The 61007-nt window shown below is 55.7% G+C and overlaps 2 protein-coding genes and 2 long non-coding RNA genes across 14 annotated transcripts; 2 read left to right on the forward strand and 2 right to left on the reverse strand.

Moving 5' to 3' along the window:
* Positions 1 to 14493: 14493 nt before the first annotated feature.
* On the forward strand, positions 14494 to 16035 carry LOC114203716 (lymphocyte antigen 6H-like). 2 transcript variants are annotated; one of them, XM_028097044.2, is made up of 4 exons: positions 14494 to 14597; positions 14726 to 14782; positions 14971 to 15087; positions 15388 to 16035. In XM_028097044.2, the coding sequence occupies exons 2-4, from the start codon at positions 14731 to 14733 to the stop codon at positions 15630 to 15632; spliced, it is 414 nt and encodes a 137-aa protein (XP_027952845.2). In that variant the 5' UTR covers positions 14494 to 14597; positions 14726 to 14730; the 3' UTR covers positions 15633 to 16035. The 2 variants fall into 2 exon arrangements, with proteins under 2 accessions (XP_027952845.2, XP_027952846.2); XM_028097045.2 differs by having other exon boundaries at positions 14495 to 14597; positions 14698 to 14782.
* A 3453-nt stretch (positions 16036 to 19488) lies between these two features.
* Positions 19489 to 21153, forward strand: LOC114201118 (uncharacterized). The gene is made up of 3 exons (XR_003607584.2): positions 19489 to 19714; positions 20263 to 20334; positions 20843 to 21153. It is a non-coding gene; the product is annotated as an uncharacterized LOC114201118 (long non-coding RNA).
* Positions 21154 to 21923: 770 nt separating this feature from the next.
* LY6E (lymphocyte antigen 6 family member E) lies at positions 21924 to 25633 on the reverse strand. Of its 2 annotated transcripts, none has more exons than XM_028093505.2 (4): positions 25481 to 25633; positions 23497 to 23601; positions 22985 to 23104; positions 21924 to 22904 (listed from the first exon to the last, which is right to left on the reverse strand). In XM_028093505.2, the coding sequence occupies exons 2-4, from the start codon at positions 23546 to 23548 to the stop codon at positions 22684 to 22686; spliced, it is 393 nt and encodes a 130-aa protein (XP_027949306.1). In that variant the 5' UTR covers positions 23549 to 23601; positions 25481 to 25633; the 3' UTR covers positions 21924 to 22683. The 2 variants fall into 2 exon arrangements, with proteins under 2 accessions (XP_027949306.1, XP_027949307.1); XM_028093506.2 differs by having other exon boundaries at positions 23497 to 23640.
* A 14810-nt stretch (positions 25634 to 40443) lies between these two features.
* Positions 40444 to 51825, reverse strand: LOC148164593 (uncharacterized). 9 transcript variants are annotated; one of them, XR_015768043.1, is made up of 6 exons: positions 51678 to 51825; positions 50335 to 50533; positions 41882 to 41932; positions 41697 to 41781; positions 41392 to 41508; positions 40444 to 41091 (listed from the first exon to the last, which is right to left on the reverse strand). It is a non-coding gene; the product is annotated as an uncharacterized LOC148164593 (long non-coding RNA). The 9 variants fall into 9 exon arrangements; XR_015768047.1 differs by having other exon boundaries at positions 41697 to 41753; positions 51678 to 51824; XR_015768045.1 differs by lacking the exon at positions 50335 to 50533 and having other exon boundaries at positions 41392 to 41547; positions 51678 to 51821.
* Positions 51826 to 61007: the final 9182 nt, after the last annotated feature.

Below are 61007 nucleotides of genomic sequence, written 5' to 3' on the forward strand. Positions count from 1 at the left end.
AAGTGATAGAGCCGCGGAGCACAAAATCGGACCTTTTAGAAGTCGGCTCCGCGGAGGGACGTCGCTCCAGTGGCTAAGCGGGAGGTGGAACCCTCGCGGGACAGTGTGGTCTCAGGACCCTCGGGGTCACAGAAAGACCGGGGGTGCCTGAGTGCGGCAGAGCTCCCAGGTATCGGAGCGGGGAAGCCGGCTGCAGAGACGGAGCCGAGGCGCGGGCTCTCAGCTCGGGGTGGCCATAAACTGTGATCCGCGGCCCAGTCGGGCCACTGCTCCTGCAGCAGGGACCCAACAAGCGGCAGAGCTGGGGAGACTCCCCTTCCTCCCCTGGGAGGAGCGGCGCGGGAGCGCACCGCAGGGATCTGCTGGGTTTGGAGACTCCACACGGGGTCGGGTGCCAGAGATAGAAACGCTCGGTCACAGGCCGGGTGAGCACGGAGTGCGGCCGGAGACCGGGGACACGGGAGTGACTGCTTTTCTCTGGGGGCGCACTGAGGAGCGGGGCCCTGAGTTCTCAGCTCCTCCGGGTGGAGATTGGGAGGCCACCATTTTCACCCTGGTCCTCCAAAGCTGTACCGAGAGCTTGCAGGGAACAAAAGCTCCTGAGAGCAAACCCGAGCAGCTTGCTTAGCCCGGACCGACAAGGGCGGGGCAATTCCGCCTCCGGCAAAGACATTTGGGAACCACGGCAACAGGCCCCTCCCCCAGAAGATCAGCACGAACAGCCAGCGAGCCAAGACCAAGTTGACCGATCAAGGAGAACGGGAGAACTCCAGCGCTAGGGGAATACTGCACATAGAATTCATGGCTTTTTTACCATGATTAATTAGTTTTTCAAAGTTAATTTTTTAACTGTTTTTTTTAATTTTCTTTTTCCCTTTTTCAACCAACATCTTATCAATCCCTTTAAAAAAAACATTTTTTATTTTTCATTTTTAGAATCATATTTTATCCCTTCATGGTAGTTACCCTTATTTTTAGCATATATATATAAGTTGTTCAATCTTTAAAATTTTGAGATACAGTTTCTTCTAAAAGATCAAAATATACCCTAAATCACTAGTGTATGGCTTTGTTCTGGTCTCCTGCCTGATCACATTCTCTCCCTTTTTTTTTCTTTTTTTCTTTTAAATCTTTCTTTTTTCAAACAACTTCTTATCTTATCAATTCCTTTTATAAAATCTTTATAATTTTCACCTTTACAGTCATCTTCCATCCCTTCATTGTATCAGCCCTTATTTTGTACATATATGTCTTTCTTCCTTTAAAATTTTAGGAGGCACTTTCTTCTAACAGACCAAAATACGCCCAAAATCTAGTGTGAGGCACTGATCTATGCACCAGCCTGATCATATTTGATCATATTCTGTTTTTTTTTTGTTTTGTTCTGTTTTTGTTTTTATCCTTTTCTCTTTTTTCTCTCTTTCTTTTTTCTTTCTTTCCCTTTCTTTTCCCCTGGTTTCAGGTCTTTTATGGTTTGTATAGAGTATATTTGCTGGGGCCGTTGTTAACCTGTTAGCATTTTGTTCTCTCATTCATCTGTTCTCCTCTGGACAAAATGACAAGACGAAAAAAATCACCTCAGCAGAAAGAACAAGAGGTAGTACCGTCTGCCAGGGACCTACTCAATACGGACATTAGTACGACGTCGGACCTAGAGTTCAGAATCATGACTTTAAAGATACTAGCTGGGCTTGAAAAAAGCGTGGAAGTTATTAGAGACACCCTTTCTGGAGAAATAAAAGAACTAAAATCTAACCAAGTCGAAATCAAAAAGACTATTAATGAGGTGCAATCAAAAATGGGGGCGCTAACTGCTAGGATAAATGAGGCAGAAGAGAGGATCAGCGATATAGAAGACCAAATGATAGAAAATAAAGAGGCTGAGAAGAAGAGAGAGAAACAACTACAGGATCACGAGGGCAGAATTCAAGAGATAAGCGATACGATAAGATGAAACAACATTAGAATAATTGGGATCCCAGAAGAAGAAGAAAGAGTGAGAGGGGCAGAGGGTATATTGGAGCAAATTATACCAGAGAACTTCCCTAATGTGGGGAAGGAAACAGGCATCAAAATCCAGGAGGCACAGAGAACCCCTCTCAAAATCAATAAAAATAGGTCAACACCCCGACATTTAATAGTAAAACTTACAAGTCTCAGAGACAAAGAGAAAATCCTGAAAGCAGCTCGGGAGAAGAGATATGTAACCTATAATGGTAGAAACATTAGATTGGCAACAGACCTATCCACAGAGACCTGGCAGGCCAGAAAGGACTGGCATGATATCTTCAGAGCACTAAATGAGAAAAATATGCAGCCAAGAATACTATATCCAGCTAGGCTGTCATTGAAAATAGAAGGAGAGCTAAAAAGCTTCAAGGACAAACAAAAAATAAAGGAATTTCCAAACACGAAACCAGCCCTACAAGAATACTTGAAAGGGGTCCTCTAAGCAAAGAGAGAGCCTAAAAGCAGCATAGATCAGAAAGGAACACAGACAATATACAGTAACAGTCACCTTACAGGCAATACAATGGCACTAAATTCATATCTTTCAATACTTACCCTAAATGTAAATGGGCTAAACGCCCCAATCAAAAGACACAGGCTATCAGACTGGATTAAAAAAAAGACCCATCAATATGCTGTCTGCAAGAAACTCATTTTAGACCCAAAGACACCCCCACATTGAAAGTGAGGGGGTGGAAAACCATTTACCATGCTAATGGACACCAAAAGAAAGCTGGGGTGGCAATCCTTATATCAGACAAATTAGATTTTAAAACAAAGACTGTAATAAGAGATGAAAAAGGACACTATCTCCTACTTAAAGGGTCTATCCAACAAGAAGATCTAACAATTGTAAATATCTATGCCCCTAACGTGGGAGCAGGCAATTATATAAGGCAATTAATAACAAAAGCAAAGAAACACATTGACAACAATGCAATAATAGTGGGGGACTTTAACACCCCCCGATTGAAATGGACAGATCATCTAAGCAAAAGATCAACAAGTAAATAAAGACTTTAAATGACACACTGGACCAAATGGACTTCACAGACATATTCAGAACATTCCATCCCAAAGCAACGGAATACACATTCTTCTCTAGTGCCCATGGAACATTCTCCAGAATAGATCACATCCTAGGTCACAAATCAGGTCTCAGCTGGTACCAAAAGATTGGGATTATTCCCTGCATATTTTCAGACCACAATGCTTTGAAACTAGAACTCAACCACAAGAGGAAAGTCGGAAAGAACTCAAATACATGGAGGTTAAAGAGCATCCTACTAAAGAATGAATGGGTCAACCAGGAAATTAAAGAAGAATTAAAAAATTCATGGAAACCAATGAAAATGAAAACACAACTGTTCAAAATCTTTGGGATACAGCAAAGGCAGTCCTAAGAGGAAAGTATATAGCAATACAAGCCTTTCTCAAGAAACAACAAAGGTCTCAAATACACAACCTAACCCTACACCTAAAGGAGCTAGAAAAAAAACAGCAAATAAAGCCTAAACACAGCAGGTGAAGAGAAATAATAAAGATCACAGCAGAAATCAATAAACCAGAAACCAAAAGAACAGTAGAACAGAAACTAGGAGATGGTTCTTTGAAAGAATTAACAAGATTGATAGACCCCTGGCCAGACTTATCAAAAAGAAAAGAGAAATGACCTAAATCAACAAAATCATGAATGAAAGAGGAGAGATCACAACCAACACCAAAGAAATACAAACAAATTATAAGAACATATTATGAGCAACTGTATGCCAGCAAATTAGATAACCTGGAAGAAATGGGTGCATTCCTAGAGATGTATCAACTACCAAAATTGAAGCAGGAAGAAATAGAAAACCTGAACAGACCTATAACCACTAAGGAAATTGAAGCAGTCATCAAAAATCTACCAACAAACAAAAGGCCAGGGCCAGATGGCTTCCCAGGGGAATTCTATCAGACATTTAAAGAAGAATTAATACCTATTCTCCTGAAACTGTTCCAAAAAATAGAAATGGAAGGAAAACTTCCAAACTCATTTTATGAGGCCACCATTACCTTGATCCCAAAACCAGACAAAGACCCCATCAAAAAGGAGAATTATAGACCAATATCCTTGATGAACACGGATGCAAAAATTCTCACCAAAATACTAGCCAATAGGATCCAACAGTACATTAAAAGGATTATTCACCACGACCAAGTGGGATTTATCCCTGGGCTACAAGGTTGGTTCAGCATTCGCAAATCAATCAACCTGATACAATACATTAACAAAAGAAAGAACAAGAATCACATGATCCTCTCAATAGATGCAGAAAAAGCATTTGACAAAGTACAGCATCACCAATGCACCGTCACCCGGGCACCTGACGCTGAGGCCGGGGAGTCTGGGCTCCTGACCACAGTGTGCCTGGCCCCTCACTGCAGCCTGGGCAGGATGCCAGGGCAGGGCGAGTCTGGGGCTCCTTTGGCCTGCCCCACCCCTCCCCTCCCCGCCCTACCTCCCCCCCCCCCCCCCCCCCCCCCGGCTGCAGGAAATGGAAACTTAGAGCTCTGGGCTCCTCCTCCCACCCCTCCGCCTCTTCTCACCCAGCCCCACCCCACCTCCCGCTGCTCCCACAGGCCGCCTGCACCCGCCCAGCCTCCAGCCTCTCCCCTCCCTAGGGAGGAGCAGCAGGGCCCAGGGGGGCCACCAGCCTCTGGGCCCAGACCTTAAGGACCTGGCCCTCCCACCCAGAGCAGAGGGAGTGCAGAGCCCCAGGGTCACCCACCCAGTAGGGCAAGTGCCTCCAACCCCACAGCCTCAGGGGGGCTTCTGAAAACGGGTAAGCATTACCATCTCTGAGTGCAGGTGTAGGAAGGGTAGTAAGAGATGAACAGCCCCTGGGAAACAGTAGGTGCCAGAGATGCAAGCCTAGGAGACTACTAGCAGGAAGGGAGCATGGGGTCCACACGTGTCCTGCCACTGCCTCTCCCTGGGGCTCTGACCGAAGAAGCTCTCTAAGGCCTGAGATATAAGGAAGCCACTTCAGATTACTTTCCAAGTCAGTATGACCACACAGAAACATTGTTTAAACCAAAAGCCTGATCTATGGCCCACCAAACATACATTATGCAGCTGCTTTGTAAATGAGTCGTCTAAAGGAAAACCATCTTGTCTTCAACATATGGACCAATTCTACTCTCCACATTCTTTGCCATTAAACTTATGATTCCTGCCTATATGCTAATCTACAATCCTTTGAGCTTTTACAAGATGTAAAAAAGTGTAAAACCCTGTAAAACTGCTCATTCCCTGGAATGCTAGATGTAGTTTCGGAATGTTGGTGAAGTCCAGGGCCCACAGCCCAAGAAACAATTCTTGAGATGTCCTTGCTACAGAAAAGTGGTTTTATTAAAGCTTGGGAAAGGCCCCGGGGCCAGAAAGAGAAGCCACACTGGGGTCAGGAGGAGTGACCCATTATGTACTTTCAAGTTCGGAGGGGGTTGGAGAGAGTGTAAGTCTCTAGGGAATTTTGGAAACAAGGTTTCCAGGACCTCGAGGGGGGTTAGCTATTGTTGGGCAAAGGTCATTTATTACTGTTTCATAAAAACTCAGTCAGGAGACCCTTCAGATGTACATCGCTGGGTCATACGCTTGGAGAACGATTGCCAACATGTATCTTGGGGGACAGAGATAAGGTTTCCAAAAGAGTTTTTATATGTTAAGGTGGACTTACAGGATCCTGGGGGTTCGGGCTAGAATTGCTTGTTGCCCTTAGCGAAGTGTCAACATCCAGGCAGCTGAGCCCCTAGAGGAAGGTCACTCTGCCTGTTTCAAGGACTTGCCAATGGGCTGTAGGTAGTAAGAAATTTTATTTTTCTTCTGCCTTTGTTTCCCACATCATCCCCCCCTGAACAATTTTGATCCTTAAATCTTTAAGGTCTTTGAGAGTGGAAGGTCTCACCTTCTGCAACGTCTTCCTGCTGAATAGGAGCGGAGAGATGTCCCTACCTGTGGCTCAGTATTGGTCAGCTGGGGCTTCTATAGACATGGGAGGTATGAAAGGCAGAGGCAGCTGAAACCAAGAGAGACCGCATGTGTGCATCTTCCCGGGTGGAAGGATCTTCTGTCGGCTGGAAGGTATGGCAGCGAAGGAGTCTCAGCACCAGGTGGAGAGACAAGGGAGAAGACAGCAAAACATGATCAGAAGAACAAAAAGAAAAAGAAACCCAAATAAGAGTTCTTTTTTTAAAAAAGATTTTATTTATTTATTTGAGAGAGAGAGAGAGAGAGCACAGGGAGATGCAGAGGGAGAGGGAGAAGCAGACTCTCCGCTGGGCAGGGAACCCGACCAGGGACTCCATCCCAGGACCCCGAGATCATGACCTGAGCCAAAGGCAGACGCTCAACGGACCCAGTCACCCAGGTGCCCCAAGAGTCCTTGGATAGTTGACAAAACTCATTCTCCAGTCCAGGAGTTGAACCAAATCATTAAAGGGAAGACAGGGATCTTGGAAAGGGCCAATTGAGTATTCATGTCAGTTGGAAACCCAGAAATAATTTAGTGGAAATCTGGAACGTGTACACGGCATTCTGTCTTTATAATAGCACACATCCCACCTTGCGCAGCAGTTAAAACATCTAACACCTTTCTATTTTGTAAAACGGCCTTACGCGTTTGTGTTATGTCAGTATTTAGTAGAGAAATGCTATTTTCAGTGTCATTTAGGGCTTTGACCACGTACTTATTAAGAGCTTCCGTGTGCCAGACAACATCCCCCAGGCCCAACGAGGCAACAAAGATGGATGCTAGACGGTCATACCAGTGAAACACAGAACATGCCCACCCTTGTTTTCAATTGGGAAGGTTGGCTGGGTTGGCAATGGTTTTATTTATTTTTTTTAAAGATTTATTTATTTATTTGAGAGAGCGAGAATGAGAGAGAGAGAGTACATGAGAGGGGGGAGGGTTAGAGGGAGAAGCAGGCTCCTCGCTGAGCAGGGAGCCTGATGCGGGACTCGATCCCGGGACCCCAGGATCATGACCTGAGCCGAAGGCAGTCGCTTAACCAACTGAGCCACCCAGGCGCCCCGGCAATGGTTTTAATAAAGTGTCCGTGCATCCAGGCAAAACCCAGAGTCCAGCAGTCTATCCGGCCTGGGGGAAGCCACGGCCACAAGTTAGGGCCACATAGTCCCTGAGTCCCGTGAGGAGCCAGTCATCTGCTTCTGGGCCTCCTTGAACGGCAGTCGGGATATCAAGGGCCTTTCAGTTTTGGAGGGCCGCCTTTTGCATTTGTGGGTGAGTGTACGTCACGCTTAGTTAAAGGCGGTCACTGCATGCTTGGCTAAAGCCTCTACTTGTAATTTTATATCAACAGAGGTAACTTCTAGGATAAATGTGACTAAGGAATAAAACCATCAAGAAGGCTTCTTTGTCTGAGGTCAAGCCTTAACACTACCCTAATTAGGAAGAATCACTGGCAAGTGGGAGAAGACTTGTCTCAGGATAAGGGCATCCCCAAGTGCATCATCCAATCCAATCACAAAGAAAGTGGGGCCATCCATTATCTCCACAAGTCCACGGCTAACCCATGGAGTGGGGTACGCTCTGGCTTTTAAGGAACGATTTTGTCATCCTAGCCACACAGAAGTGGTCAAGGTGATCGCTGAGGTACACAATTGTTGGGGAATCAATCTCATTTTCTAGTTGTTTGAGGAATCACGTGCCCATGGGCTCCTGTTATTATCTCCATAGAATAACAAGCAGGATGGTCTATACGGGAGCTATCGTGGTAATGCCTCTGAAGTTTCTCAAGTTGTCCAGCTGAGGCAAACAACAAATACTCAAAGACAATCAAAACTACGATTTAACCTCTGTAAAGGTGTGTTATTGACACATAATTTTTCTGACTAAAATCACTGTTATTTCCAGAAGTAGCCAACTTAAGACTAATTCGTTTGTAAAACAAGTATAATTTTAACAAACTTGGCCTGATTATTTCATAAACTCAGCAACAATAGGGATTGATCATATAGATCTTTTAAAATCTGCTTTGCTGGGGCGCCTGGGTGGCTCAGTTGGTTAAGCATCTGCCTTCACCTCAGGTCATGATCCCAGAGTCCCGGGATCAACTCCCACATCGGGCTCCCTGCTCAATGGGGAGTCTACTTCTCCCTAGGAACCTCCCCCGCTCTTGTGCTCTCTCTCAAATAAATAAATAAAATCTTTTTTAAAAATCTGCTTTGCTGGAACTTTATTTTTTTTTAAAGATTTTATTTATTTATCTGACAGAGAGAGAGAGAAAGCTTGTGCGTGTGCGCGTGCGAGCGCAGGAACACAAGCAGGTGGAGCCGGAGAGGGAGAAGCAGGCTTCCCGCTGAGCAGGGAGCCCGATGCGGGGCTCGATCCCAGGACCCTGGGATCAAGACCTGAGCCGAAGGCAGATGCTCAACGACTCAGTTCCAGCCACTTGCTGGAACTTTTTAGAAGGAGTCTAGATAGAACTTTTGGTAGAATCTCCAGGACAGAAGCTAAGCCAAGGACTTGCCATCAGACATGCCTGCAATATCTGCCCATCTGGGCAGATTCCTCCTCATGAGGTTCCCAAAGGATCCTGAGGTTCCTGCACCTGCTAGGAAGTGATATTCTTTACTCACTTGGTGAGGCTGCTGGGACTCTGTAAGCAAGGTATCAGGCCAGCAATTCCAAGGGGCTTTATGGCTCCAGGTTTCATAAAGTCAACCTTAGTTCCTTCAAGCTGTTTGGTCATATCTGAGTCTCTGCACGGCTCTCTCAAAGACCCCAAACCATGCCGGAAATCAGGAGGACTCAGAAGGGTAACCGCCCAGGCAACCCCCCCCACACCCTGCCTCAGTCCGCGGAGCCAGTGACTCTGGATCTCAGGGTTGTGAGTTCAAGCCCCACGCTGGCTGTGGAGATTACATAAACATAAGAATCTTTTTTAAAAAATGTAAGCTCCAGAGGGAAACAAGCCCGCACAGCCTCAGCAACACACACACTCGTACGTGTCTGTGTGTGCACATACTCTCCCCACTGAGTAGGGCACAGAGACTATACCCCATCAGTGGGAAGGACCCCGCACATGATTTAACAGGCACAAAATAATCCATTGTTTGTACAACTGGAGAATTTCCCCAGGGAGGGCCTGTTCCTCTTTCACGAAGTGTCTCAGTCGTTCACAAAGGAATCCTGTCGGTTCTGCCCTCAGAGCGCTTGGGACGGACCTCTGCTCCGGCTCACAGCCACCTCAGCCAGACGCTGGCCCGCACCCCTCTCCCCCCCACTCACCCCCTCGGCTGTCTCTAGAACATTCCAGACACATTGCACACTCACGGCTCTCTCTCCTTTTTCTGTCTTTGCTCAAATATCCCTTTCTCCAGCTTGAAATTACAAAATTAGGTTTAAAATGGCAACTTCACCTTCCACCATGCTCCAGACTCCAGCTGAAAGCCCCTGCCCCAGGCCGTCCTTCCTGTCCAGCCCCCCAACACCCAGCGAGTTACTTCTTACTGCGCATCATAGTCCAAGTTTCATTAAGGCAAAGAAATCCCCTTTTTCGCGGATGGACTGCCAGGAGCTGGCACAGCCTGTTAGGAACAGGCGCTAAATAAACCAGGAACGCGTAAGTGGGGCGTGCAGAGCTGACCTGCAGAAGGTCACTTCCCTGGAGTGCAATTACTGGGGCTCAGGGAGGGAGCTTTTTCTAGCCTCCTTTACTTATTGCCAAATCCCTTTACATTCTCACTACTGAGCTTGAAAGAGACCCTCCCTCTCCCTCCGTGCGCATTTCCATGCTAGAAGTCCCAGGAGGACAGCAGAGCCCCGCCCTCGGCTTGGTCCCCTCACCCCCACCCCGCACACAGGGCGTCTCCTGGAAGGCCCGCCGGCTCTCCCCCATTCTCAGGCTTCTCTTTCTGCCCCCAGCCTCTCCTCTCTGCCCCCAGCAGCTGGGCTGCCACGAGCAGGTGCCAGGTTTGGGGCTGAGGATGGAGAAGCCACCTGCTGCGTTGGGGGCACCAACCCCCCCCAGCCATCAGGGAGTGAGCAGCCATTGGGGGCTTCTGCCTAGGCTCTCCTGCGATCCTGCACACTGACACGCTCCCGGGGCGCCATCTTGTGGAGCTCACCTGCGGGGGCCCACGAGCACAGGGCTGCAGGTCAGGCAGGTACTGCGGGGGGGCCCCGGAACTCGGGGCTACCGGTTGGGCAGTGCAGGCGTCCCCTCGTACTTTCCGAGCCTCGTACTTTCCGAGCCCTAGTTAACCCTGTCCTACAGGGCTTGCCAAGCCCCATTGCTCGGGACTGTCAGGCTCAGGCCCACGTGGACGGAGGGACCCCAGTTGAATCAAGAGCCCAGACCTAACCATTCTTGCTCAGTTAGTGAAGCTGCAGTCTTCTATCCTGCGGTCATCAGGATACACACACCTGGCTTGAGGGGCCCAAGATAGGGGGTTGAGGGTGGGGTGGTGCTCATCTGGTGGAAACGCCCCACAGTGGAGAAGGCAGTCTGCAGGGAGGGGCCTGGGTGGGGGGCTGCATCAAACAACCATAAACAGGGTGGCTTCACACTCTAGAAATGTGTTCTGTCTCAGTTCTGGAGGCTGGAAATCCCAAACCAAGGTCGGCAGGGCTGTGCTCCCTCTGGAACCTGCAGGGAAGACTCGTGCCTTGCCTCCCCTGCTTCTGGAGCTGACCTGCGGTCCTTGGCTTTCCTTGGCTCGAGGCTCCCTCTCCCCCGCCTCTGCCCCTCTGGTCACTTGGCCCTCCTCTCCCCGCACACCTGTCTTCTAAGAAGGACTCTCGCTAACATAGGAGTCAGAGTCCCCCCCTGCTCCAGTATGGGCTCATCTCCACTTAGCCAATTATGTCTGCAATGACCCCACTTCCAAAAAGGTCAAATTCACTGGGGGTTAGGACTCGGACCTATCTTTTGGGGAAGCCGGTTCAACCCAGAACAGGCGAGAACGGAGACTGGTGACCGGCAGGGGGACTGAGCCACTGTGGGCAATGAGAGCCATGCGGGAAAGGCGCAGCCGGGAGGCAGCAGGGGCTGTGGCTCACATGAAGACACTGGTGTCTCCTGGCTCTGGGCACTGAGAGAGTCTGGGGCAGTGACAGCCCGCCGCGGCAAGCACGTCTACAGTTTGACCCTAGAATGGCTCTGCACCAAGAAGAACCTGGGCTCGGGGGAGAAACAGCCGCTCCGGGGCTGGATCCGGGAAACAACAGGAGGAGTCTGGAACATTCCTTCTGCCACACAAAGCCAGGATGTGCTCCCTGCACGCTGGGGACACAGCAGAACACAGAGGCCAGCTCTAAGGGCTCCGAGCACCAAGTCTGGGATGACGTGAGCATCAGAGCAGGTCTCAGCCTACTGACCCGAGTGGACACCCACCGGCTGGTAAGCCTGACTAGAGCAATGCAGACCAGGAGGAGGAAGCGTGCTTCGGGCTCCTTCAGCTCTGCAGCAGAGAGCAGCTCTGAGGGCAAGCTCCCTCCCCGGGCACTCTGGCCACATCACCACTGGGGCCACTCGTGGCCTTGGCTGGGAAATGATAGAACAGGGTCCACCAGGAAGGTCGTGGGGCTCCCTCGAGGTCGTGGAGCACGTGGTGGGTCTGGGAGCTTACCTCCCGCCTCATTCCCCCGTCCGCACTGCCTCTTGGATGCATCCAGACTTTGCCATCTGCGCATTTCGGATTCAGTGCGTTTCCGGTGCACCCTCCCTAACCCAGCCCTCTTCCCCCAAGCCTCCTGCCCTGTCCTCAAACGTGCAGGTGCGCCTGGGAGCCTGGGAGCCGCCTCAGGATGGCCACAAACCCCCTAACAGGGCTTTTACAAACATACTCTCTTTAATGAAATTCTTATTTCTTTGGGTAACACACACAGCCCACCTTCCTTGCAGAGGCTTGGAAATCCTCGAAAGGGACAGAGGGAGGCCATTCTAGCCGTCTCGCGTCTCCCCGGGCCCAGGGCGCCGAGAAGCGCCTCCTGGAGGTGTTTCCACGAAGGGCACAGGCCTGCAGGAGGAAGCCCGCCGCCGTGTTGCTGCTGAGGCCCACCCAGCAGCTCAGGGACAACTGTTAGGGCGAGTCCCAGTATGGTCTCAGCGGGAAGATGCTGAGCCCAGGCCTGGAACTGCTCAGTGGGTGGGGCCGCGGGAACATCTGGGGCAGGATCCGGCCTCTCCCCCCCACCCCCCACCCCCACCCCCACCCCCCGTGCCGGCAAAACCCCTCCCACCCCCAGACTGACAACCAGAAAGGTCTCCAGACATGGCCAACTGTCCCCTGGCAGGGATGACTGCTCCCGGCTGGGGCATCCCGGTCCCCCTCGTGTGCGGTTTCACTCTGCCCAGCCCCCGTCCCCTGCGGCGGGCGGCGGCCCTGGCCTCCCTTCCTCTGCTCACCGGGCAGGTCGTCCCCTCGAGTCCTCACAAGCAGGGCCAGGACAGACGGCGGGCTCTGAGAGCGCGCGCCGGTCGGCGGTGGGCCTTAGGACGGACTGAGCATCCTCGCCGTCCCTCCCTTCTGTTCTCTGTGATCCGGCCCAATCGTCCAACTTCCCCAGAGGTGCGGACACGCAGGAAAAACACACAGTATGTGCGGGGTTCAGCTCAGTCGCGCGCCCGGGGGTCCCCGGAGGCTCTGGAGCGCGTGCCCGTGCCGAAGCGGCTCCCACCCTGAAGGCTACGGTTGTCAACAGGGGAAGCGGGCAGGCGCGGGAGGGGTCCGGTTCGGCCCGCACCAGGCCCCTCGGCTTTAGCGCATGGAACCTTGGCGCTGCGAGGTCTAACCGGGCTGACATTGAGTCCCTTGCGGTTCAGGCTGCCCCTTCTTCAGAGAGGCCTGTTGGAACTCTCCTTCGTCGTCACCCCCAGGCTCTCCTCCCCGGCCGTCCCGCTTTCTGCCCACTTGCGGGGCCATGCGGCCCGCCACCATGGCGCTCGCTCTGTCCACTTCCTCCCTGTTCGCAAGATTTTACTAAGGATAATTTGGACCTTCAGTGACCTCTTTAGGAAACGGAAGACCTCCCCAGACTGGTTCCTCCAAGACCTCTCTGTTCCCCCCCCCCCCCCCCCCCCGCCCGCTTGCTTTTACCTCCGCCAGCCTCCCTGCCTGTCCTTGAGTGTCCTTCAAACCCCAACCTCCTCCCTCCCTCCCTCCTTCCACTCCACCCTCAGCCCCTGCCCCCACTCAAACCGGAGGAGCCTGCCTGCCACCACTGGGGGCTCTTAGGGATGCGGGGACCCTAACTGCAACCACTGAGGCTGGGAGGCTAGTTGGAAACCCTGTTATTTCTATCCACTCAGCTGAGTTTCCGCCCAGATGGCTGCTTGGCCACTCCGCAGCACCCCAACCAAAACTTAGTCCACAGCCCCATAAGACTACACATCCCGGCAAGAGAGAACCTTGAGGCCTCTTCTATAAACCTTGATGGGAAGCATTCCCCCGCATGTAGGGCAGGTGATCGCACATCGTCTCATCTGCAGAAACACAATTCAGATAAAATTAGAAAGCGGGGCAAAGGGGAGAAGCAACTCTTTTATATAAACCAGAGAATTTTGTATGACTGTGTTTCTGCCTGGTTCGAGGCTAGAATTTTGGAAGAAAGCTCTGCCATATCTGGTTGTACCTTTCTGGATGTGTGTGTATACACTATGCTATGTATATATGACATTCCCCTACCTCTGGATAATGTTATCAAATCGATTTATAAAATCCCGCGGAGAAGACTGTTCTAAGTTGCTTACACCTAAATAAGTGCTCACAGAAACAAAATATCCCTAACACTCTTATAAATAGAGAAACTAACCAAATACTGTTCCAGTTTATGTGATTTGGGCAAGTCTTCGGTAAGTAAGTAAGACTACTTTAATATTGTTAGTTTAATCCAAACAGCTGTGTCTCCTGCGTTGTCAGCCTTAAGTCTAACATGAGCACACATCTTTATTCTATTTGAGTTTGCCGGTCAGACAAGCTACCGTTATGTCCACTGGATGTCTAAGATTATGCAAATTATAAATTCACCCTAAGAACAAGTGTACAAGGGGAAGATGCCATAAAAATGAGCTGCTCAACATGTGTATCAAGTGCGGCAGAAAAATGGGGGGGGATAAAAGTATTTAACATTGAAAAATTTTTTTTCTGCTTTTGTGATTTTTGAGGGGTATTTTTTGGGGAGAATGCAGGGAAGATAGGACAGACTTATGGGACTGGGGACTGGGGACCAGGAGGGGAAGAGACACAGATGGAGAAGTCTCAGCTTTACAGCTGGGGAGGGTCCCATGACCTCAGAGAGACCTCTGAAGGTGAAGCCAGGAACGGGGGGCGGGGGGGGCACCCAGCTTCCTCCCGGAGTTTCCCCAGAGCCACTGCTGGTTGGCGAGGTGAGGCCCCCTCCTGGCCTGGGACTCAGGATCCCGCCTAGGGTCTGACAGCTCTGCGGAAAAGGGCGGAGACCGCAGAGCCCAGCCCCAATTTCCTCCTGCTGGGGCACAGGATATTGGGGGACAACTTCCTTTTTCAGGGGATAAGTTGCTGCATTACCAGCTCACGGAAGAGGACCTGAGGCCAGTGGGTGAGTGAGGCGGGAGGGAGCCGGGCTGGCGAGGGCTCAGCCCTGGAGGGCCAGGGTCTGGGGAGGGGAGGGGGGAGCCTGAGCCCGGGGCGCCCCGCAGGGGCCCACCCGCATCGTGTCCCCCCCAGGAAACATGAGAGGCGTCCATCTCCTCCTGCTGGCCCTCCTGCTGCGCTGGGAGCACGGTGAGCCATGGGGCTGGGGGCCGGGGCCTGTGCTGCGGGCCAAGGCTGGCAAGCCCCTGTGAGAGGCCCTGTGTGGGCTTGGGAGGGGTCTGTCCTCCAGGACCCCCGAGGGTGGGGAGGAGCCCTGGAGCTGTGGTTCTGGCCTGAAGGGGTCTAACTGCATCCTGCCTGCCCTCCCGCCGGGCCAGCCCTGAGCCTTCAGTGCTACACCTGCGCTGATATGAACAGCAGTCCATGCCAGTCCTTCCAATGTCTGATGCACGGCGTCTGCTACACTGTTAATATATCCTTGACCACGAACGATGGTGAGTCCCCAGCACCCAGACGGGTGGGAGGCGGTCCAGGGAGCTCTGCTCTGAGGCTCCCCCGGCCTCTCAGAGGAGCGTGGGTTTGGCAGGGGCCACTCTCCAGCCTGCTTCGGTGTCCCCATCCGCATGGAGAGGGGCCAGCCTCCAGAGGCCTCCTCCGGGACGGGGCCGGATGGGACTCCAGCAGAGGGATGGAGGGCCAAGTGCCCCCAGGGAGCGGGTGAGCTGGGACGACCCGAGGAGGCTGAGAGAGGCAGGGTGGCCTCTCATGCCAGGCTCCTCCGTTTTTGCCCACAGGAAAGCAGGTGAAGTACAAGCAGAAGGGGTGTGCCCCCTCCTGTAAGGAAGTTTCTAGTATAATGGAGCAACTTTCCAAGAATAGCGGCCCGGGGGATTCAGGCCTGCTGGGCCTAGCTAAGCTGGAAGTGCAGGGTCTGATGTGCTGTGAAGAGGACCTCTGTAATGGGGGGTCACAGCTCCTGGGCCCTGGCGGGGGGCTCCTGCTCAGCCTAGGGCCCGTCTTCATCTGGGCCCTGCTGTGACCTGCCCTGACCCTAGCACGGGGTCTCGTTCTGAACAGAGTCTCACACAGCAGTCACATGAAGCAAGCTCGCTGTCCCACCCACGCACACATACACACATACCCACATGCCCGGGCACACACATGCAGACGCATGCACCGCACACGCAGACCCCGCAGACCCTCAGGCCCTCCTGCCCAACCCACCTGGCCAGCCCCAGCCTCAGGCCCCCAGTGCCCTGCTATGCCAACAAGCCTGTCCCATTTTGCAAACACCATCAACCAACCACTGCCGCAAGACGCAGAGACTTCTACGCCCTGACCGGACGGACCTGTAGGAGAGCAAAGCCCACAGCCCAGCCTGGGGACCTGCTCCCAGTGTGCCAGCCAGCTCCCGGAGAAAATAAACCCTTTCTGCATCCTCCTGTCCTCTGCTGGTCATTCAGCCCCCCTAGGGGAGGGTGGGTGGCTCTCGTGGCCTGCCTTGGGGGGGAGACTGCACTCAGCCAGGCGAGTGCCCATGGCCGCAGGGGCTAGGAGCAGCGGTTGGTTCTGGAGCGGCTAGCTCTGCACAGCTGAGTGTGGCCCCCCCCGCCCCCATGAAGCATTTCCTCCAGTGCACACGGCCTGCTCCCCCAGTCCGTCCCAGGAGCCTCCACATGGAGCATCTGCCCGGGGCCTCCAGTGACTGATGTGCTGGGGGGGGGATGGGGGTGCCTTGCCATGAAGAACTGACTGCTTTCAATCCATGGAAAACACTAGAAATTTTTACAAGGGGAAATTACCCAATTTTGCATTTTAAGTAGTTAGAGGTCATTGATGGAAAACAGTAAAGATAGAAATCCATCAGGATCTGAGTGACATTCCAACACCTGTGGTCCTTACAGCCAACTTCCCTAGGAAACTGTCCCCAGTTGGGTTTTAAGTCAATCGGGTACTGGGTTCAGCAGGTTCCCGGTGGAGTTCCTGTGGCCAGAAGCAGCTAGACCAGGGATGTGGGTAGGATCACATTAGACCAACGAGGAGGAAACCTCAGATGGGGGTGTTAAGATCTGCAGCCAAGCTAGTTCCTTGGGTGGCTGTCCGTGCCCAAGACAGACGATTTTGTCTAAGACCAGGAATAAAGACAGGACATGAAGTTTCTGGGTCTTATTACCATTCCGGCCAGGGTACTGACTTCTAGTTATGAGGCAGGCTTTCCCCTCCCCTCCCAGTAGAGTAGCCAGGAGCTGGAGGATCATAGCCTGAGCAATCAGCATGGAAGTGTTCCAATAAGACCAGACTCCTTGGGATGCCTGGGTGGCTCAGTCAGTGAAACATCTGCTTAAGGCTCAGGTCATATCCCAGGGTCCTGTGATCCAGTCCCACATTAGGCTCCTGGCTCAGTGGGGAGCCTGCTTCTCCCTCTCCCTCTGCTCCTCCCCCTGCTTATGTTTTCTCTCCAGCTCTCTTCCACTCTCTGTCAAATACATAAATAAAATCTTTAAAAAAAAGATTTATTAAAGAAAAAAAAAAAAAAGAAAGAGAAGACCATACTCCTTTCAAAGCCCCCGAAATGAGAGTAAAGGAAGAGAAAAGAAAGCATTCATCTAGTCTGCACCAACGGTGAGAGTCCAGATGAAAAGACAAATGCCCCATGTTGCGCACCAAATGATGTAGGAAATGTTGGGGTTCAGAGCAAACACTCAAGAAAGAATTTTTGAGACATTTTTGGTGCAAAAAGGTGGTTTTATTAAAGCATGGGACAGGACTTGGGGGCAGAAAGAAAAGCTGCCCTGGGGTCCTGAGGAGTGGCCCATTATATACTATCAAGTTGGGGGGGGGGTGGTTAGGGACAGCACAAGCCTCCCAGGTGTTTTGGAAGCAAGGTTTCCAGGACCCTGAGAGGGCTAGCTACTGTTAGGAGAAGGTCATTTATTACTGTCTAATAAAACCTTCATCATGAGACCCTTCAGATGTGTATTGCTGGGCCATGTGCTTGGGGGATGATTGACAACATGTCTTGGGGGATAGAGACAAAGAAAGTTTCCAAAGGAAGTTTTACATGTTAAGGTGGACTTACAGGATCCTGGGGGTTCGCACTAGAATTGCTTGTTGCCCTTAGCAAAGTGTCAACATCCAGGCAGCTGAGCCCCTAGAGGAAGGTGACTCTGCCTGTTTCAAGGACTTGTGAATGGGCTGTAGGTAGTAAGGAAATTTAATTTTTCTTCTGCCTCTGTTCCCCTCATCAGCCGAAGCCCTGGGTCAGCTACTTTCATTCTGGCCCCCCGGAACCCAGGCCAGCAGGGGAAGGCTGCATGTCACTCTCTTGCAGGGTCCAGCTCTGCTCTACACCCCAGAGAACTCTCGGAAGAGGGGGGTCAGTTTATCCTCTGCTTGGGGAGGGGACAAAGGGGGTGCCCGACTGAGTCCCTCCCCGACTGTGAGTGTCAGGCTAAGGCGGACTCAGCCAAATTCCCAGCAGAGAACAGGTGGCACATTCAAATCAGGAAGGTAGCAAGAGCATGGCCTAAGGCGCTGTTTGGAGAGGGCTGCGCAGGACTCAGGAGCCATGCAGCGCCCCCTGCAGGCCCAACGGCAGGGACACCTGCTATCCCCTGTCCAGGCTGGAAAGGCGGCGAGAGGGGCAGTTGCTGTAGCTAGTTAGAAGTGATAGGACTGTCCCAGGAGACCCTGCAGGAGGGGGTCCGTGGGATCAATACCCCATTTTGATCTTCTCTTAGTCTCTGCTGGGCTCCCAGTGGTCCCTCCCCCAGCCGTAGAAGCCCTCGTGAGTGTGGGGCTTGAGCAGCCTGCAGTCAGGCAGTGTCTGATGCCCCCACTGTCTGCCCTCTCCCACCCCCAAGCTTGCGCACACCCGCCAGGCTCTTCTCTCTGTGCCTTTCCCCATCCCCCAAATCCACTTCTTACGCCTTTTCCTTAGAGGCTCCCATCTTCCCACTTCACCTCCTCATGGTGAACGCAGCTAAGGGGACTCCAGAAAAAACTAACAAGGTGACAAGGGCTCCAAGGGAGGAGAAAGGGCATGTTTGAAAGATCCCCCGTGGGGACGTGAGACAAGCTCTTTCCATGAGCCATCCCCACAGGCTGGAGCACAGCAGAGCAACGGCCTCACAGCTGGCCTGCTGACGTGACCCCTCAAAGCAGCACTCCTGGGCCAGCTGTGGGGTGACTGGCGGGGTCTCTGCGGGCCCGAGTCCTGGCCAGAGCTGTATTGTCTTCCCTTGGTCTTTTTTGTCCCCATCTCCAGCTCTGTTCTTCTCCCCACTTATCAGATCTCCTCCATCCCACCTGGGCCTACGGGCCAGCAGGCTGGGGAACCTTGGAAATTATGGGGGAGCAGGAGCAGGGCAATGGGGACAGATGGCATGGTCCGGGGAGAGGAGGCGCAGGGCCTGCCTGGCCCGGGGCCGGGCCGGGCCGAGGCCACCACAGGAGGAGGCCAGAGCTGGGGCAGGATCCGTCCACCTCCCAGGCTAGCAGGTGCAGGCGGCAGAGCCAGCAGCCTGGGAGGGGCAGGCGAGGGAACAGGGGCAGGACACACCCATTCCCTCCCCAGAGAGAGACCCCCTTCCTGCGGGGATGCCGGCAAACCGGGGCCAGAACACAGAGCTGACTTTGGCTACTGAGATGGGGGGGCCGTCACCCGGGCACCTGACGCTGAGGACGGGGAGTCTGGGCTCCTGACCACAGTGTGCCTGGCCCCTCACTGCAGCCTGGGCAGGATGCCAGGGCAGGGCGAGTCTGGGGCTCCTTTGGCCTGCCCCACCCCTCCCCTCCCCGCCCTACCTCCCCCCCCCACCCCGGCTGCAGGAAATGGAAACTTAGAGCTCTGGGCTCCTCCTCCCACCCCTCCGCCTCTTCTCACCCAGCCCCACCCCACCTCCCGCTGCTCCCACAGGCCGCCTGCAGCCGCCCAGCCTCCAGCCTCTCCCCTCCCTAGGGAGGAGCAGCAGGGCCCAGGGGGGCCACCAGCCTCTGGGCCCAGACCTTAAGGACCTGGCCCTCCCACCCAGAGCAGAGGGAGTGCAGAGCCCCAGGGTCACCCACCCAGTAGGGCAAGTGCCTCCAACCCCACAGCCTCAGGGGGCCTTCTGAAAACAGGTAAGCATTACCATCTCTGAGTGCAGGTGTAGGAAGGGTAGTAAGAGATGAACAGCCCCTGGGAAACAGTAGGTGCCAGAGATGCAAGCCTAGGAGACTACTAGCAGGAAGGGAGCATGGGGTCCACACGTGTCCTGCCACTGCCCCAGCATCAAGTCCAAGTTCCTGACCAGAGCTCTCAAGTTTCAGGTCCACTTGTGCAGCTTCCTCTTCCCAACCCACCATGGCCCGCAGGTCTGACCTCGCCAGTCTGAGCCACGCTAGTGAGGTCGCTTGATCTATGTTGAGTGAACACGGTGAATGCATTCTACCCAGGGACTCAGAGCCCCGAGGGGAATCGTCTGTGACAACACCTGCCAGTGTATCTGGGGGACATTCTGATTTCTAGCTCCTTGAATTCTTTTTCTTTAAAAAAAAAAATCTTTTTTAAGCGATCTCTACACCCAACTGGGGCTCAAACTTCCAACTCTAAGATCAAGAGTTGCCCACTCCACAGAGCCAGCCAGGTGCCCCTTCTTTTGTTTTTAATGTTGGCCTGACCCATTCAGGTGAATTACATGCTCACTGCCCACTGAATCTCAATCAGCCTGCTCTGATGTCCTTCTGGATCCTTCTACAAGGTACTGGTTGGGCCTGGGTCTCCTTCCTCTTACCATCGTACTGGGGCAGATCCCTCCTGCCCAGCTTATTTGGGGGCTGTCTCTTCCTTGGGCGCGATCACTGCATTGTCACCTGGTTGTGTGTATTGGCTGGCTGTCCCCCTTTGGTGGCCGTGACAAGGACATTTCCATGCTTTCGTGCCCATGCCTGATCTCAGGGATTCCCTGGAGACGGGGCAGGATCCTGAGCCCCACGCTGACCACTGTCCCACCCTGCTGGACAGTGTTCTGCGGTCGCTGGACACAGGCACACCAGAGCTTCTGGCCAGCCCAGGACAACCTGGGTGTGCGGGCGTGTGTGGGGCAGGGAAGCTGAAGGTACTGCATTTCGCAAAGGCTCCGTCTTGCTATTTCTCCGCTTGGTCACAGTGATTCATGTCCTGTAGTCTCCCTTGCATCTGTGTAAACCAGAGCTTGTTTTCTGCTCCAGGGGGAGCCAAGACAATTCATCGTTTTGAGTTCTTCCTAGGCCCCAAACACCTGGTAACACCTGGAAGAACGGGATCCCAAACACGTTCCAGGACACGAGCCTCCAACAAACCTGGGCCGATGCTGGCGTCAACACCCTCAACACCCCCGCCCTCAGTGAATCTCGGACTAACACCCACTCTTCACCTGACACTCGCCTTTGATGGGACTCTACCCTGGATTCCTGAAGGAACAGTAGCCCGGACCCCTTTCTATTAGGAACTCCTAACCCGAAGGGACGGGGAGTCTCCCAGATGCTCCATCCACTATACTCTATCCCTTGCGCTCGTCAGTAAACTCTGCTCTCACTTCCTCCTGGCTCCCGTCTCATTTCTAGCCTGCATGAAGCCATGGACCCTCTCGGCAGGTCCTTCGGGGCCCCCTCTGGGTCCTCAGACCCAGCCTGCCAGCATCGAGTGGACGCCGACCTGTTCCACCTTCCCAGAGTTCCCCGACATGCCGCAGCCTCTACCGTGCCCCCAGTGGGATCAAAGAAGCCCTGGGCTGCGAACAGAGCCTTCCCCGGTAGCAGGCCCTGCAGATGGCTTCCCTGATCACCACAGACACAACGTGGCTTGCAGAGCAGAAGTGGGCTCAGGGCAGGGGTCTCGCTCACCCGCTCACCGGGCCTCTGCCTACCCAACCAGGTTTTCCTGTGCCCACCTCGGCCCGACGGCCCCCAGCATCCCATTTTCAAGTCCCAGAGAGCCAGGCGCTGGTGCCCATCCTGCGTGCATGCTCCTGCAGGCTCCTCGCCTTCTCCCTGTCCAAACCCATTCCTCCCTCTGGAGGGTACTGCCTCCCTCCCAGAATCAGACTGGCCGCCCTCCCTGCTTCCCGTCCTGCCAGGTCCTGCCTGAGGATGAACTTCCCACATGGCCTGGCCTGGCACGGGAAAGAGTGCAGGATGCGGGTGAGGGTTAGGGAGGCCCCCTTCTAGGCCTTGAGGGCAGCGAGCTGTGGACTCGGGGGAGCCCTCTCCCCGATGTGGGCCTCAGGGCGGGGCTGTACCACAGGGGGACCCCCCACGTTAGGCCCCTGCTGGGAGGGGGATTCCCAAACATGCAGCCACAGCCAGTTCGTGAAAGGTGGAGAACATGTGTTTATTTGAGGCACCAAAGCAGCAGGCCGACTCCAATGTGGGGGTGGGGGGGACTGCAGCTCGGGGTGGGGGCTGATTCCTGGGTCCAGCAGCCTAAACCCAGATGCGCTGGAAGCCCGTCTTCTTCCAAAAGGCCACCGTTAAAGTGGGTGAATGTGGGATGCAGCAAGGCCAGAGAGAAGCAGCTTTGTTGTTGGGGCTCAAGTGGCTCAGCCGCTGCCAAGGTTGGACTCCGGTCTCCACCCCCCACCACGCGCCGGCTCTGACAGGGCCGCACACTCCACGCATGCATGGGGGTGCACCCCCGTCCACACAGCTGAGGGGATGCAATCACCTCTGACAACAGCACGCTGGTCCCCCTGGGACGCAGCAGCACAAAGCACATCTCCCACCCTGCCTGGGGACAGACGGAGCAGAGCCTGGGGTGCCCGTGCCCCTCCCAGGGTGTCCCCAGGACTCAGTTCTGACTCCAGGACCCTGGGCCTCTGGCCCTCAGCCCTTCCCAGGTTCCCTGAGGAGGTCACAGCCCCGCCTGAGAAGTGAGGTCAGGGGCCGCCTCGGAGGGGAGATGGGGGCACAAGGGGCAGGCCTGACCGTGGGCCCTGACAGCGGGGAGCACTGGGGTGGAGCAGGGTGAAGAGTCAGAGGAAGGGGCTTCCATGTCGTTTTGGGGGTTGGCAGGGGGGCGGGCCTTCCTTCCTGAGCTGGGGGAGTCTGGGCCAGCTGCTGGGCCCCAGCGGTCAGGGCCCGAGCCGCTGCAGGGCGGACAGCAGGCTGAGCAGGAGCCCGAGGCCCAGCACTGTGGTGCTGGCTTGCAGCCCCCGGCCGGCCGTGCTGAGGTTGCATAGGAAGCTCTGGCAGCAATAGGTGCCGACGGACGCCACGCCCAGGTTGATGCTGGGGCTGGGGCAGATCGGGGAGCAGCCCTTGTTCAGGGTGTGGCCGAAGTCCACCAGTTTCCCTGCACAGGACAGCAAGGCGGTGAGGGTGGGGGCGGGCGGGGGGGCAGCCGCGTGGGGAGGGGTGGCGGCCAGCGCTCACCGAGGCCAGCAGAGGCGGACACCGTGACGCAGTAGCTGTCCGAGTCCGCGCAGACAGTCGGCTTCAGGCAGTAGAAGTTACTGTTCTGGTTCGTGCACGAGAAGCACACCAGGGAATGGGCTGCAGAAGAAGGGGAGACGCTGCAGGTGACACCTGTCTCGGGCCCTGGGATGGCCTCCAGTGGTGCCCCCTGCCAGTCCTGAGCCAACACCCAACCACCTCCCAATCATTTGCCGAGGTTAATCGGGCAATCATCACACTCCAGACCCTGGCCCCAGAGGAGCTCCAGGGACGTCCCAAAGCACAGTGTGGTAAGTGTGTCAGGGTCAGAACTCAGGCCTCCGGGGGAGCAGCAAGGAGCAGGGATCCGCTTTGCTGGGGGAGAGGACCGTTCGGCCGGCCACAGCAGGCCAGGCAGGAACAGGCCTGAAGGGCCCCTGGGCAGCGCTTGGGGGAGTCCAGGAGGAAAGCACAGCTCAGCCGACGGCCCGGGGCCCCAAGGGGCATCTCACCTTGCTCCACACCCAGCAGGGCAGCCAGCAGCATGGGCAGGAAGACCTTCATTCTGGAGAGACTGGTGTCCGGTCTGGGGCCTCACAAAGCCAAAGATACTGGTCCTGCTTAGAGAACAACTCGGTGGGGGACCGGGCTGCCCACTGGGAGGATGGACCAGAGCCTCAGGCCCTGGGAGCTGCGCTGCCCCGCTTTGGTAGGTGGCGGGGCAGGCGGGAGGGGGCGCCTATCTCTGGCAGAAGCACAGCCAGCACACAGAGGGTCTTCCTGCCCCATTCCCACCTACCCCTCAGTGCGCCCACTCCTCGTTGAGACCCCACCCCCAGCCTGTGACTGCTGCTGGGGCCAGATGAGGGAGCTCATGAAAGATCTCAGGCTCACACAGAAAGGGAGGCCAAGAGAGTGGCCCCTGCTGGTGGTGCTGGGGCTGGGGGGAGAGTGGTCAGGAATATTAGCTGGCCTGCCTCCAGGACTGTCCATGAGCCAGCTCCGTTCCTGACGTGAGGGACTCGGGCTGGGCTGGGCTGGGGGCCGAGCGCCCACCTCCAGCAGTTTTCTATGTTTCTCCCTATGTTATTCAAAGGTGACGACAGGGAACCTATAAATATCTGCTATTCCCCCATCTTGTGCCTGAAAAAGAGGTTCAGTGAGTCTCAGCTGGGTAGACAGGAGTCTATGGTGCCTGGTGCCCTCCACCAGGACCCTCTCCTGGGCAGAGACCAGTGGCAGTGGGTGGAGAAAGCACTGGGAGGGGAGCAGCTGGGGTTCTGGTTCCCTGTTGGGCAGGAGGCATGGTGTGGGAGGAGCAGTCTGGTGCCTTCTTCAGCTGGGGATGCCGTGGGTGGGGGAAGGGCATTCTGGGCCTGGAGAGCAGGTCCCAGGCACTGGGAAGAAGAATGCCAGGGAGCCAACAGGCTTTCCTGGCCCAGTTCTGGGCCTGGGATGACATCCTGGGGTCGGGGACAGGAGCTGCAGATGCCCAAGAGTAGTGCCAAGCCCAGCTCCAGATCCAGGTAGTTCAGGGAGAAAGGAGCCTCAGTTTCCTCTTCTGTAAAGTGAGGTTTGGGCCTGGAGAAACTGAGCTGTTCTCAAGGAAGCTCTGGAATGCACAGCCACCGGTCACAGCCTGTGTCCCCACTGTCCCCTGCCAGGCACCCAACCAAACAGGCCCCACTGGGCTGAGTCGGGGCACTGGCTGGAGTGGATGGATGTGAGCAGGGTCAGGCCAAGGGGGCACTTGAGCAGGCACAGGCCAAGGGGAACCAGTGAGCCTCGGGGACAGTGCCATCTGGGATCCAGACTGCCCACTCCTCCCCCCCCCCCCCCAGGCTCACATGGCTGATTTCTGACAGGGCCAGGCATCCAGTGACTGGGGGCCACTACAGAGGTAGGAGCTAGTCCTTGTCCCCAAAGTCGGAAGGAGCCAGATGGCTCAGCAGGGGGGGTGGGGAGTGGGGGGCGCTGGGGGTGGAGGCTCCTAGGCACCTCATACGCTTGCATAATCTTTGGCAAACAAGGAGCTTTCACCCCTTCCCAGAGTAGGCTCCAGTCCCCAGGGTGGTCCACCAGGGAGGGCACTCAATTCTTCCCATCCTGCTGCCCCGCCAAGATCCCAGGCCCCTTCTTAAGTCAGCAACGATGCCCCTCACCAGTCCCCACGGGAGAGGTGAGGGGGAACCTAGAGTCGGGTGATGGGCCCCAAGCCTGCGCGGCTCTGGGTCACCCAGCCAAAGAGGGCGCCTGGTGTTGGTCGGCGCCGGCTCCAGCCCCGATCTCGGGAAATATTCGGAAGGGCTGGGAGGGCTGGGGGATGGGAGTGGAGGCTCAGCCCCCCAAGCGCCCACCCGTAAGCCCGGACTCCCAGCCTCCTCCAGTTCCTCCCGCGTCTCTCCCGGCACCCTGCTCGCCCCTCCCCTCCGTCCTGCCCGGTGTCAAGGGGGTCGTCTCCGCTCCCCCAGCCCGGTCCGGGCCCCGCCGACTCACGCGGGGCAGACGCAGGTCCACGGCCTCGCTGAACTACCCAAGTCTGGAGCCCAAGCGCACGACAGCCCGGGACTCCCGGCAGCCGGCAGCCGCGGCGGGCGGGGGACAGCAGGCGGAGTCGGCGCTCGTGCTGGCAAGGGGAGCAGGGGCGAGCTCGGGGCGCAGGGGCGGGCGGGGCGGAGTCGGCGCTCCCGCGGGCGGGGGAGGAAGCAGGGGCGGAGTCGGGGCTCCCGCGGGGGGGCGCGGGGTTGGCGTTCCTGGGGGCGGGGGCAGACTCCGAGTTCCCCGACCGGGTGGGGCTGGCAGGCCTCCACCCCGGGCCCCAAGCCCAGCCCCAGGGAGGTGTCGCTGGCCCGTCCGGCCGGTCCTTCTGGTCCCCACGCGGGGCGCGCGTCATCACGGGGCAGCCGGGCGACGTGTGGCGAGCGTGTGGGGGCGGGGACGGGGGCCCACCGGTAGCGGGCCGCACTCAGCTAGGGCTCGCGTCCCTTCGGCCGAGTGCCGTGGAAGCGGTTCAGACCCCGGGGCCGGGGCCGGTTGGGGGCGGGGAGGATGCCGGGAGCTTGCCTCTAGCTCGCCGTCCCCTCTGCCCCGGGGTCCCCTGTGGTCCTAGGCTCCTGGCCTCGCCTCGGGGCTGAGGCCTTAGCCCTCCCGTGGGTGGGGGAGGAAGGTTGCAGGGGCGGTGGTTGTGGGCCACAGGGATCTCCAGCGGGACGTCCATCTTTGCTGGTTCTGGATCCCTCTTTGCTCTGGGCGCAGGGGTTGCCTCCTATGGGGCTGCCCCCACCTGGGCCAAGACACTCAGCCAGGATGCTCCCAGGCCTCCAGCTCACTCTGCTGCTAGAAGATCCTTTCACAAAGCCGGCCTGATGGGACCCTCCCAGCGCAGAGCCTAGAAGGCCGCTAGGATAAAACCAGCATCCTTAGCCTGACAGCAAAGGCTTTCCTGCGCTCTCTCAATAGGTCTTCCCTGGCTGGACCCGCACCATCCACTCTGGGCAGGGAAGGCGGCCCGGCAGGACTCCACGCCCCTGCAAACTGCTTTTCATTGGCCAGGATGGGAGACCAATTGCAGCCGGGCGAGCGGGAGGTGATGGGCTTGCCGGCAGGCCGGGCTGCCTGGCCCTTCCATCACCCTCTCATTTGGTGGTTTCCCCTCCTTCTGCAGAGACTTTGGCGCATGGCGCAGTTTGCTGAGTCTCAGCCACCTGCTTGTTTTGGAAATGCACTTCACAGTTCACAGCCCGCTTCCTCTGAGGAGCTGTGGCACCTGACCTTTTCTCTCAGGCTTTCCGGTGGCACCTGTGGGTGAGGGTGGTGGAGGGCGCGGGGGAGGGGGAGGGGGGAGAGGCTTCTTAACTATCACAGCTGGGGAGGCCAGGCAAGGGGGAGGGAGCCGAGGCAGAACGGCAGGGTGGCCAGGAGGGAGCTGCATGGGAAGAGGGGCCACTGTAATGGACCAGTCACGTGAGGAAGGCCTAGGGATACAGGAGGTGCTGTGAGAGTGTGCAGGGGAGTGAGTGAGTGTGTGGTTGGTGTGTGTGAACGGAAGTGTGTGTGTGTGTCTTCACAGTTTGGGGATCAGGGTCAGACGTCCCAGTGGTTCTTTGTAACATCCCAGTGATGTGGGATGGATCAACTTGGGAAGGCTTTGGGGGCTCTCTCCTTGGAGGCTGAAGGTGGGGCTCTGCACATGTCCCAAGAGGTCCCCAGCCAAGGAGCGGTGATATCTTCTAGGGGTGATGGCCCTGCTGTCCCCGGGGACATGCAGTAGGCCGCAGCTCTTGGTTACCCTTTCTGGATCTTACCTTTGGAAGGCAGGGTGGGCTTCTGGGTGGGGCTTCCTCATCCTTTCTGCAGGCACCACCTCATTGGTATCTTAGTCTAAGATACCAATGGGCTTTGCCTGGAAGGGGGAAGTGTGAAGCTCCTTTGGCAAGTGGAGCTTCTTGCTCACCTGCCCAGAAGGGATTTGGATGAATTTTGGTCCCCATAAGAGGCATACATTTTATCTTGGCAGCGCCTGTCAGTTTTAGTATGGGCTACTTGCTTGTTGATTCCGTCCAACAGGTCAGCCCTCGAGGACAGTGCCCAGCACCCAGACCACTTCTGGCTCGTGGTGGGTGCTTAGCAAGTATTTGTGGGTGAAAGCATAAGTGGGTTCTGCCCCTTTCAAGACAGGACCCTTTGATTCAGAGGGCTCTTGTGATTTTTTTTTTTTAAGATTTTATTTATTTATTTGACAGAGAGAGACACAGTGAGAGATGCCCGGAGTCCAGCTCCAGCAGAAAAGGGGTCCTCGAAGGAAAGGACGGCGTCGGCGAGTAAGGAGACACGGACACAGGATCAGGTTGTAAGCATCTCCCCCGATAGCCTCGGAGGGACTTTATTTATTCATTGGAATGTTTCCTTGTTTTTCCATTCTTTCATAACAGGTGATTTTATTTTTTACATTTTATCGCAATCATTTCGGATTTAAAAAACAGCGTGACCGTGCGAGACAAAGCGGGACCTATCAAGGTTATCTAAAGTTTATTCTTTCTCCAAAGGCAGCTTACAATGTGTGCACCCTATCTTATCAAAGTACTTACTCCATTTCTATATGTTTTCGTCTCTTGTCCTTGCTCCATAGATAACACGGAGGATTACTCCTCTTAATCCTTTCCCAGAGGCCGTCAGATGATGCCCGCACCCTTTTCCCCTTAATCTTGTACCATTTATTCGTGTCCTCAACTCCAGTATAAGGAATGGGAGGAGTAGGGGTAAGGAAGTTAGTCCTACCCCAGGGCTTGCCTCGAGGGGCGGGCGTACCAGAGGTGGCCTCCTATTTGTATGCAACATAGGGAGGTCCCTGTACTGTGGGAATGACAATGAGATGCCCTTCTCTTAAGAACCCTGGTGCTTCTGAGGTGCCTGTGGGATCTCATCAATAGGAATTTTTACTGGGCCTGGATCCAACAGCTCCCTTAAACGAAGCTTATCAAAGAACTCCGCGTTGCTCATGTTAGATGAATTACAGATTGGAGGACATTGGGTAATTTTACTTCTTGGCCCATCGTCAGCCTTTTTGGAATCAGTTTCATTATGATTGCTTGCGTAGGCATAACTAAATTTATAAATCATTTTATCATGAAACCCTAGAAAAAAATCCCATGATTATAAAGATTGCCGCAAATAAAATGAAAGGAAGTAACAGGAGCCAGCTGTGGAGTTTCCTGATTTTCAGGATTATCCCCCATACTTGGACTTTGTCAAGTAGCTTGGCTCGCGCCAGAGAGAGGAAACAGAAGCAGGGGGAGCGGGAGAGGGAGAAGCAGACTCCCTGCCGAGCAGGGAGCCCGATGCGGGGCTGGATCCCAGGACCCTGGGATCATGACCTGAGCCGAAGGCAGACACTCAACGACTGAGCCACCCAGGCGCCCCAGAGGGTTCTTGTGATTTTGAACAACCAACTCACAAGTCACCAAGGTCACTGCCACGGAACAGGCGTGAGACTCAAGAAAATGTATCTGAACATGTATGGCCAAGCCAGGAATTTGTGCAATGCCTGATGACATAGTCTGTGGGGTCCTTCCGAAAACCGAGGCTGGGAGGTGAGACTGGCCCGCTCCATGCATGAAATGGCCGGGTATGTGTCCACCTGGTGGACTTGTGTCTACAGACACCCCCTGCCTCTGCTTCTGCTTCCCTCTCCTGGGTTTGCCCAAGTCTTTGGGTTTTGTGAAAAACCTACTCATTTCCTGGGTCAGCCCCCCACCCCCCCCACCCCCCATCCAGGATGTTTTTTTCTTTCCCGTTCCAGTATTGCCTCACCGCTTCTTGGGCAGTCCCTGTCCTGGGGAAGGGCCAGTGGATAGATGGAGAGGGGCACAGCCTTGGTGAAATGTCCTCCCACATGGGCATGCTGTGTGAGCCTGCGCCCCCCCCCCACCCCGCAAAGGGCCCAGGCCCCAAGTGCAGCGCTGCCCAGGCTCAGTGTTTGCTGCCCCACCTCAGGCTGGCGAGGTAGGTTCGGAAGGCCCTGCGAAGAGTGACCAAGCGAGCCAGGGAGTGAAGCGGCGGGACAGTGACCCACCCCTGCCAGTCACTCAGGCATCTCTTTCCAGCGTGGGTCCCCGCAGCCCCCTGCTGAGCCCAGAGAGAAGGAAGGCCTGCGCAGGTGAGAGCCTGGGAGGCTCTTCCTCTTGGCCGCTGCCCTGAGGTGGCGGCACCCCCCAGCCTAGGGCGGGGAGTAGGGTGGGGGACAGCAGCAGGCAGAGGCTGAGGGTGGCATGCCTCTGCCCAGGGTATGTGCCGACCTGTGCTCTGGCAGCTCTTCCCCGACTCATGCTTCCACGGTCAGGCTGGTCTGGAACTGTGAGAGATGGGTGCCTGCTGCCCTCGCCGTCTGCTGGAAGGGGACCCATGGGCTGGAGGAGCTAATAATAGGAGCCCCCCTCAGGGACCTGAGCTAACAGGAGCCTGGCACAGGGTGCTGAGGCTGGAGAGGGGGCCACGGGGTGCAGGTAGGGCAATCGCCCTCGTCTGGCATCCTAAGAAGGAGGTACAGCACCCTGCCACCAGAGGTCTCCACGCCTGACGGCATCTGCCTGTGGGTGGTATTCGCAAGCTGCTAGCAGGGGTTCTCTGCCTCCTCTGGCCCCTGGCGCAGTGTCTCTCCCATCTGGAGCTGCCCCCCTCCTGCGTGGCTCGGAGACTCCTACTGCAGATCTCTGCTTAGGGGTCCTGTGGGGAAGTGTGCAGACTCCCCTGGCCCTTCTCTTCTGCTGCCCTGTCTCTTGTAGGACCAGGGAGCCTGGAGCCAGCCACTCTCGGACTCTAGCTGGATTGGAGGCAAGGTCTTGTCTGGCATTGGGGGTTCAGTGTGCAAGGAGAGCAGCCCAAAAGGCTGGTGGCTGCTGGTGAGGCCACACTGTGGGGCTCTGTATCCCTGCCTTACCTCTCTGGGCACAACTCCACGTCTCCAAGTGGAACCTTGGCATGCTCCCCTCGGGCTGGCCCCCGCTTCGCCCAGAGAACAGTCCAAAGTGCTACTGTGATTTCAGAGCATCTGCTCCAGCCACAGGCTCAGTTCACCCTGTCACATGCTCCCACCTCAGGCCCTTTGCACAGCTGTTCCCAAACCTAGAACAGGAAGTCCACTCCAGACCTCCTTGGCCTGCACCCTCGCTTCTCTGCTCAAGAACTCATTCAGAGAGGTCCCTCCCTCCTGCCCTGGAAGTACCAGGCCCTTCTCCTTGACACAGAATACTGCCTGGCAAGTATTAGATGCTCAGTGAATAATCAGACCAGTACATTTGAATGGAAATACAGCTTGAGAGCTGGTGTTGTGGGATAGAAAGCCACACTTAGAATTTAGAAGCTAAAAAAAAAAGTGTGGGGGCGCCTGCGTGGCTCAGTTGGTTAAGCGTCTGCCTTCGGCTCAGGTCATGATCCCAGGGTCCTGGGACTGAGCCCCGCATCGGGCTCCCTGCTTCTCCCCTGCCCCTCCCCCTACTGCTCCTGCCCTCTTTCTCTCTCTCTCTCCCAAATAAATAAATAAAATCTTAAAAAAAAAAAAAGTGTGATGTTTGCAAGTATGGCACAGCATGGGGGGGGGTTGGTCTGCGGGAGGGAGGGCTGCAGGGAGGTGGCCTGTGGGAGGGGGCTGCAGGAAGGGGTGCTGGGGCCATAGTCCAGCAGCCTCCTTCACATGCAAAACCTATGTAGGCTTCCTATAGACACAACCTAAGAGCCTCCAGCTGGGTGGAGCTCCTGTGACAGTCGGTGGGACTCTTAAGTCAGTTGATTCGGACAGGCTCTGAGATGACCCGTTGGAATCTGTCACAGTACTTGCTGCAGAGCATGCAAAGACCCCTGACCTACATGACTACATGTAGAACTAGAACATTCGGGATCTTGCACCTGGGGCTGGGTGCCTGGAGGCTGACCTTTGTTGTTTATTGATGGAGACACAGAGGGCGGGGGCCTCCCTTACAGCCATGCCCATGGAACTCTAGCTGAGCGCACCAGGAGAAGATGCCACCACAAATTTGGCAGAAGGTCCTGCATTGGTCTCAACTAGGCAGTGACCAACCAGACCCCACTTCCCACCAAGTTCTCAGCCCTCGGGTGGGGTTCTGTCCCCCCTGGGGGGCCTCCTCCACATTCGTGGTGGCCTTGGGAGTTCCCCTCTCCCTCCAGCCTCATGGTTGGGTCCTGTCCCTGTCAGTGGTGCCGTCTGGGAGCTGGGCCCACAGGATGCCCTTAAGCGTGGGTCCGAACACTAGCTCAGAGGACTGCCCGCCTCCCACAGTGCCTCCCTTCAAACCAGCTTCACCCTCCTGCCCATCCTCCTTGCCAGATGTGAGCCCAGCAGGACCCAGGACGGGACACAGGTGCTTGAGCCTTCCTCCCCTCGCCAGCCCCACCCTCCAGCCACCCTCCCACTCCCCAGCTCACAGGGACCTCCTCCAGCACTGCTCCTGCCCCAGCCTCCCTCTCTGCCCTTCCACCTCCCTTCGCAGGACCCTTCCCTCTTCCCTGACCACTCCCTGTTTCCCTTTAGTCTCCCTAGATTGGGTGGTGCATCTGCTGCGGGCTGTGAGGCTGGGACCAGTCCACCGAAGAGGCTGTGGTCAGTCTGGTCCGGCTGGGTCTCCATTCTCCTGGACAACTTATGGGCTCACTCACATGGTCCCAGGACAGACCAGCTTCACCCTTTCCCTGCCGTCCCTGCCCTGGGCCCTGGTCCGGACCCTTCAGGCTGGCGCAGCAGATCTCCCAGACTTGAGGCTTGGGGGTCCTTCCCTCTCACAAGCAAATCTGCTTCAGGCTTCGTAAGGTGCCCTTGGGGGCAGGGAAGAGCCCTCCACGGGGACCCCTGCTGCGGTCTTGCTGGGATGTGGGACCTGGATCCTAGTGGGGTACTGGCTGGCACCAGGACCCTGTGAACCCTCCCTGAGGCTCTGCCTGGTAGGAGCCTGGGGCCCGGCTAGGTGGGACAGTGAGTGAGGCCCTGAGTCTCTCCAACAGAGCAGTCAGCACAAGCCAGCTCTGGCCCTTTGCCACCCCAACTGAGGGACAGAAACCAGCCATCTGTGGCCCCTGGGAGCCCAGATGGCTGGAGGCTGGACGTGCCTCACTTTAGACTTTGACTTCAGCATGGTTCTAAAAAGCCTCAGATCTGCCCATAGGCTGCCCATCAATGGAGGCTTCCTTGGGGCAGAGGTGGCGGGGCTCAGGCTCCATGCCCTGAACTTATCTGACTGGCTGTCTTGAGACCCTTGAGGTGCGGGGTCCCTCTGTTGCCGCTGCGCTCAGCCAGCAAGGGTGGCCGCTATGAGCCCCAAGGCCCCTCTCTTACCTTTTGCAGACTAGCTTACTTGTAAAATTTCTACTAGGAAATGGCAGAAAACTCACCCCTCAGCATAACAAATGGGAAAGGAGGTGAGCAAGGCTGTCCTCAGAACCCAGACCGCAGGCGGTAAGGATGGAGCATGGCCCCTCCAAGAGAGGACATGCCCTAGAAGCCCAATGTGCCACCTCTGCCCCTCTCCTCACACCCTTTGTCCTTGGTCCTTGACCACAGGGCTCACCGGGTGGCCCCCTGCACCCTGCTGCCACCTTTGTCCTCCACCCCTCAGGCCGACTCCTCCTTGGTTGGAAGAGAAGGGAAGGCGGGGGCGGGGGGTGGGGGTGGAGGAGGGGAGAGTAGGGAGGGGAGGGTGAGAGAGCTGTCAGTCTGGGTGCTCTCGGAAGCAGACCCCAAGGGAGAGTGGGAGCTTCAGGAGAGGGGTCCTCAGGAACTCTGGGAAGGGTGAGGGAGGAGGGAGCAGGGTGAGGTGGGAGAGCCTTCAGGCCCCTCTGCGGCAGGTCAGGAGGGAGCCCTGGGGGAGGAGGCCGGCGCCGGGGGCAGCTGGGGAGTGCCAGTGGCAGGGCTGGTAGGTGTGGGGCAGGGTCCGGGGAGCTCCGGTCCTGCCGGGAGCGGGGCGGGAGTGGGAGCGGGAGCGGGAGCGGGGGCGGGAGCGGGGGCGGGAGCGGGGGCGGGAGCGGGGGCGGGAGCGGGGGCGGGAGCGGGAGCGGGGCGGGGTGGGGCCTTGGTGTGAAGGGCTAGCTGCCACAGACGCTGTCACGCAGGCTCTCTCTTGAAGGGACTTCCTTGGACGCCACAAAAGGAAAGGGAAGATGGAAAACCTTTGAAAACTGGCTTTGCCATAGCAACATTTAATCAGTTGTGTGCCTCGTGGATCTTCCAACGGCTCACACATCTCATGACTTTGGGTCTGGCAAGGGATGGGGTTTTCCTGGACTCCCCAGCACCTGGCCTGGGCCCTAGGAGAATTCTCTGTGGGCCCGAGGTATAGATTCAGGTCGGGGCGAGGCTCAGCCACAGTCTTGCCCCTTCTTGGGGGTGGGTCACAAGTCTCCCCCACCTTCCAGGAGGCTCATGCCTTAGTGAGCACACTTTTCCACATTTTTGACCCAGATCCACTGTAAAAAATATTTTTTACATTATGACCAGTATATATAAATCCTTACTGTGTGGAGGGGCAGTCAGTGTATTCTATTCTATCCAGTTCTGTCTCGCTCCGTTCTATTTTTTTTTTTTTTTAAGATTTTATTTATTTGAGGGCATCTGGCTGGCTCAATCGTTTAAGCTTCTGCCTTCTGCTCAGGTCATGATCCTGATCCCGATGTCCTGGGATCGAACCCCAGGTCAGCCTCTCTGCTCAGCGGGGAGCCTGCTTCTCCCTCTCCCTCTGCCCCTCCCCCTGCTGGTGTTTTCTGACAAATAAATAAAATCTTTAAAGAAAATATTTGAGAGACAGTGTACATACCAGCACAGGGGGAGGGGCGGAGGGAGAGGGAGAAGCAGGCTCCCTGCTGAGCAGAGAGCCTGACCTAGAGCCTGACTTGGGGCTGAATCCCAAGACCCCAGAATCAAGAACTGAGTCCAAGGCAGACATTTAACAGACTGAGCCAGCCAGGCGCCCCTATTTTTTAATTTAAAAAATCTAATCAGAAACCACTATAGTGACTTCACCAGCATTCTGGAAGGCACCACAGAAGGCCCTAGTTACCAACATTTACTTTTCAGAGGGCTTATTAGGACTTTCTTACAGAAAATAGTTACCTAAGTAAGGAAACCATTACGTTTGCAGAAGAAATGGAATGTTAAATGCAGATGAGCTTGGTTTCAGCGATGGGAAAGGCACCTGCCCCCCGCCTCCCCATTAAGTGGGGGTGGCCTCATTGACCCCTCAGAGCCTGGTGTGGGGGTCTTCACAGGCGCCGCCCACCCCTGGGGACCCGCCCGTGTTGTCCACTGTGCCCGCCTGCACAGTATGTGTGCATGCGCATGCGCACGCATGCGAGCCGCAGCAGGGAGTCCCTGCGGCTGTCCCCCACGCCTCAGCCCCCCCAAGCTCGGGTGCCCAGCAGTGAACCAGATGAGGGAGCCCACGCCTCAGCCCCCCCAAGCTCGGGTACCCAGCAGTGAACCAGATGAGGGAGCCCACGCCTCAGCCCCCCCAAGCTCGGGTACCCAGCAGTGAACCAGATGAGGGAGCCCACGCCTCAGCCCCCCCAAGCTCGGGTACCCAGCAGTGAACCAGATGAGGGAGCCGAAGGTGAGCTGAGGACAAAGCGTAAGCTGACACCCTACGACCCCTCCCCCTCCCCTCCCCACTCCTGGGTGGGACTGACGTGACATTCCTCCGGGAAACTCCCAACTGTCTAAAGCCTTGCTAGAGGGAAAAACAACCTTAGCTTGACAATGACAAGGGCTGTGGTATCTGGTGAGTTCTCTTTAGCATATGAAAGTTCTTTTGAAAATTTCCCTTTCCTTTTGCACAACTCCCGAGTATGGACTCAGCCACCGCTCACAACCCCGGGGCAGCAGGACTCTTCCTGTCCAGGGGTTCCGGGTGCGCTCCCTGGGCTTTAATAAAACCAGCATTCATTTTGCACCAAAGACCTCCCAAGAATTCTTTCTCGGTCGTGGGCTCCGGACTCCACCCCACCAAACCTCACCTATATTTCAAAACCACATCACCACTAAGAGCCAGAAAGCACTCAGCCAGGACCCGTGACCGGTGGGGAAGGGAGGGGGACCAGAGGTTCCACAGCGACAGCGCAGGAGGCTGAAGGGACTAGCCTCCCCCCAGCCCGGACAAGGCCTGGCGGGGCACTGCGTATGCCAAGGTGTCGCCAAGTTTGAAGGAGCAGGGCCCCCAGGACCTGAAGTTAGGGGTCATGGCGCCGGGACGATGGCCTTTGTGCACACTCACTCGCACCCGACCGCCAACAGCGACGTTGAGAAAGATAAAAAAACCAAAATCTCCTGCCAACCCAGAACACCGCTCCACGAGCATCGTCCTACGGAAAGAGCATTAACCCAGAGCACGGGCGCACAGCAGGGCAGCCCCGTCCGGGCGTCCAGACCGAGACGTAGGCCTGGGGGAGAGCAGCACCGCACTCGGTCACCCCTCCAAGAGATAGAAATACTTCTCCAAGGGGCTAGAAGGAATTCGCAAGGACGAGTTTTCTCCAGCGCATGCTCAGAGAGGGGAGGCCGAAAACTCCGCCTTTTGCCGCACCAGGCGAGGGAGGTGCCCCCCTCCCGGTAGGGACCCCGCCGGGAGTCCCCAGATCTACAGTCTCCTCTGGTCTGACTCTACCTGCCTCTCCTGGTACCTGCTACTCATCCACTCCTGCGCGCTTGCGCTCCGCGGGGGTTTGCTGCCCGCCCTCGGGGGCCCCAGCCTGTCTGGTGTCCCCTTCCTCCCGGGCTGCCTCTGCCTCTGTCCTCCTCACTCCACCCCTCCAGAAGGCTCCCCCCCCCACCTGCCCCAGACCAGGACAGCTCTTAGCCTCAGCTGACCCCCCCCCAGCTGTCCCTCCCTCTCTGGGTAGACACGGGTCAGCGCTCCACCAGGGCTCTGGGCGCCTGTAGGCAGGGAAGCGGTTTTTTTTTTTTTTTAATAAAGATTTTATTTATTTATTTGAGAGAGAGAGAATGAGAGATAGAGAGCACGAGAGGGAAGAGGGTCAGAGGGAGAAGCAGACTCCCTGCTGAGCAGGGAGCCCGATGCGGGACTCGATCCCGGGACTCCAGGATCATCATGACCTGAGCCGAAGGCAGTCACTTAACCAACTGAGCCACCCAGGCGCCCGGGGAAGCGGTTTTGATGTAGTTTGGGAAAGCAGGTGAGGTTTGGTGGGGTGGGGCCGTCCCTAGCCCACCCAGAACGCGTGACCGATGACCAATAAAGAATTCTTTGCGACGTCTTTGGTGCAAAAAAGTGGTTTTATTAAAGCCCAGGGGCGGGACGGTGGGCAGAAGGAGCTGCTGCGCGGGGGTTGTGACGGGTGGGAGTGGGCGGAGGTAAGGAAAAGGGAGGGTTCAGAAGGATTTTCGTATGTTAAAGAGGAGTCATACCAGAGGCCTTGGCGTTGTCAAGCTAAGGTTCTTTTCCCCTCTAGCGAGGAGTTAGTGTTTAGACAGTTGGGAGCTTCCCCAGAGGAATGTCCTGGGTACCCCACCCAGGAGTGGGGGAAGGTTGTGGGGTGTCAGCTTACTCTTTGTCCTCAGATTGCCTTCTGCTCCCCCATGGGTGTGGAGGGCTGGGGAGGGGGCTTCACGCCTCCACCCCGGCCCCACCCTCTCCCGGCCCCCATCTCCGGCTTTGGAAATGCAGGCAGCTCATTCAGGAAGGGTAGGCTCTGGCCAGGCCCCCCAAGACCTTGAGCGCTGAGTCCCTGCATTATTTCTGCCCCGCCTCTCCCGTCCTGGCAGAGATTTTTTCTGCTCACTAGGAAGCCTCCGCCCACGTCAGCCAAGGCAGGAATGGCCAAGGAGGTTGGGGAGGTCTTCAGTCACGCGTTCTGGGTGGGCTGGGGACGGCCCCTCCCCACGCGGGGTGCCCAGTCCCTTGGCCTGCTGCCTTCAGGCCAAAGGAGGTCCCTCTCTCGGTGCCCCTCGCCTTTCCTCTCCTGATCAGGCTGGGCCAAGGCCCTACGGGGAACGGGACACTGGAGGGCCACTAGGGCCTTGTTCTGCCCCGATGCCCACCCACGCAGCGCTGCTGGCATCACGTCCCCCCCCCCGAACACACACAGCATGCACATGAGACCCACTCACACACTGTGCTCGACACGCCGTACACACACCGCACACACACGTGCACCCTGCTTTCTCCACACTCGGCACGCCAGGAGGCCTCCCTGCCAGTCGTGCCCGGCAGCTGGCCCAGGGAGGCAAGTGAGGCCACCCAGCCATGGCACAGGAAGGGGAGTGCCCGAGGGGCACGCGTTCCTAACTGTGCAGCAGGACAGGGCAGGACAGACGCTGAATCCACACAGGCAGGAAGACCCACTTTGACTCAAGTCAGCCCGCTTTCCCCAGGCCACTGTTACCGGAGCCCGTGCCCACGGGCCTCCCTCAGATAGTAACTGGCCAAGGCAGGCTGTAGGGGTGGGGTGGAGGCAATGGGGTCTGACCTGGGACCTCACTTCATCGGGCACCTGGAGCCCCCCCCCCCGGCATTTCCAGGTCACAAACAGGTGGGTAAACCCTCGTTAAGTGTTAACTGTCAAGAGCAGGAATAGTTATATGATTAACTAAGTTCTTAGAAAGAGGTGGAGTGAAAACCCTAGAAGCCTGCCACGGGCACTGGCCGCGGAGTGGCCAGGCAAAGTGGAGGAGTCGGCCCAGGGTGAGGACCGCTGATGTCTGCCGCTCCCAGGACTAGGCTGTGGACCCCAGGAAAGCCCCGTGTGTGCCGTGTGGGGCTTGGCCCACGGTCTGCTGTGCAAATCTGTGAGAGTCTGCATCGATGCTGATTTCCCGTTTTTGACCCTGGTTATGTAAGAAGTTAATACCGGGTGAAGTGGAGTGAAGGGAATATAGGAACTCTGTACTATTTTTGAAACTTCTTTTTAAGTGTGAACCTATTTCAGAATGAAAAGCTGAAATGTTTTAAAAGCAGCATGAAGGGGCGCCTGAGTGGCTCAGTTGTTGGGCTTCTGCCTTCAGCTCAGGTCATGATCCCGGGGTCCTGGGATCCAGCCCCTCATCCGGCTCCCTGCTCAGTGGGGGGCCTGCTTCTTCCTCTGCCCCTCCCCCTGCTTGTGTTCCCTCTCTCGCTGTGTCTGTCAAGTGAATAGATAAAATCTTTAAATACATAAATACATACATAAAAGCAGCATGGAGTAGGATCCATGGGAGATAAGAGTGGGGGGGGTCACAGGCTACTTCCCCGCCTACCTCCCAGGACCGCAGGGGTGTGGTGGGAAGGGGGACTCTGGGCAGCAGATCAGAGAAGGATAAACTCTGCCCCAGACCTTGTTGGGTCAGGGCTGGGGTGTCAGGGAGAACACATTTTCAATGGATCAAAACCCAAATTGAAAACGGAGAACTTGGCAATTTTAAGAAGAAACATAAGAAAATCTATCCATATATTGACAGAAAATATTTTTAGGTAACCCACTAATACATTTAAGAATGTTAACGGTAAAAAAAGTTTGCCTGTTACCATGATATACCAATTAAAAAGAAAAGACACATTCTAAGACACTTTCAATCAATAGTACCACTTATCGGGATGGATCTATTAAAAAAGCCCAAGGCGATCATGTCCTGGTGAGCACACGGGCAGGTGGCTCTGGCAACGGCCTACAGCCGCTGCAGGGGACAGAACCCAGCTGTGCCCCCTTGTCCTATGCCAGCGCACGCTGAAGGCCCTGGTCACAACAGAGTGAATTCACTGAGGAAGGCCAGATGTGGGCCCTTGCCCAAGGTCACCGGGGGACAGGAGGGTGAGGTCAGGAGGCAGGAGATGGCCCCACAGGACGTGGTTCTTCAAACCCCTCTGACCACAAAGCACCCCCTGCACCCTCCGATGCACATTCAGTGTGGAGCCCTCCCCCACTGCATGGCACGGTCGGTCCCTCGGTCACTCCTGGGGTGTAGAGACAGGGTGTGTGGGTTGAGGCTGGCTCCATGGGGGGTCGAGTTGGGAGATGCTGGAAGGAGGGGTGTTGGGGAAGAGGCTTCAGATTTCCACACAACAGAGGCCCTGCTCTGCCCCCAGGACCTGTCCCTGTGGGGCTGATGCCCTCTTCCCCAGGCCCTGTACTTCCTCCAGCACCCAGCCTGGGGCGGGGCCACACCCTTTTAGGACAGGAGGCTGGGTCAGCCAGGCTTTTCCGCTCAGTAGAAAAAGGACCCGAGGGAGATGTCACTTGGTCTGCTCTGTAGAGGCACAGAGGAAACAGGTGGGCCAGGGCGGCGCTTCTGGTTCCTTCTCTTTGGCACAGACTGGCATAAGGCTCCCTGTGCCTCAGTTTCCCTGCCTATGAAGGGAAGGCCCTGCCCTGGTCTCCAAGGTGCTACAGACCCGACCCTCACAATCCTGAGGGGTTCCCGAGGCCACATTCCAAGTTTGCTGGATGGGGCGGGGAGGAGAGGGGGCTTCTCTTCCTAGAAGAGGTGACTCGGGGGACCTAGGGAGGAGATGAGGCTCTGGGATCTCCATCCCATGGGGAGGAGCAGGGTCCTATGGGCTTGAGAGGGGAAGGCTCTGAGCTTCTGGGTCCAACTTTGGGGCAGGAGCTCAGAGGGGAAGAATGTATGAAAGAGGAAAGGAACCAGCTGAGACCCGCTCTTCCAGCACCACCACCACCTGCCTCTGCTGAAGCCCCCCCCAGCACATCAGCCACCGGAGGCCCCGGGCAGATGCTCCATGTGGAGGCTCCTGGGACGGACTGGGGGAGCAGGCCGTGTGCACTGGAGGAAACGCTTCATGGGGGCGGGGGGGGGGCCACACTCAGCTGTGCAGAGCTAGCCGCTCCAGAACCAACCGCTGCTCCTAGCCCCTGCGGCCATGGGCACTCGCCTGGCTGAGTGCAGTCTCCCCCCCAGGCAGGCCACGAGAGCCACCCACCCTCCCCTGGGGGGGCTGAATGACCAGCAGAGGACAGGAGGATGCAGAAAGGGTTTATTTTCTCCGGGAGCTGGCTGGCACACTGGGAGCAGGTCCCCAGGCTGGGCTGTGGGCTTTGCTCTCCTACAGGTCCGTCCGGTCAGGGCGTAGAAGTCTCTGCGTCTTGCGGCAGTGGTTGGTTGATGGTGTTTGCAAAATGGGACAGGCTTGTTGGCATAGCAGGGCACTGGGGGCCTGAGGCTGGGGCTGGCCAGGTGGGTTGGGCAGGAGGGCCTGAGGGTCTGCGGGGTCTGCGTGTGCGGTGCATGCGTCTGCATGTGTGTGCCCGGGCATGTGGGTATGTGTGTATGTGTGCGTGGGTGGGACAGCGAGCTTGCTTCATGTGACTGCTGTGTGAGACTCTGTTCAGAACGAGACCCCGTGCTAGGGTCAGGGCAGGTCACAGCAGGGCCCAGATGAAGACGGGCCCTAGGCTGAGCAGGAGCCCCCCGCCAGGGCCCAGGAGCTGTGACCCCCCATTACAGAGGTCCTCTTCACAGCACATCAGACCCTGCACTTCCAGCTTAGCTAGGCCCAGCAGGCCTGAATCCCCCGGGCCGCTATTCTTGGAAAGTTGCTCCATTATACTAGAAACTTCCTTACAGGAGGGGGCACACCCCTTCTGCTTGTACTTCACCTGCTTTCCTGTGGGCAAAAACGGAGGAGCCTGGCATGAGAGGCCACCCTGCCTCTCTCAGCCTCCTCGGGTCGTCCCAGCTCACCCGCTCCCTGGGGGCACTTGGCCCTCCATCCCTCTGCTGGAGTCCCATCCGGCCCCGTCCCGGAGGAGGCCTCTGGAGGCTGGCCCCTCTCCATGTGGATGGGGACACCGAGGCAGGCTGGAGAGTGGCCCCTGCCAAACCCACGCTCCTCTGAGAGGCCGGGGGAGCCTCAGAGCAGAGCTCCCTGGACCGCCTCCCACCCGTCTGGGTGCTGGGGACTCACCATCGTTCGTGGTCAAGGATATATTAACAGTGTAGCAGACGCTGTGCATCAGACATTGGAAGGACTGGCATGGACTGCTGTTCATATCAGCGCAGGTGTAGCACTAAAGGCTCAGGGCTGGCCCGGCGGGAGGGCAGGCAGGATGCAGTTAGACCCCTTCAGGCCAGAACCACAGCTCCAGGGCTCCTCCCCACCCTCGGGGGTCCTGGAGGACAGACCCCTCCCAAGCCCACACAGGGCCTCTCACAGGGGCTTGCCAGCCTTGGCCCGCAGCACAGGCCCCGGCCCCCAGCCCCATGGCTCACCGTGCTCCCAGCGCAGCAGGAGGGCCAGCAGGAGGAGATGGACGCCTCTCATGTTTCCTGGGGGGGACACGATGCGGGTGGGCCCCTGCGGGGCGCCCCGGGCTCAGGGTCCCCCCTCCCCTCCCCAGACCCTGGCCCTCCAGGGCTGAGCCCTCGCCAGCCCGGCTCCCTCCCGCCTCACTCACCCACTGGCCTCAGGTCCTCTTCCGTGAGCTGGTAATGCAGCAACTTATCCCCTGAAAAAGGAAGTTGTCCCCCAATATCCTGTGCCCCAGCAGGAGGAAATTGGGGCTGGGCTCTGCCATCTCCGCCCTTTTCCGCAGAGCTGTCGGACCCTAGGCGGGATCCTGAGTCCCAGGCCAGGAGGGGGCCTCACCTCGCCAACCAGCAGTGGCTCTGGGGAAACTCCGGGAGGAAGCTGGGTGCCCCCCCCGCCCCCCGTTCCTGGCTTCACCTTCAGAGGTCTCTCTGAGGTCATGGGACCCTCCCCAGCTGTAAAGCTGAGACTTCTCCATCTGTGTCTCTTCCCCTCCTGGTCCCCAGTCCCCAGTCCCATAAGTCTGTCCTATCTTCCCTGCATTCTCCCCAAAAAATACCCCTCAAAAATCACAAAAGCAGAAAAAAATTTTTTCAATGTTAAATACTTTTACCCCCCCCCCATTTTTCTGCCGCACTTGATACACATGTTGAGCAGCTCATTTTTATGGCATCTTCCCCTTGTACACTTGTTCTTAGGGTGAATTTATAATTTGCATAATCTTAGACATCCAGTGGACATAACGGTAGCTTGTCTGACCGGCAAACTCAAATAGAATAAAGATGTGTGCTCATGTTAGACTTAAGGCTGACAACGCAGGAGACACAGCTGTTTGGATTAAACTAACAATATTAAAGTAGTCTTACTTACTTACCGAAGACTTGCCCAAATCACATAAACTGGAACAGTATTTGGTTAGTTTCTCTATTTATAAGAGTGTTAGGGATATTTTGTTTCTGTGAGCACTTATTTAGGTGTAAGCAAATTAGAACAGTCTTCTCCGCGGGATTTTATAAATCGATTTGATAACATTACCCAGAGGTAGGGGAATGTCATATATACATAGCATAGTGTATACACACACATCCAGAAAGGTACAACCAGATATGGCAGAGCTTTCTTCCAAAATTCTAGCCTCGAACCAGGCAGAAACACAGTCATACAAAATTCTCTGGTTTATATAAAAGAGTTGCTTCTCCCCTTTGCCCCGCTTTCTAATTTTATCTGAATTGTGTTTCTGCAGATGAGACGATGTGCGATCACCTGCCCTACATGCGGGGGAATGCTTCCCATCAAGGTTTATAGAAGAGGCCTCAAGGTTCTCTCTTGCCGGGATGTGTAGTCTTATGGGGCTGTGGACTAAGTTTTGGTTGGGGTGCTGCGGAGTGGCCAAGCAGCCATCTGGGCGGAAACTCAGCTGAGTGGATAGAAATAACAGGGTTTCCAACTAGCCTCCCAGCCTCAGTGGTTGCAGTTAGGGTCCCCGCATCCCTAAGAGCCCCCAGTGGTGGCAGGCAGGCTCCTCCGGTTTGAGTGGGGGCAGGGGCTGAGGGTGGAGTGGAAGGAGGGAGGGAGGGAGGAGGTTGGGGTTTGAAGGACACTCAAGGACAGGCAGGGAGGCTGGCGGAGGTAAAAGCAAGCGGGGGGGGGGGGGAACAGAGAGGTCTTGGAGGAACCAGTCTGGGGAGGTCTTCCGTTTCCTAAAGAGGTCACTGAAGGTCCAAATTATCCTTAGTAAAATCTTGCGAACAGGGAGGAAGTGGACAGAGCGAGCGCCATGGTGGCGGGCCGCATGGCCCCGCAAGTGGGCAGAAAGCGGGACGGCCGGGGAGGAGAGCCTGGGGGTGACGACGAAGGAGAGTTCCAACAGGCCTCTGCGAAGAAGGGGCAGCCTGAACCGCAAGGGACTCAATGTCAGCCCGGTTAGACCTCGCAGCGCCAAGGTTCCATGCGCTAAAGCCGAGGGGCCTGGTGCGGGCCGAACCGGACCCCTCCCGCGCCTGCCCGCTTCCCCTGTTGACAACCGTAGCCTTCAGGGTGGGAGCCGCTTCGGCACGGGCACGCGCTCCAGAGCCTCCGGGGACCCCCGGGCGCGCGACTGAGCTGAACCCCGCACATACTGTGTGTTTTTCCTGCGTGTCCGCACCTCTGGGGAAGTTGGACGATTGGGCCGGATCACGGAGAACAGAAGGGAGGGACGGCGAGGATGCTCAGTCCGTCCTAAGGCCCACCGCCGACCGGCGCGCGCTCTCAGAGCCCGCCGTCTGTCCTGGCCCTGCTTGTGAGGACTCGAGGGGATGACCTGCCCGGTGAGCAGAGGAAGGGAGGCCAGGGCCGCCGCCCGCCGCAGGGGACGGGGGCTGGGCAGAGTGAAACCGCACACGAGGGGGACCGGGATGCCCCAGCCGGGAGCAGTCATCCCTGCCAGGGGACAGTTGGCCATGTCTGGAGACCTTTCTGGTTGTCAGTCTGGGGGTGGGAGGGGTTTTGCCGGCACGGGGGGTGGGGGTGGGGGTGGGGGGTGGGGGGGAGAGGCCGGATCCTGCCCCAGATGTTCCCGCGGCCCCACCCACTGAGCAGTTCCAGGCCTGGGCTCAGCATCTTCCCGCTGAGACCATACTGGGACTCGCCCTAACAGTTGTCCCTGAGCTGCTGGGTGGGCCTCAGCAGCAACACGGCGGCGGGCTTCCTCCTGCAGGCCTGTGCCCTTCGTGGAAACACCTCCAGGAGGCGCTTCTCGGCGCCCTGGGCCCCGGGAGACGCGAGACGGCTAGAATGGCCTCCCTCTGTCCCTTTCGAGGATTTCCAAGCCTCTGCAAGGAAGGTGGGCTGTGTGTGTTACCCAAAGAAATAAGAATTTCATTAAAGAGAGTATGTTTGTAAAAGCCCTGTTAGGGGGTTTGTGGCCATCCTGAGGCGGCTCCCAGGCTCCCAGGCGCACCTGCACGTTTGAGGACAGGGCAGGAGGCTTGGGGGAAGAGGGCTGGGTTAGGGAGGGTGCACCGGAAACGCACTGAATCCGAAATGCGCAGATGGCAAAGTCTGGATGCATCCAAGAGGCAGTGCGGACGGGGAATGAGGCGGGAGGTAAGCTCCCAGACCCACCACGTGCTCCACGACCTCGAGGGAGCCCCACGACCTTCCTGGTGGACCCTGTTCTATCATTTCCCAGCCAAGGCCACGAGTGGCCCCAGTGGTGATGTGGCCAGAGTGCCCGGGGAGGGAGCTTGCCCTCAGAGCTGCTCTCTGCTGCAGAGCTGAAGGAGCCCGAAGCACGCTTCCTCCTCCTGGTCTGCATTGCTCTAGTCAGGCTTACCAGCCGGTGGGTGTCCACTCGGGTCAGTAGGCTGAGACCTGCTCTGATGCTCACGTCATCCCAGACTTGGTGCTCGGAGCCCTTAGAGCTGGCCTCTGTGTTCTGCTGTGTCCCCAGCGTGCAGGGAGCACATCCTGGCTTTGTGTGGCAGAAGGAATGTTCCAGACTCCTCCTGTTGTTTCCCGGATCCAGCCCCGGAGCGGCTGTTTCTCCCCCGAGCCCAGGTTCTTCTTGGTGCAGAGCCATTCTAGGGTCAAACTGTAGACGTGCTTGCCGCGGCGGGGTGTCACTGCCCCAGACTCTCTCAGTGCCCAGAGCCAGGAGACACCAGTGTCTTCATGTGAGCCACAGCCCTGGCTGCCTCCCGGCTGCCCCTTTCCCGCATGGCTCTCATTGCCCACAGTGGCTCAGTCCCCCTGCCGGTCACCAGTCTCCATTCTCGCCTGTTCTGGGTTGAACCGGCTTCCCCAAAAGATAGGTCCGAGTCCTAACCCCCAGTGAATTTGACCTTTTTGGAAGTGGGGTCATTGCAGACATAATTGGCTAAGTGGAGATGAGCCCATACTGGAGCAGGGGGGGACTCTGACTCCTATGTTAGCGAGAGTCCTTCTTAGAAGACAGGTGTGCGGGGAGAGGAGGGCCAAGTGACCAGAGGGGCAGAGGCGGGGGAGAGGGAGCCTCGAGCCAAGGAAAGCCAAGGACCGCAGGTCAGCTCCAGAAGCAGGGGAGGCAAGGCACGAGTCTTCCCTGCAGGTTCCAGAGGGAGCACAGCCCTGCCGACCTTGGTTTGGGATTTCCAGCCTCCAGAACTGAGACAGAACACATTTCTAGAGTGTGAAGCCACCCTGTTTATGGTTGTTTGATGCAGCCCCCCACCCAGGCCCCTCCCTGCAGACTGCCTTCTCCACTGTGGGGCGTTTCCACCAGATGAGCACCACCCCACCCTCAACCCCCTATCTTGGGCCCCTCAAGCCAGGTGTGTGTATCCTGATGACCGCAGGATAGAAGACTGCAGCTTCACTAACTGAGCAAGAATGGTTAGGTCTGGGCTCTTGATTCAACTGGGGTCCCTCCGTCCACGTGGGCCTGAGCCTGACAGTCCCGAGCAATGGGGCTTGGCAAGCCCTGTAGGACAGGGTTAACTAGGGCTCGGAAAGTACGAGGCTCGGAAAGTACGAGGGGACGCCTGCACTGCCCAACCGGTAGCCCCGAGTTCCGGGGCCCCCCCGCAGTACCTGCCCGACCTGCAGCCCTGTGCTCGTGGGCCCCCGCAGGTGAGCTCCACAAGATGGCGCCCCGGGAGCGTGTCAGTGTGCAGGATCGCAGGAGAGCCTAGGCAGAAGCCCCCAATGGCTGCTCACTCCCTGATGGCTGGGGGGGGTTGGTGCCCCGAACGCAGCAGGTGGCTTCTCCATCCTCAGCCCCAAACCTGGCACCTGCTCGTGGCAGCCCAGCTGCTGGGGGCAGAGAGGAGAGGCTGGGGGCAGAAAGAGAAGCCTGAGAATGGGGGAGAGCCGGCGGGCCTTCCAGGAGACGCCCTGTGTGCGGGGTGGGGGTGAGGGGACCAAGCCGAGGGCGGGGCTCTGCTGTCCTCCTGGGACTTCTAGCATGGAAATGCGCACGGAGGGAGAGGGAGGGTCTCTTTCAAGCTCAGGAGTGAGAAGGTAAAGGGATTTGGCAACAAGTAAAGGAAGCTAGAAAAACCTCCCTCCCTGAGCCCCAGTAATTGCAGTCCAGGGAAGTGAGCTTCTGCAGGTCAGCTCTGCACGCCCCACTTTCGCGTTCCTGGTTTATTTAGCGCCTGTTCCTAACAGGCTGTGCCAGCTCCCGGCAGTCCATCCGCGAAAAAGGGGATTTCTTTGCCTTAATGAAACTTGGATTATGATGCGCAGTAAGAAGTAACTCGCTGGGTGTTGGGGGGCTGGACAGGAAGGACGGCCTGGGGCAGGGGCTTTCAGCTGGAGTCTGGAGCATGGTGGAAGGTGAAGTTGCCATTTTAAACCTAATTTTGTAATTTCAAGCTGGAGGAAGGGATATTTGAGCAAAGACAGAAAAAGGAGAGCGAGCCGTGAGTGTGCAATGTGTCTGGAATGTTCTAGAGACAGCCGAGGGGGTGAGTGGGGGGGAGAGGGGTGCAGGCCAGGGTCTGGCTGAGGTGGCTGTGAGCCGGAGCAGAGGTCCGTCCCAAGCGCTCTGAGGGCAGAACCGACAGGATTCCTTTGTGAACGACTGAGACACTTCGTGAAAGAGGAACAGGCCCTCCCTGGGGAAATTCTCCAGTTGTACAAACAATGGATTATTTTGTGCCTGTTAAATCATGTGCGGGGTCCTTCCCACTGATGGGGTATAGTCTCTGTGCCCTACTCAGTGGGGAGAGTATGTGCACACACAGACACGTACGAGTGTGTGTGTTGCTGAGGCTGTGCGGGCTTGTTTCCCTCTGGAGCTTACATTTTTTAAAAAAGATTCTTATGTTTATGTAATCTCCACAGCCAGCGTGGGGCTTGAACTCACAACCCTGAGATCCAGAGTCACTGGCTCCGCGGACTGAGGCAGGGTGTGGGGGGGGTTGCCTGGGAGGTTACCCTTCTGAGTCCTCCTGATTTCCGGCATGGTTTGGGGTCTTTGAGAGAGCCGTGCAGAGACTCAGATATGACCAAACAGCTTGAAGGAACTAAGGTTGACTTTATGAAACCTGGAGCCATAAAGCCCCTTGGAATTGCTGGCCTGATACCTTGCTTACAGAGTCCCAGCAGCCTCACCAAGTGAGTAAAGAATATCACTTCCTAGCAGGTGCAGGAACCTCAGGATCCTTTGGGAACCTCATGAGGAGGAATCTGCCCAGATGGGCAGATATTGCAGGCATGTCTGATGGCAAGTCCTTGGCTTAGCTTCTGGCCTGGAGATTCTACCAAAAGTTCTATCTAGACTCCTTCTAAAAAGTTCCAGCAAGTGGCTGGAACTGAGTCGTTGAGCATCTGCCTTCGGCTCAGGTCTTGATCCCAGGGTCCTGGGATCGAGCCCCGCATCGGGCTCCCTGCTCAGCGGGAAGCCTGCTTCTCCCTCTCCGGCTCCACCTGCTTGTGTTCCTGCGCTCGCACGCGCACACGCACAAGCTTTCTCTCTCTCTCTGTCAGATAAATAAATAAAATCTTTAAAAAAAAATAAAGTTCCAGCAAAGCAGATTTTTAAAAAAGATTTTATTTATTTATTTGAGAGAGAGCACAAGAGTGGGGGAGGTTCCTAGGGAGAAGTAGACTCCCCATTGAGCAGGGAGCCCGATGTGGGACTTGATCCCGGGACTCTGGGATCATGACCTGAGCTGAAGGCAGACGCTTAAACAACTGAGCCACCCAGGCGCCCCAGCAAAGCAGATTTTAAAAGATCTATATGATCAATCACTATTGTTGCTGAGTTTATGAAATAATCAGGCCAAGTTTGTTAAAATTATACTTGTTTTACAAACGAATTAGTCTTAAGTTGGCTACTTCTGGAAATAACAGTGATTTTAGTCAGAAAAATTATGTGTCAATAACACACCTTTACAGAGGTTAAATCGTAGTTTTGATTGTCTTTGAGTATTTGTTGTTTGCCTCAGCTGGACAACTTGAGAAACTTCAGAGGCATTACCACGATAGCTCCCGTATAGACCATCCTGCTTGTTATTCTATGGAGATAATAACAGGAGCCCATGGGCACGTGATTCCTCAAACAACTAGAAAATGAGATTGATTCCCCAACAATTGTGTACCTCAGCGATCACCTTGACCACTTCTGTGTGGCTAGGATGACAAAATCGTTCCTTAAAAGCCAGAGCGTACCCCACTCCATGGGTTAGCCGTGGACTTGTGGAGATAATGGATGGCCCCACTTTCTTTGTGATTGGATTGGATGATGCACTTGGGGATGCCCTTATCCTGAGACAAGTCTTCTCCCACTTGCCAGTGATTCTTCCTAATTAGGGTAGTGTTAAGGCTTGACCTCAGACAAAGAAGCCTTCTTGATGGTTTTATTCCTTAGTCACATTTATCCTAGAAGTTACCTCTGTTGATATAAAATTACAAGTAGAGGCTTTAGCCAAGCATGCAGTGACCGCCTTTAACTAAGCGTGACGTACACTCACCCACAAATGCAAAAGGCGGCCCTCCAAAACTGAAAGGCCCTTGATATCCCGACTGCCGTTCAAGGAGGCCCAGAAGCAGATGACTGGCTCCTCACGGGACTCAGGGACTATGTGGCCCTAACTTGTGGCCGTGGCTTCCCCCAGGCCGGATAGACTGCTGGACTCTGGGTTTTGCCTGGATGCACGGACACTTTATTAAAACCATTGCCGGGGCGCCTGGGTGGCTCAGTTGGTTAAGCGACTGCCTTCGGCTCAGGTCATGATCCTGGGGTCCCGGGATCGAGTCCCGCATCAGGCTCCCTGCTCAGCGAGGAGCCTGCTTCTCCCTCTAACCCTCCCCCCTCTCATGTACTCTCTCTCTCTCATTCTCGCTCTCTCAAATAAATAAATAAATCTTTAAAAAAAATAAATAAAACCATTGCCAACCCAGCCAACCTTCCCAATTGAAAACAAGGGTGGGCATGTTCTGTGTTTCACTGGTATGACCGTCTAGCATCCATCTTTGTTGCCTCGTTGGGCCTGGGGGATGTTGTCTGGCACACGGAAGCTCTTAATAAGTACGTGGTCAAAGCCCTAAATGACACTGAAAATAGCATTTCTCTACTAAATACTGACATAACACAAACGCGTAAGGCCGTTTTACAAAATAGAAAGGTGTTAGATGTTTTAACTGCTGCGCAAGGTGGGATGTGTGCTATTATAAAGACAGAATGCCGTGTACACGTTCCAGATTTCCACTAAATTATTTCTGGGTTTCCAACTGACATGAATACTCAATTGGCCCTTTCCAAGATCCCTGTCTTCCCTTTAATGATTTGGTTCAACTCCTGGACTGGAGAATGAGTTTTGTCAACTATCCAAGGACTCTTGGGGCACCTGGGTGACTGGGTCTGTTGAGCGTCTGCCTTTGGCTCAGGTCATGATCTCGGGGTCCTGGGATGGAGTCCCTGGTCGGGTTCCCTGCCCAGCGGAGAGTCTGCTTCTCCCTCTCCCTCTGCATCTCCCTGTGCTCTCTCTCTCTCTCTCTCAACTAAATAAATAAAATCTTTTTTAAAAAAAGAACTCTTATTTGGGTTTCTTTTTCTTTTTGTTCTTCTGATCATGTTTTGCTGTCTTCTCCCTTGTCTCTCCACCTGGTGCTGAGACTCCTTCGCTGCCATACCTTCCAGCCGACAGAAGATCCTTCCACCCGGGAAGATGCACACATGCGGTCTCTCTTGGATTCAGCTGCCTCTGCCTTTCATAACTCCCATGCTATAGAAGCCCCAGCTGACCAATACTGAGCCACAGGTAGGGACATCTCTCCGCTCCTATTCAGCAGGAAGACGTTGCAGAAGGTGAGACCTTCCACTCTCAAAGACCTTAAAGATTTAAGGATCAAAATTGTTCAGGGGGGGATGATGTGGGAAACAAAGGCAGAAGAAAAATAAAATTTCTTACTACCTACAGCCCATTGGCAAGTCCTTGAAACAGGCAGAGTGACCTTCCTCTAGGGGCTCAGCTGCCTGGATGTTGACACTTCGCTAAGGGCAACAAGCAATTCTAGCCCGAACCCCCAGGATCCTGTAAGTCCACCTTAACATATAAAAACTCTTTTGGAAACCTTATCTCTGTCCCCCAAGATACATGTTGGCAATCGTTCTCCAAGCGTATGACCCAGCGATGTACATCTGAAGGGTCTCCTGACTGAGTTTTTATGAAACAGTAATAAATGACCTTTGCCCAACAATAGCTAACCCCCCTCGAGGTCCTGGAAACCTTGTTTCCAAAATTCCCTAGAGACTTACACTCTCTCCAACCCCCTCCGAACTTGAAAGTACATAATGGGTCACTCCTCCTGACCCCAGTGTGGCTTCTCTTTCTGGCCCCGGGGCCTTTCCCAAGCTTTAATAAAACCACTTTTCTGTAGCAAGGACATCTCAAGAATTGTTTCTTGGGCTGTGGGCCCTGGACTTCACCAACATTCCGAAACTACATCTAGCATTCCAGGGAATGAGCAGTTTTACAGGGTTTTACACTTTTTTACATCTTGTAAAAGCTCAAAGGATTGTAGATTAGCATATAGGCAGGAATCATAAGTTTAATGGCAAAGAATGTGGAGAGTAGAATTGGTCCATATGTTGAAGACAAGATGGTTTTCCTTTAGACGACTCATTTACAAAGCAGCTGCATAATGTATGTTTGGTGGGCCATAGATCAGGCTTTTGGTTTAAACAATGTTTCTGTGTGGTCATACTGACTTGGAAAGTAATCTGAAGTGGCTTCCTTATATCTCAGGCCTTAGAGAGCTTCTTCGGTCAGAGCCCCAGGGAGAGGCAGTGGCAGGACACGTGTGGACCCCATGCTCCCTTCCTGCTAGTAGTCTCCTAGGCTTGCATCTCTGGCACCTACTGTTTCCCAGGGGCTGTTCATCTCTTACTACCCTTCCTACACCTGCACTCAGAGATGGTAATGCTTACCCGTTTTCAGAAGCCCCCCTGAGGCTGTGGGGTTGGAGGCACTTGCCCTACTGGGTGGGTGACCCTGGGGCTCTGCACTCCCTCTGCTCTGGGTGGGAGGGCCAGGTCCTTAAGGTCTGGGCCCAGAGGCTGGTGGCCCCCCTGGGCCCTGCTGCTCCTCCCTAGGGAGGGGAGAGGCTGGAGGCTGGGCGGGTGCAGGCGGCCTGTGGGAGCAGCGGGAGGTGAGGTGGGGCTGGGTGAGAAGAGGCGGAGGGGTGGGAGGAGGAGCCCAGAGCTCTAAGTTTCCATTTCCTGCAGCCGGGGTGGGGGGGGAGGTAGGGCGGGGAGGGGAGGGGTGGGGCAGGCCAAAGGAGCCCCAGACTCGCCCTGCCCTGGCATCCTGCCCAGGCTGCAGTGAGGGGCCAGGCACACTGTGGTCAGGAGCCCAGACTCCCCGGCCTCAGCATCAGGTGCCCGGGTGACGGCCCCCCCATCTCAGTAGCCAAAGTCAGCTCTGTGTTCTGGCCCTGGTTTGCCGGCATCCCCGCAGGGAGGGGGTCTCTCTCTGGGGAGGGAATCGGTGTGTCCTGCCCCTGTTCCTTCGCCTGCCCCTCCCAGGCTGCTGGCTCTGCAGCCTGCACCTGCTAGCCTGGGAGGTGGAGGGATCCTGCCTCAGCTCTGGCCTCCTCCTGTGGTGGCCTCGGCCCCGCCCGGCCCCGGGCCAGGCAGGCCCTGCGCCTCCTCTCCCCGGTCCATGACATCTTTTAATGAGCTAGAGAAGAAGATCACCTACTAATGAGTGACACTGAGAATAACCCCTGAATTTTTGACAGCAACCAGAAAGCAGAATAAGGTAGATGACAACCTAGAGTTCTCTGTGCAGCAAAAGTACCAAAATAAAGGTGAAAGAAAACCATTGTCAGAGAAACAAAACCGAGAGTTTCTTACTTGCACTAAAGAAAGTGTAGGAAGTATTCTTCAGCCAGAGGGAAAAGGATACCACTTGTAAGGGAAGGATCCAGGAATGAGGAAAATACTGGTGAATAAGTGGTAAATCTAAATGAACACTGATTTTGTAAGAAGATTAGTAAGTGTGTCTTGTGGGAGTCAAATTTATAGAGGGAGAATTGAAATTCACAACACAGAGCTAAGTGCGGAGCCCAGCACAGCTGCAGAGCCTGCAGGAGGTGGGGTGGGGCCCGGGCACCGCCTTGGGCAAGGCCTCTCCAGCCCAGGACACCTTCGTGTGTCTGTGCCTTCTCCAGGTCAGCACTGCACACCTCCAAAGGGAATCTCCACTTCCAAACTAGTAAAGGGAATGACGAACAAAATACACAAAATCACCAAGAAAGGAGGCAAAGAGAGAAAAGAAGAAAGGAACATAAATGCATCGGGATAGATCATAAAAAATCATAGTAATATGGAGGATTAAAACTCAAGTATATCTCCATAATTTATTAAATGTAAATGGATTTAATGCTCCAATTAAAGATTTTTTTAAAGATTTTATTTATTTATTTGAGAGAGAGAGACACAGTGAGAGAGGGAACACAAGCAGGGGGAGTGGGAGAGGGAGCAGCAGGCTTCCCGCGGAGCAGGGAGCCCGATCCCAGGACCCTGGGATCATGACCTGAGCTGAAGGCAGATGCTTAACGACTGAGCCACCCAGGCGCCCCTGCTCCAATTAAAAATTAAAGTTTTTCTGAATAGTTTTTAAAGACCCAATATATGCTGTTCCGAGAGGTCCACCTGAATTGTAAGACTCCGTAAGGGTTGAAGCAAAACCGTGGAACGTGGCGAGCCCTGAAATCTTTAAAAAAATCAATCTTGTGGGGTGCCTGGGTGGCTCAGTCGTTAAACATCTGCCTTCGGCTCAGGTCATGATCCCAGCGTCCTGAGATCGAGCCCCGCATCGGGCTCCTTGCTCGGCGGGAAGCCTGCTTCTCCCTCTCCCACTCCCCCTGCTTGTGTTCCCTCTCTCGCTGTGTCTCTCTCTGTCAAATAAATAAACAAAGGGTTTTAAAAATAATCAATCTTGTATAATTACATTATCAAAAGACAAAACAGAAACCATACAAAGTAGTTTCTCCAATCACCATGCAATTATACTGTAAACCATTAACAGAAATACAGAAAATAGTCCTCTATTTGGAGATAAAGAAATATTTTTTTTTAAGATTTTATTTATTTATTTATTTATTTATTTATTTATTTATTTATTTATCCCAGGACCCCGGGATCATGACCTGAGCCAAAGACAGAGACTTAACCATCTGAGCCACCCAGGCGCCCTGGAAATAAAGAAAAATTTTAATAAATAACTCATGGGTCACAGAAGAAATCAAAATGGGAATCAGACAGCCAGCTAACTAAATGATGAGGGACTTGCCAGCAACCGACCACACTTGGGGAGAACTGTATGGTCTTACCTTGGTACATCAAAAACAAGAAAAGATTCGACATTAATGAAGAAAGCGAGCATCAAAAGGAGTTATAGAAAGAACGGCAAAATAAATCCCTAACAAATAGAAGGAGAAAGAAAGTGGAAGGGAAACTAATAGGAGATCAGAACTTAACCACACAGAAGCCATGCCTGCAGTGGACAGGGCTCCCCAAACAATGTTTCGTTTGGAAACACGAATGGCATGTGTAAGTGTGGTGAGACTAGTCACGATAAAAAGGGGAACTAGCGGTCTCAGGAATGGGGAAATCGTGCGGCGGTCTGAGCGGCCGTGTCTCCCTCGAACCGGCCTCGGAGCTTAACCCTGGCTGGCATCTGAGTCCTGAGAGTCACGCCTTCCTGAATGGGACTAGTGTGCTTACAAAAGAGGCTCCCTGGGGCCCTCTAAGCCCTTGGGCCGGGTGCTGACGCCCAGAGCAGGCGGCTCTGTGCCAACAGGCGGCCCGACCTCAGCGGCCCCGAAGCTGACCCCCCTCCCCCCCACCCCCCGCCGTGGCGTTCGTGGCTCTAGCCCAAACAGATGAGGACAGTGCCAACACGTTTAAAACCTAACGCAAGGATTTTACTAACACGTTTAACATAAAAATTTGAAAATTTAAGTGGATGAGGAAAATTATTCCTCAAAAGCTAATAAAACCATTACAAGAAACAATAGAACACAAAAAGCTCTGTGTTTTTGTTTTTTTTTTTTAAGTTTTACTTCGACAGAGCTGTGCACTCACGGGAGGCCCGCGGACCCCGCGCTCAGCCTCCCCGCAGCCGCCCAGCCTCGGGGGCGGCGCGTGGCCCGGGCGGGGACACGGGTGCCGGTGCCGCTGGGGCCTCGCTCTGCGTCCCGCGGCCCAGGGCCCCTGCGGCCGCCGCCCCCTCGAGCGTGCGGAGCGCTCGCACCACGCACCGAGCGACTAAGCCCCCTCCTCGCACCGCGCGCCCAGCTCCCACAGCAGCTCAGCGGCTCTCCGCCCCGCAAACGGGTCACTTTGAGAATGGTGCTTGGTGCGCTTTCTTGCTTTTTGCTTTCCTGCCCTTTCTATGGAGAAGTGACCGACTGGCAGCCTGCCAGCGTCAGCTGTGCCGCGTGCGGACCTAAGTCACGTTTGCAGTGAATCGATGGCCAAAGCAGGCCCTCAGACGGCACAAATGTCCTCTCCTCGCCACAAGAACTCAGGATCCACTCCCTTGTCCGCTTGCAGAGGCGCCAGAGAGCCGCACTAGCCGCCTGGCGCCCACCGGACAGGCCAGCACTGCTTCTCTATCGCGCCGCGTCGGTCCTTTGGGCGCCCCTCCTCCATCTCCCCTCCCCCACCCCACCTGCGGAAACCACAGGTCTGATCTCTATCTCTGTTTTTTTAATGTGTGTGTGTGGTTTTTTAAAAAAGATTTTATTTGAGAGAGAGCGAGCGAGTGAGCGAGAGAGCGCGCACGAGCAGAGGGAGGGCAGGGAGAGGGGCAGAGAGGGAGAAGTAGGCTCCCCGCTGAGCTGGGATTGGGGATTCGGGATTTGGGACTCGATCCCAGGATCCTGTGATCATGACCTAAGCCGGAGGCAGAAGCTTAACCGACTGAGCCACCCCCAGGCGCCCAGATCCGATCTCTTTTTCTACAAGTTCGGTTTTTTTTTCTTCTTTCTCTTTTTTTTAGGTTCCATGTATAAGTAAGTAAGTGAGGTCGTCAGGTATTTGGCAGCGCTTGTCTTTCCCAGACTTATCTCACCAGGTCCATCAGGTTTCCGAAATGGCAGGATTTCCTTTTTCTTCCCGGCGGAGTAACATTCCACTGTGTATACACCACACATCCTTCATCCACTGGACGGCGGGTGGACACTTAGGTTCCCTCCATGTCTTGGCTATTGTGAATGACACTGCTGTGGACGTGGGTGCAGGACAATGTGATTTAAATGCAGCCACACAGTCTGTGGCTTTTCCACACAGCATAACATCCTGGAGACTCCGAGTTAGTTCTGCTGAGCCCTTCCTGATGTGGGTTCATCACACGTGCCATAACCCTCACCCGGTGGGGGCATCTGGGTTGTCTCCACTTTTGGGGGTGCTACAGACAAGGCTGCCATCAAGCAATCATGACCCGTGTCTTCCTCCTCATGTGTCACGGGATAAACTGCATCCCCAAATTCACATGTTGGAGTCCCGACACCAGCACCTCAGAGGGTGACCGTGCTTGGAGATGGGTCTTTGCAGAGGTGATTAGGACAAAGGAGGTCACTGGGGGCCCTGATCCACGCTGACCGGTGTCCTTACAAGAAGGGGAGACCAGGACGCAGACACACACACACACACACACAGAGACGCTCATGGGAGGACGTGGGGAGGGGACGGTCATCCACACGCCAGGAGGACCGGCCCTGCCCATGCGTGGAGCTCTGACTTCCGGCCTCCAGGACTACGAGAGAGACAGCAGGTTTCTGTTGCCTGAGCTGCCCTGTCAGTCGTGTCTGTTGTGACGAGTGGGGGTCCCTCTTCTCTGCAACCTGCCATGGATGCCTGCTGGGTGAGGGGAGGGGTGGAGGGGGAGGTGTGTCAGGGGGTGAGGGGGACAGGAGGGCCTGGGCAGCTGTGGGCATTCGGGGAACAGGGGGAAGGGTTTCTTGCTTTGACCACACCTCAGGTGATGAGGCACGCTGGGGTGGAGAGAGTCAGGGGTGAGTGAGGGTTGTAACTGCCCCACCCCCATCACAGCTGGACGGAGGCCCTCTGAGGACAGGCAAGACACAACTTGCCTGCCTGCCCTGCACCTGCCCCGCACCTGCCCCCTGCACCTGCCCCCTGCACCTGCCCTGCACCTGCCCTGCACCTGACCCCTGCCCCTGCCCTGCACCTGCCCTGCCCCTGCCCTGCCCCTGCTCTGTCCCTGCCCCCTGCACCTGCCCCCTGCACCTGCCCAGCACCTGCCCTGCACTTGACCCCTGCACCTGCCCTGCCCCTGCCGTGCCCCTGCCCTGCCCCTACCCTGCACCTGCCCCCTGCACCTGACCCCTGCACCTGCCCAGCACCTGCCCTGCACCTGACCCCTGCACCTGCCCTGCACCTGCCCTGTCCCTGCCCTGCACCTGCCCCCTGCACCTGCTCTGCACCTCCCCCTGCACCTGCCCTGCATCTGCCCTGCACCTGCTCTGCACCTGCTCTGCTCCTGCCTGCTTGGCCGGGTGAGCCAATGGACCTGCTTCCTCTGGGTCCCCCCAGCCCCTGAGAACCCTGGCTGCCATCCTGAGGGCTGGGAGCTGACCTTCCGGAGGGGTCCCTTGCTGCCCAGAGGGGGAAGGCAGGGCACAGAAAGGAAGGGGCTTGCCGGAGTTCCCACATCGAATGCAGCCAGCACCCCTCGGCCTTTTCCTAATTCACCCAGATGCGTCACTGGACCTACTATTGTTTTTGCAGCCCCTGGAGAGTTGCCCTCCAAAGGGCTGGCTGACATCCCCAGAGATGCCGTGAGGGGCCATGGGGCTGTGCTCACCTGGTACCAGGACGTCTGCTGCTCAGAGTCCCCACCTCAGGGGTTTGTGCTGCCCTCTCCAGAAGGCAACCACAGGCTCTGCCTTTCAGTAGCTTCCTTGTCTGAACCTACCTGTGCACCCACGGGGCGGTGATGCTCACAGGCTTCCCCACACCGGGAGTTGGGGGGGTGAGGGCAGATGTGTCTGGCAAGCTGGTACCTCTCAGGGGTTTGGTTTGGGAAGCTGCCACCAAGCTCATGCCAGGTCCCAGCCTGTGAGGCTGTGGTGTCAGAGGGCAGGGCAGGACCCAGGCGTGGCCTCTGACCACCAGCTCTGTCCCCCCCAGCCCAGGTGCTCCTTGGTGACCAGGGTAGCGCTTCCAGCCCACATCTTGCAGAGAACACCTGCATGGGGTGTGTGGGGGGGGTGGCTCAGGCGTTAAGCATCTGCCTTTGGCTCAGGTCATGATCTCAGGGTCCTGGGATCAAGGCTCCCCGCTCAGCGGGGAGTCTGTTTCTCCCTCTTCCTCTGCTCCTCCCCCCCCAGTCTCTCTCTCTCCCTGTCTCCCCCATGCTCTCGCACTCTCTCAAATAAACCAAAATCTTCAAGAAAGAGAGAGAGAGAACACTGCTCTGCCGGACCACACGCAGCAGTGAGCACCGCCCCTCAGGAGGGCAAGGAGGCTGGGCGCTGCGGAGCACGGGGGGTCCTGCGGCAGGGGCTGTGGAGCGGCTGGTGAGATCGGGAGAGTCTAAGAAGACCCTGTTTCTTTTCTTTCTCTCTCCCTCCTTTCCCTTTCCTTCCTTCCTTCCTTCCTTCCTTCTTTTTTTCTTTCTTTTAGATTTTGTTTTTAAGCAATCTCAGCACCCAATGTGGGGCTCAACTTATAAACCTGAGATCAAGTCCCATGCTCCACTGACTGAGCCATCCATGTGCTCCAAGAAGACCCAGTTTCTAATCCAAGTACATAACATTTGCCAGGTAAATGCTGTAATGGCCCTGGTCTTAGTCTTCTCTTTCCAAAATGGAAATGAGTCTGTTGTCTCCATCCCAAGGTCCTTAGAATGAATGAAGGAGATGGTCCATGTGGGACACTCCATACAGCGTGTGGCACAGGACATACTCAGTTTTTTTTTTTAAAGATTTTATTTATTCATGAGAGACAGAGAGAGAGAGGGAGAGAGAGAGAGAAGCAGAGGGAGAAGCAGGCTCCCAAGGAGTAGGGAGCCCGATGCGGGACTCAATCCCAGGACCCTGGGATCGTGACCTGAGCCGAAGGCAGACGCTTAACCATCTGAGCCACCCAGGCGCCCAGGACATACTCAGTTTAAGAGACAGATTGTTATAATTATTGAACAGAGGGTATAGGGCTGCACATAAAGGAAGAGGGAGAAGTATGGGGGAGAGGGTACAAGACTTGACCCTGGTCATACTCTGAGCCCTGATCCTGGTCACATGCTGAGCCCTAACCCTGGGAACATGCAGTGCCCTGACTTCACTCACCTTTTCCTGTGCATCCCCATAGAATGGGAGAGTAATCTGGAAGGGCCCGGGCAGGCCACTGGGAGGTTTGCTCAGAGGGGTGAAGAGTGCATTACACAGGTTTCAATCAATAGCCCTCTGTCGTATGTGTCCCAGGTTCCCCAGGCCAGGAAAAGATAACCACAGAAACACCTGCCCTGGGTTGCGGGAGAGTCTGGTCTGCTCCCGTTGTAATACAGCTTCTCTGCAACAGGGCAGGGGGCAGCTGGCCCTGCGTCCTGGTGGCCACCTCAGGAGCTAGCACTGAGACCAGCCTCAGGAATGCTCAAGAGATGCAGTGCTAGGAGTCTGGAGCCCGTTTGCATTGTGTGGCTGACATGCTGTGTGACCTCAGGCATGACACTCCCCGTCTCTGGGCCCCACCTCCCTGCCCCAGTTCCTGGCCTGCCCCAATGTCACCGGGCCTGGCACCTCCACACTTCAGATTCCAAGAGAGAATGGACCCAAATGTGGGACACTACAAGATACTTGTGCGTGTCTGTGCTGGGCCCTTGCTGCTGTCCAGGGTGTGGCCCGGGGACTTGGCCACTGCTGGCCTTTCGGGGCTCCTGTGCTGAGGCCCCCATTGCCTCCCCTCACTGTCTCCAGGCCCAGGCCTACAGCCTCCGTCAGTCGTCAGTCTCTTAATGCTCTGAAAAATGGCTGTCTCTTTGTCCCGTTCCTCTCTCTCTCTTTTTTTTTCAAAGGTTTTATTTATTTATTTGACAGAGAGAGACACAGCGAGAGCAGGAACGCAAGCAGGGGGAGTGGGGGAGGGAGAAGCAGGCTTCCCGCGGAGCAGGGAGCCCGATGCGGGGCTCGATCCCAGGACCCTGGGACCATGACCTGAGCCGAAGGCAGACGCTTAACGACTGAGCCACCCAGGCTCCCCTGTCTAAAGCTTTGGGCACAGATTAGCCTACTGTCTTCTAGAAGAATCCACAGCTGTGTACAGTTTTCCTCAGTGCTCATTCCTAACTCTGAGTAACACTGGGTTTTACGATTGAAAATCAAATAAAACAGCGGAAGGCATGGGCTGGGTGACACAGGGCTTCCTTGTTTGAAGTTTTTGTTGCCAGTGAGGCTGAGCGTTCATGTCCGTCCGTTTGCTTAGGAGTCACCGGCCCCGGGCGCCTGGGTGGCTCAGTTGGTTAAGTGACTGCCTTCGGCTCAGGTCATGATCCTGGAGTCCCGGGATTGAGTCCCACATCGGGCTCCCTGCTCAGCGGGGGGGGGGGGGCGGTCTGCTTCTCCCTCTGACCCTCCCCCCTCTCATGCTTTCTCTATCTCATTCTCTCTCTCAAATAAATAAATAAAATCTTAAAAAAAAGAAAAAAGGAGTCACCAGCCCTTCCTTCCTGTTATTTGCCTACATGGCAATTTTAACACTTGCTTATATATTAAAGATAAAAGTCCCTTGTCGAGCACTTTTCCTCGGCTTTTAGTTTTTGTTTGTGCATAAGATTGACATTTTCTTTCTTTTTTTAAAGATTTTATTTATTTATTTGACAGAGACAGAGAGCACAAGCATGGGGAGCAGCAGAGGGAGAAGCAGGCTCCCCGCTGAGCAAGGAGCCCGATGCGGGGCTCGATCCCAGGACCATCATGACCTGAGCGAAGGCGGACGCTTAACCAATTGAGCCACCCAGACGGCCCAAGATTGACATTTCTATCATGGAAACTATGAAGCCTTCCCTTTGCTGCTCAGTAAGTCCCTCCACAGCAAAAGCAGAGTTTCTCTGAAGTTGAGTGGTTTCCTCTGAACTTTGATCCATCTGGGTCCCGATGACATTTGGCACAGAGCCAGTTATGACAAAGTGAGGGGCCTGTTCTCAGCCCCTTACAGGAGGTGAGTGAAAGCCGGCAGAAGGTTGTACAGTCTCGTGTTTCCTGACTGGAGACAGCACTTCTCCGAGTTGGAATCCCTTCCTTCCTCCGTGCTCCTGACGCTGGGTGTTGGGGGACAG

The sequence above is a fragment of the Eumetopias jubatus genome, unplaced genomic scaffold, assembly GCF_037043125.1.
Source record: "Eumetopias jubatus isolate StellerSeaLion01/CBP00866 unplaced genomic scaffold, mEumJub1_p1.0 scaffold_4, whole genome shotgun sequence".
NCBI lineage: Eukaryota > Metazoa > Chordata > Mammalia > Carnivora > Otariidae > Eumetopias > Eumetopias jubatus.

Coding starts and splice junctions, on each gene's coding strand:
- LOC114203716 (XM_028097044.2), top strand. CDS start 14,731: ATGAGAGGCGTCCATCTCCTCCTGCTGGCCCTCCTGCTGCGCTGGGAG. Junction 14,783..14,970: donor CCTGCTGCGCTGGGAGCACG/GTGAGCCATGGG, acceptor CCGCCGGGCCAG/CCCTGAGCCTTCAGTGCTAC. Junction 15,088..15,387: donor ATCCTTGACCACGAACGATG/GTGAGTCCCCAG, acceptor TTTTGCCCACAG/GAAAGCAGGTGAAGTACAAG.
- LY6E (XM_028093505.2), bottom strand. CDS start 23,548: ATGAAGGTCTTCCTGCCCATGCTGCTGGCTGCCCTGCTGGGTGTGGAG. Junction 23,105..23,496: donor CCTGCTGGGTGTGGAGCAAG/GTGAGATGCCCC, acceptor CTTCTTCTGCAG/CCCATTCCCTGGTGTGCTTC. Junction 22,905..22,984: donor GTCCGCCTCTGCTGGCCTCG/GTGAGCGCTGGC, acceptor TGTCCTGTGCAG/GGAAACTGGTGGACTTCGGC.